The sequence below is a fragment of the Mytilus edulis genome, chromosome 5 (assembly GCF_963676685.1).
Source record: "Mytilus edulis chromosome 5, xbMytEdul2.2, whole genome shotgun sequence".
In the NCBI taxonomy this organism is placed as follows: domain Eukaryota; kingdom Metazoa; phylum Mollusca; class Bivalvia; order Mytilida; family Mytilidae; genus Mytilus; species Mytilus edulis.
Genome location: NC_092348.1, coordinates 45,727,442 through 45,799,530, shown reverse-complemented (window position 1 = coordinate 45,799,530; position 72,089 = coordinate 45,727,442). Strand labels below are relative to the sequence as shown.

Sequence of the window (72,089 nt, the reverse complement as noted above, 5' to 3'; positions counted from 1 at the left end):
TTACACGAGATACACTTCTATTTGTAATGTATTCATGTATAACGGAATGTAATGTGTCAAAATGAATACTAAGTGACCGTCTACGCATGGTTAAAGCAAACAAGGTAAATCGGAATACAATATACTGTACAGATACTTGATGTTGGTACTATGTATAAATTTTACAATTTATTTTTGATACAGGTATATGGTACAGAGAAGCTAGGACTGTCTATAGTAGGATATATGATGATGTGTTATGGGACCTGTCAACTTGCTACTCTTCTATTGCTCGAGAGAATGCAGAGAAGGTTCCGCCCTATTGTTTTCATTCTGAAAGGTTTGTCAATTCTTATTGTGTACACATTGTTTTAGAAACGAAAAATTTGGCTATCAAATATGTGTCTTTGAACGTTCCCGATGAACATGATGAAGGTACAATTCCAGAAAAGCTTGTTATTTTATTCTTTTCTTTCTTTGATTTCAAGGAAAAGCGAAAATGGAAATTTGAATTTGTAGAGTTGGTGTTTTCATCTGTATAATCAATTGGCATCATGTAGAATAAAACAGCTGCGTTCCATTCGTCACAAAGTCGTCGGCCCTGAAATGACTCGACACTACACCTGCTTAGTATTGGTTTACTTGAAGAGTTGTTGTAAAAAACTATTGTTAGACACTTCTCATTTTATATTCATATGCTTTTGTGTTATTTGCTCTATTGATATGCTATCAATACCTCAAGGTATAAATGTACAATTATAAATAAATTACATGTATCTCATTGTAAAGAGTATTTAACAGAAATTGACCTTATAGTAAACTATGATAACAATACAAGTACTTCATTCACATATAAGACTATAAGAGGGTGTATGTACGCACTATTCATGTTAAACCTCTGAAATACCAACTTTCCTCGATAATGAAATTCTATTACTGGAAGCACTGGAAGCATAGTTCACAAATTAGCAAATTGTTAAACAGTATACAAATGAGAAAGGGATACATTATGTCACATTGAACTATGTATTGTGATCGCAATATTTGGTTTAAAAATGGGACGGAAGATACCATAGGTATAATTGACATGTTTAAGAAAAACAATAGTCGCAAAGAAAACAAACACTAACATGTCAGAAAGACGATTGACAAGACAAACAGCTGTCACCAAAACTCTGAAGATTGAGAAACACAAACATTACTAACATGATTAAATACAGATGATATACATTCAGGTGCTCTAAACAAAAACAGTCGATACGTCAGTCGTGTTACTCAAGATATACAAATCGAGGAAAAGGCATCATGCAAACGCAGATTACGCTGATTAAATTTAGAATGAAATTCAAAACAGTGTGGCTGTGGCCATTGATTGACACATTAAATTCATCCATTGACTGGGACAATTTAGGTGAACGTTTGTATGTAACGACCACTGCTCACTATGTAATTTTTAAAGACACTTAAACTATTTGGTCACCAAAGGTTCTCAACACCTTAATAAAGTAATTCGAAAAATTAATCAGAAATAACACGATGTTTTGATTTATATCAATTATATAAATCAAAACATAAAGGTTATTCCTGATTAATTTTTCGAATTATTTTATAATTAAAGGCGTTAAGAAACCTTTGGTGACCCCACAGTTTAAATGTCTATCGTAGGTACGTCGTGAACAGTGGTCGTTACAGACAAACGTTCGTGTGAATTGTCCCAGTCAATGGATGAATTTAATTTGTCAATCAATGGCCACAGCCACACTGTTTTTAATTTCATTCTATAATGACGCACATGCATTATCAAAAGTGTATATACTATAAAAAGAATCGGTACACAAACAGTTTCTTTTTCATTTAGGACAACATATAGATAAGACTATCACATACACATAGAACTAAACATGCTAAATAATACATCAGATTTATAATACAAAGAGAAATATTGAAAACTTTAAAAAAAAAAAAAAAAAAAAAAAAAAAAAAAAAAAAAGTTCAATAAGGTTACCATGGCAGTATATATAGTTCATACGATCGTTCAGTGATAACGGCTTATTCTTTAAAGTGGGAAATGCAATAGACAACTTTCGAGTTCGATGCATTTCCGTCAAAAACTCTGGTTTTAGTGAACGTCATTTGTGCGTTTAGGGGCGTCGTCACTTCCGTTTCAATGTTGAGCGAGTGGTTGGAAAACTATAATTCTATATTGTACGCATTATTCAGCAAATTAAATTCTCAAAATTGACAATCAGCACTGCTGTCATTAGGGAATTGTCATTAAGTACCTACAGAACAACCATTATTTCTAGTTTATCCTGCACAACGACGATCACTAAGACGCTTGATGAACGTAAATAGTGCAGGGATACAGGCGATCCCCTCTATCTGGTAAATGACGTCATAAAGGCGCGCATAATTGACAAGTTTTTGCCGGTGACGGATGAACTCGAAAGTGGTCTATTAGAACTCTTATGTTGCTTTCTAACCGAATAGCCAAGTAATAAAAGTAATCTTATCTATATTTTATTGCAGGTTTTCTAATTACACTGGGTCTGCTTATTTTATTGTATGTTTGGGAGCCACGTGATAACTCCGTTTTAACTATTTTCGGATTCATGGCACTCTGGGGAGCTACGGATGCTATATGGCAATCCCAAATTCAAAGTAAGTCTATTGGCATAATATGTGTAATGTCTACTTTTTCATCTTTTTTTATTTTGCTGATTACATAATGTTTGGCAGACAGTAATTTATATTCGTCTTTGACATTTAGCTAGATAGTCATATATGGAATTTGTTGTTAATACCGACATATCTTGTATGTTTGTTTATTTAGGAACAGATGATCTCTGCAAATATATTCCTATATATCTAGCCTTTGTACAAGGGAATAGATTGATAAAATTGAATCAATGACTAAAATGACTGGGCTTGACAGAAAGTAAAAGAGTTTGCTATTATAGCAATAATTATTTGTAAAGGAAAATCGTTCAATTGTACCACTTGTTTAGATCAATGTTTGAAAGGAAAGATTATGGAGGTGTCATATATAATTGGCCATATATAGTTTTTGTTTTCAATTTTGCAAGATCAAAATTTCAAAAGTCTAAAAAGAAGATAAGTTAATCCACAACGTTCTTATATTTGCTGATGCACATCATGATTAATATTAAAAGATTGAAAATAGACATTCCCAGACATCTTCCTTCACATGCATAGTTGTAAGTACAGTGTATCACATCATATTGCATGTGACATACCCATTCTACAGGAATATATTTTATAAGTTATTAAAAAGGAATTGAAGTGAATTTCGTCAAATAATTGAAGTCGTTTAATTTCTGTTGTTTGGCTGCATAATTATCTTTGTAGATAAAAATAGGTATGTGGCACGCGCTAATCAGACAGCAAACCCAACGGCACTAAACCAAGAGGTTAATACACGGTTTCATAATTAGGAAAGTATCTATGCTAAATGTCATGCTTTAAATCGGCTGGAGTCTTAAAAGATGTAAAAATCGCTCGAGGCAATATTCCCTAAGCTAATTGCACGTCATACCCTTTGTCATAATGTATTTGAATCTTTACTTTAATTCACAGTATCCACATGCAGCGCACTTTGATGTCCTCTCAAATGAGTAGATTGATTTTATTCAATTACTACAACTATATATGAAGTAAGAACGTCTAAAAATGTCAACAACAAAAATTACCCCCCCAAAAAAAACCGCTAGTTTCAAGTATTGATCTTATAAATGTGTAACAAGGACGTCTTTAAATAAAATCTATATTTTTATTTAAAGTAAAGCTAAGTTTTTTGGGAATACAGATGAATCCAGAAAGATCCTTAATTCAGTCCAAGAATTACTTCATAGAAAACTGGAGATTGAACCATACACCGGAATGAACTTATAGGTGCTCTCGAATGCCAACATGGCCGAACCAACAAGTGATAATCGATTGGATGTAAACCAATGGCAGTATTTTTGCATACTTCTATGCCTTTCTCTATTTGATTGATGTATTTGATCAAATACATTTCCGCTACTTGTAAGGAAAAATGTTTGGATGGACAAATATTTTATCATATCAGCTAAAATATATCATCATCCTTATCCATTTTTTATTATTCAGAAATAATTGAATTGTGTGATCTATCCATATAATAATTGACAAGTTGCCAGTTTAATTAATTGGAAACATATTCTCAGGCTTGAAATATAGATTTTTTTGTCAAAAATATAAAAGGTTGTGAAAGTCGCTTTCTTTGATATTGATTGATGTTATACCGACATATATTTGTTCAAGAACACATCGCTTCCATTTTTCTGGCATTTTGAAATGAATAAATCATGTGTCGATTGTCAATTTTAGATTAAGATCATTTTAAGTCTTTTATATATTACAGGACATCAAATAAGTTTACTTGTGGTCGTAGAAAAGCTGAATTGATTAATGGACGCAGAAGTCTATCGTCGCAATGAATTTTGCATCAAATGTAAAAATCATTTGAAACAGTCAAATTTGCAATTTTATATGTTATTACATAGATGGTCAGATTAAGCACAGAATGTTTTGAGTTTTTGGTGTCCAATGTTCTTTGAGATCGTAATACATTTGGTATTCTAACTGTTTTGATTTGAAACGCAAGTTCTGAGTCTTGTGAAGACAAAACGTGCGTTTGTCGTACTTATCAAATCAAAAGGCAAAGCCTGGTATCTTTGCAGAGGTGTTTTCATTCGTTCATGTAGTACATTTTATAGTTTTGCTTTACTATTTATGGTATGTCTTTTTCTTTTGTAATCAACAAATTATTTTGAGTTTAATGTTCAATGCTACTGTCTATTGATGTCATGAAAGTATGTACTAAGAGTTATTTTGGCGTCCAATATTGGAATTGTAATATATATTTAATTGTTTCATGTGAGTGATGTTAATTTTACTGATATACAACGAATAACATTTAATGATTATACAATTTGAGTAATCTGGCTCAATAATTGACTTTTCAAAATCCAATTCTAGTTTCAATAGAGAATAATGCAGTAAAATAACGTATTTAGACTGTCTGGTTATATATATGGCAATGAGACAAGTAATTACGCTGTGAGAATTAAATTACTAAGTAATGATTTATTTATACGAAAGATACAAATTTGTGAAGTGATTAGACCTATGATAGATACAATTTATTTAGCATTTCCTTTTATTTGAAAGCATGTGTACCAAGTTATTTTGAGTATCATGAGTGCGATATTTTCGACATTCGTTTATACTGAACAGCAATAGTCTCTATGTATCCAAATTGACCATAATTATCACTAGTAGGAATTTTCATAAACCTTCGAATAAATTTAACTCACCATAGATACCAGGATTAAATTTTGTATGTACGCCAGACGCGCGTTTCGTCTACACAAGACTTATGAGGGACGCTCGAATCTAAAAATGTTAAAAAGGCCAAATAAAGCCGTTTAAGTACGAAGTTGTAGAGCATTGAGGACCAAAATTCCTAAAAGTTTTGCCAAATACAGCTAACTTAAGATAATCTGTTACTAAGGTAGAAAAGCCTTAAGTTAGTATTTCAATAATTCAACAGTTTTGTAAACAGTTAATTTATTAATATGACCATATCAATGATAATTCATGTCAGCACAGACGTGAGGGGGAGGACAGGGGGGTACCCTTCTCCCTTCTCCCACCCCTCTTCTCCTTTCTCCTACCCCCGTTCTCCTTTCTCCCATTAGAATAAAACATCTCCTTTTGAGATATTTTTTCTTGAAATATTAGAAAAAATTTTAAAAGGAGAGATATTTTATTTTTTCTCCTTTCTCCAACTTTTTCTCCTTTCTCCCAGCCTTCCTCTCCTTTCTCCTACCCCCTTTCTCCTTTCTCCCACCCCCTTTCTCCTTTCTCCTACCCCCTTTCTCCCTGTCTCCCTTACCCCTGTCCTCCCCCTCAGACGTGATTACTCGCTAAAAAAAGTGTTATTTGAGGCGCCAACACTTATTGTTTAAGTCTTTTTAAGTTTTCACAGGCTGCATTTTCATTTGTGTTGACGATCTTCAAATATTTTAGTTTTTCTCTGCCTCAATTTCTGTGCATTTCACATCTATCAGAGATAATTTGCATGCATACAATTGTAGAATATATATTATACGTTGAAAGAGGACAGAGTTTATCAATAATTGGTATGACATTGATATACATTGGCTAGAGGTATAGGGGGAGGGTTGAGATCTCACAAACATGTTTAACCCCGCCGCATTTTTGCGCCTGTCCCAAGTCAGGAGCCTCTGGCCTTTGTTAGTCTTGTATTATTTTAATTTTAGTTTCTTGTGTACAATTTGGAAATTAGTATGGCGATCATTATCACTGAACTAGTATATATTTGTTTAGGGGCCAGTTGAAGGACGCCTCCGGGTGCGGGAATTTCTCGCTACATTGAAGACCTGTTGGTGACCTTCTGCTGTTGTTTTTTTCTATGGTCGGGTTGTTGTCTCTTTGGCACATTCCCCATTTCCATTCTCAATTTTATGACTGTTTGTTTGCCAACAATTGGTACATGTATGTTTGTAATTAGGTTGGATAGTATCTCTTAGAGATCAAGTCAACACGTTTAATAATAGTGTGTGTAGAGGAGATATCATTTTGTGAGTTTTGCTATTATAATGTGTAACAGTACCTTGAGAATTGTCTATTTTATACTCTCTATCTTTTACTTGCAGATATTTTGATCACATCTACAACAAAGCGGGAATCAGCAGTTGTGTGTTTCCGAATATGTCAGGGATTTGGATTAACCGTAGTCTTTTTGTCCTCCCTTTGGTTGTCTTTACTTTACAAAGTGTGCATGGTTGGAGCAACTCTTGTGTTCGGAGTTATGGGATATATGCTGCTAGAAGTTACAAACAATCCAGTCACACCTCTAGATCCAGAACCATTTTCACTGTAAAAGTAGTTTTGTCCCAATTGTGTCAAATTTAATCTCATATTATATGAGGCTCTAGCTGGGGCTGATACACTAGAGTATAATGGATCAATACAGCAGGAAAATTTTATCCAAAAACTGAAGAATAGAAAAAATTGGCAAACAATTTTAAAGATTAGAGAAAAATAGACCCAAACAATAAAGAATAGAGAAGAAAAGGACACAGCAATATATAATGGACAAAAAAGGGCATAAACAATAAAGAATAGAGAATAATGGGGTGCTTTGATATATAGAAGGAGTATAATGGATCAAAAATATCGAGAGAGAAAAACGACCTAAAATTAAAGAATACTGAAATGTAAGTCCCCACCCAGACCCTCTTAAATGTATTTAATTGTAACAATTTCATTGTATTGCTGGCTGTTTATATCCAATGTTTGAAACTAAAGTTACTGAGCCGACATTATGATACAATGTTTAGTTATGTATTTTACATTATTTGATCATTTATTGTCATGCCAAACTTATTGATACGGATTAACTTCTCTGGATCTTTACACGGGACCCTTAATAGCAATAGGGTAACCATATTTTCGTATGTCGAACAGTTCCACCAACAAAAATATACAAAAAAATAAAGGTAAACATTATCAATGTTGCTTGTTTCTGGTTCATATTTGTTTATATTGTATTATCTTATATTGCAATATTTAATTCATCGCACAAAATATGGTTTAAACCAGTGAAAGAAGTTACTCGACCGTAAATTTAAAGCAACGAACTTGGTTGATTCAACTATTTGTTGTGTTTCTTATTGTTCATTGTAATCATGTTAAATATTTTATTAGACAGTTACTGTAGTGCTATAGGTCATTTTAAATATTTGTTTGATATTAATAAAATTTGAAAATATCCCTACATTGTTTTTAAGATACTGTTCCAATGTCATACGGACATTAATATTTATTTGTGTCTCGAATTACAAGAAACCAATAAACCAAAAAAATGTTAAATTTAGAGGAAAGGTTAAAATTATTCCGTATTGAAAAGAGATCAAAACGAAATGCTGTTTTATAAGTTTTTCTAATTTAAAACTAAATTATAAAGAAGGGGTTTCACACTTTTTTTTAATATATTTAATGTCCATTATATGTTTTTCTAAATCCGTGAAACACCATGTATTGTAACATATTTTTATCAGAAGTAAATGTTTAAGGCTTCAACTGTCTATGTGGTGCTTTTATATTGATTTACATGCCGTTTAATTAGAACGCATATTAAAATATTTATAAGTACATAATAGTATGTCCATTAAGTAGTTGTACAGTTTTTGTTGCATTGTTCTAACTGTAGGTATTAATGTTCAGCAACAAACAGTAACAAAACCGTCCCACAATATTCATATACTTTATAATAGTCAACATGTTAATTATGAATAATATATCAAGAAACTCCATTGTCTCAAATTATGACCTACTTTCCATAGTATTCAAAACAAATTTTGTGTAGACTCTGACACTATATGAAAATGAAAATATTTGAAAATAGTAAAGGTCATAACCTGCAACTGAAGTTATCGACCGACCGTGCAACACCCTCATGAGTAGTCAATGACGTTACCCCCTGTCAACTCAAAATGTAATTCAAAGTTTCAAATTTGAGTATTGCAACTATTGTGTCACATGTACAAACATATAGAATTACTGTAGATATTTATGTCCACAAATGTTAATTTAGAAAAGACATAAGATCATTATTTACAAAAAGTGTACCAGCACTTTGTATATACTGTCCCTTATTGAATCAAGTTTTGAAATGCCACATTTTTTGCATTCCAGCTTAAATTTTTACATGATTTTTTTACTATATGATTTTATAATTTATCTTGTAATTTCTTGTTATCGCTTATAATGTACAAGTGAAATAAAATATTAGAAGAATTTTGTTTTCTGTTATTAACCAAAATACTTCAAAGCAATATTATTCTATATGTTTTAATATCAAAGTATGCTGAAATCATTGTCTTGGGAAATGTTTGTGTTTTCTTTTTAAAAAAAAATGGCCCAGCAACTTAATAAAATACAAATACAACAAGAATGTGTCCATAGTACACGGATGCCCCAATTGCACTATCATTTTTTATGATCACTGGACCGAGAAATTGGAGTTAAAACTATAATTTGGCATTAAAATTAGGAAGATCAGATCATAAGGAACATGTGTACTAAGTTACAAGCTGATAGGACTCCAAATTCATCAAAAACTACCTTGATCAAAATCTTTAACATGAAGCGGGACAGACGGACGGACGGTCGAACGAACGAACGAACAGACGCACAGACCAGAAAACATAATGGGCAAAAATGTAGACATGAAGAAGAGAAGACAGCCATATAAAGAAATTGTCTAACTTTCTTTTGGACAAAACAAGTTCAAAATATAATTGAACCAAGACATAATTATTTAACATACATTTCAAACTTTTAAACGTCAAATATGAAAATAAGGCTAAATATCAGCTATCCGAGAAGTAAATACATTTAGCTATTCATGTAGTATGTATTATATTACTAAGAAAATGATTGCATACTAATCAATGTAAACACAATCATAGAGTCGTGGACCAAAGTTGTGGGCAAATAATTTTATAGTTATAATGACTAATCAGCGAAAAAGCCTCCATTTTCTTCAAGCATCTCAAGCTTTTTACAAAATGTTTCAGTATGAAACAATGTAACAGTTATAAAATTGAGAATGGAAATGGGGAATGTGCCAAAGAGACAACAACCCGACCAAAGAGCAAACAACACCCGAAGTCCACCAGTGGGTCTTCAATGCAGCGAGAAATTCCCGCACCCGGAGGCTTCAGCTGGCTTCTAAAGATAAGAGTGCACACCATGAAATGTCTCGCCTTCTTTACTAAACTTTGATATTATGTTGATACTGAGTCCTCAATATAAAGCTTTATTACAACTGTCACATAAACTTAACATTAATCAAGACAAGAGTGCACACGCTGAAATGTCTCGCCTTCTATGCTAATCATTGATATTATGTTGATAGTCCTAAGTATAAAGCTTAGTTTTATTACAACTGTCTCATAAACTTAACATTAACCAAGATAACTAAACAAAGACCAATGAACCTTGAAAATGAGGTCAAGGTCCGATGAACCATGCCAGGTAGACATGTACAGCTAACAATGCTTCTATACAACATATATAGTTGACCCATTACTTATAGTTTAAGAAAAATAGACCAAAACACAAAAACTTAACACTGTGCAATGAACCGTGAAAATGAGGTCACCGTCAAATAAAACCTGCGCGACTGACATAAAGATCATAAAATATTTCCATACACCAAATATAGTTGACCTATGGCATACAGTATTAGATAAAAAGACCAAAACTCAAAAACTTAACTTTGACCACTGAACCATGAAAATGAGGTCAAGGTCACATGACATCTGCCCGCTAGACATGTACACCTTACCATCATTCCATACAACAAATATAGTAGACCTTTTGCATATAGTATGAGAAAAACAGACCAAAACACAAAAATTTAACTATAACCACTGAACCATGAAAATGAGGTCAAGGTCAGATGACACCTGCCAGTTGGACATGTACACCTTACAGTCCTTCCATACACCGAATATACTAGCCCTATTGCTTATAGTATCTGAGATATGGACTTGACCACCAAAACTTAACCTTGATCACTGATCCATGAAATGAGGTCGGGGTCAAGTGAAAACTGTCTGACAGACATGAGGACCTTGCAAGGTACGCACATACCAAATATAGTTATCCTATTACTTATAATAAGAGAGAATTCAACATTACAAAAAATTTGAACTTTTTTTTCAAGTGGTCACTGAACCATGAAAATGAGGTCAAGGACATTGGACATGTGACTGACGGAAACTTCGTAACATGAAGCATCTATATACAAAGTATGAAGCATCCAGGTCTTCCACCTTCTGAAATATAAAGCTTTTATGAAGTGAGCTAACACCGCCGCCGCCGTAGCCGCCGCCGCCGGATCACTATCCCTATGTCGAGCTTTCTGCAACAAAAGTTGCAGGCTCGACAAAAACTAAACATTGACCAATAAACCATGACAAGGAGGTCAAGGTCAGATGAACCATACCAGGTAGACATGTACAGCTAACAATTCTTCCATACAACAAATATAGTTAACATATTGCTTATAGATAATGAAAAACAGGCCAAGACACAAAATCTTAACACTGAGCAATGAACCGTGAAAAGGATGTCAAGGTCAAATAAAACTTGTGCGACTCACATATAGATCATAAAATATTTCCTTACATCAAATATAGTTTACCTTTTGCATATAGAATTAGAAAAAAAGACCAAGACTCAAAAACTTAACTTTGACCACTGAACCATGAAAATGAGGTCAAGGTCAGATGACATCTGCCTGCTAGACATGTACACCTTACAATCATTCCATACACGAAATATAGTAAACCTATTGCATACAATATAAGAAAAACAGACCAAAACACAAAAACTTAACTATAACCATTGAAACCATGAAAATGAGGTCAAGGACATTGGACATGTGACTGACGGAAACTTCGTAACATGAGGCATCTATATACAAAGTATGAAGCATCCAGGTTTTCCACCTTGTAAAATATAAAGCGTTAAAGAAGTGAGCTAACACCGCCGCCGTAGCCGCCACCGCTGGATCACTATCCCTATGTCGAGCTTTCTGCAACTAAAGTCGCAGGCTCGACAAAAAATGTATACTAGTTCAGTGATAATGGACGTCATACTAAACTCTTAAATATACAGAAGAAACTAAAATAAAAATCATAAGACTAACAAAGGCCAGAGGCTCCAGACTTTGGACAGGCGCAAAAATACGGCGGAGTTAAACATTTTTTTATATCTCAACCCTCCCCTTATACCTCTAGCCAATGTAGAAAAAATACACACAATCAAACTCAGTTCCAAAAAAGGGTTACAAAAGAAACTAAACAAAATGACAATGATACATAAATTAACAAAGGACAACTAGCAGTTACTGACATACCAGCTCCGTACCTCAATTAAACTGACTGAAAAATAATGTCGTCATCATATGAATATAAAGTACAATCCCTACCATTAGGGGTCTAGTATTATACCATCATAAAATATATGAGAAAAACATAACCTGTTTCATGCCAACAACTGGATTTAGAATAAATGTGTTAATTTCCAATGCAAAGACCCTATAAGTGAATCAATATCAAAGCCAAAATATGCAATCTTTAATGACCTGACCACAGTATCGTACATATATCCTTTCTTAATCTGAGTCTGTTTAAAAGTACTAAGGTTTTGTTAGCTTTTGAGGTGAAAACCGACATTTTTGTGCTTTGTAAAGAATATTACCATAAAAAAAAAAATGGATGTGAAATACCTGAACGTAAAAGATGTCTGCATGTTGAATTATATTTACGAATGATGTCCTTGTACCAATGATAAAAATTTAGTAAATATTTTAACTAGTTTGTGATGTTGAAACCCCTGGTGTAATATTTTTTCATACAACTATATCGGCAAGCCTTAAATTTGTTCAATCTCGAGCTGTGTTAGAAAATGACAAATTCGGTTGATTAATATAGAATAAACTTTTGATTTTGACACTTTTTAGCACTTCTGCCTTTTTTGATTGACATACAAGTTTGGTATGTTTGTTAACCTAATTGGTTCCACATCTTTGTTTATAATGTAGATAAAGTCAAAGCGATATACTATTTCATTAATTTATTCAAAAATAAATTAACTAAGCAATGGTACATATAAATAAATCATTTGGAAAACTATATGATAAAAAAAGGCAGTAATGTATGATCTCCATTGCAGCAGTATCAACTTTGAAAATATCACAGAATCTACATGTATATAATAAAATGTGTCATTAAATAAGACTATAAAAATAGCTTTAAAAGCAGATTAATAAGTTTAAAAGTCAGTTAAAATACAGACATAATACATCTTCCAGCCCTCTGAAAAATCATTCACTTAAAGGGGTAGACCTTAGTTCAGGGAGATAACTCTTTAAACCAGTAATGCGTTTGTAAAAGTCAAGTTACGTCAATGAATTTTAAGCATTTACCTGAAACATATGGAAATAATCTATGTATCCTAGAAGCTTAGAGCATATTTATGAAAATGGCTGACACAAACGTACTGATGATTTTAAAAGTTATTTCCCTTAACCTAGGTCTACCTCCTTAAATAACTTGTCTACACCGAACAATACTACTTTTAAAGCATGCAGAAAAAAATATACAGATAGATTATACATGTACATCTAATATGTGAAGAACTTTCTACTATTTCATCTAAAACAATACCTTGGAAAACGAAAAAGGAAATGCTAATAGAATAAATTGATAGCGTATAATGAACTTTGCATTCTATACCAAGGTGGAATCAATTAGTTTTATTTCTTCAAAAAATTCAATTTAATTTTCATTTAATAGATTTATTAGGAATTGAATTGAAACACACTATCAAGAGTATGAAAGTCTCAGACTCTTAAAAGGACATGTAGAATGAACAAGTAGAAATAAAAAAAAACAATGGTAAATGACGTCTCTTTTTCATGCTGTGACATATTTCTCATATTATTCTGTATTGTTTATGCATATTCCAACTTCCGCTTCATTTCAACCTCAATCAACAGATTGAATTTCGAGTGAATGAAAATGACTGGATTACATATCCGTTTATTTGAAACTTGATACTTGACTGGGACCCTAAAGCTAGCTAGTTCCCATCAATGTCCAACAAGTGCTTTTCTATTTGATCTGTCCATTCCCACTTCTTCCTCTTTTTGGTCTAACCAGTCTTCATACGTCTCACCATCCCTTGTTCTTCCGAGAGAACGCAAATATAGTCTAAAAGCACTAGGTCCTCTTTCAATTCTTCTTACTTCCTCTTGGGGTCTATGGATGTCTGTTTTCTTCTTTTCGAATTCTCGGTTCTCTAGCCATGTTTCGTATGACTGGCTTTTTTCTATCTCCGCACGTTTTCTGAAAAAAAGGAAGTATACAATGCAACAGTACCAGAACAATTCCATACGACAACTAGTCATTTAAAATATTCTAAATGTATCTTGAATTAAAAATATACAGAAATCAAAAAAGAAAAAAAACCTGCATTTATCATCACCTAAATTTAAGAAAATACGTGTAATGTAGACAATTAAATGACAAACAAATATCAGAAAATTAAAATTGGTTATCTCCATATGTCTATTCACTACATGGAGATACATCATTTCATAAAATATGCCATGAGACTTTTCACTCGATAATAAAAAAGATCTTCAAAAAGGAGGCCCCTCATGGGGGGGTCCTAGTAATCACATAATCACCATTTTTTGCCAATATAATCACATAATCATTAAATATTTGCTTATCTTTAGTAATCATTATAATCATAAACTAAAAATACAGTCCTAGGTAATCAAATAATCATGAAATATTTGGCTTGATAATCAAATAATCATTAAAAAAACGGCCAAGTAATCACATAATCAAAAACCCCATGAGGGCCCTCAAAAAGAAAACAAAAGAGTAAACAAAAAAACAATTTAGTTATTGAAAGCAGATTTGAAATCCATCTTAAACACATGATAAACACGCAATTCTATATATAAAAAAAAAGTTCTGGTTCAACAATATAGATGTTTGGGTTAACAGAAATGATATAAGTTTTATAATATGATTTCGAGTTGATTTGAAGATAGCAAACTCACAGACTACTTTTTATCTAGCTAACAAGATCGTTTGCATGAATATATGTGATAAAAGCTATTCTAAGATATCAGGCGTACTTTCGTGTACGCCATACGCATGTTTTGTATACAAAAGACGTCATAAGTGATGCTCAAATAAAACAATGTTAAAATGTCAAATAAAGACATGGTTTCTGGTTATATCTGAATTACACAACGGCGACATAACACAAATTAGCATTACATTATATATTTTCTAATATCCTTGTTAATAATTTTGTAAAAATACATGGTTCTTCCTTTCTTTAAAATTCAATCAACTATTGTTTACAATAAAATTAAGCAAGCAAATTTTCAGGGTCCTTTAAAGATGATTATACGATATGAAGGTTACTCATTATTGAAGACCTTATGGTGACCGGTAGTTGTAAATGTTTGTGTCATTTTGGTATCTTGTTGAGAGTTTTCTCATTAGCAATCATACCACTACTTCTTATTCCTATATAAAACTTGTCCTTTGCACACCATTCGGTTTGAATGAATTTTATTACATATTGTGTAAACTGTGGTGGTAGGGGGGGGGGGTGAAGGGGGGAGTTAAAATCAGGATTAAATGTTATATTTTACACAAAATGAAATAAAAATTGAAACTGTTAGACAAACAAGAAATCAAGTATGTAAATAAGCTTAAAAAAAGAAATAAATGGTTAATAAAAGATGAAGGGTGTGAATCTGAAATTACTTACTCATCCAATTTTCTGTGTAGGCATGAAATATAGAAACAAAACATTTAGCATAAAAAGTTTTTAAAGCTGACATTTTTTAACGGAGAACTATTGCATGTATTGCATCTTTTGATTCTTAACTTAATTACATATTTTTCTTGTTGCTTTAAAAAAGACTTCACAAATTTAATGTTTAGAAGATAGCAATGTTGTTTTTGAAGACTTCTAGACATCAAGGGGCTCTTTGAAGATCAAAAATAAAGTTAAGTGGCGATACATTATCGATACTAGTAAGCGTGTTTTTATGACCAAACAATCAGAATAGAATCCCTTCAAATCTACAAATTATGTTCGTTTTCCTAACCATTCTGAGAGTACAAATGAAAAAAGTACAAACAGTAAAATATAAAGGATATAACTTTGTTTCAAGCTTTTCAAACGAAAATTTGTGGTTATTATAGTCATAAATAGAGTTTACTAATCCCTAGATTAAAGACTATTTGTGACAGTTCAATAAAGTTTAACGTTCCTGTTTGCAAAGCTGAAAATACAATATAAATTGTAAGTCTACTTAATATTGAGCAAGGTTATTTTTGATTCAGTTTAATTCTAAAATGACAAATAAACATCACAAAAACTACAGGAATTTATATTAAAACTTCTGCTATAAAATGTTATTCAAGAAGTATGTATAATTTCTTTTGTTTTGATCTATGATAAAACATTTGTATACTTTAAAACAATAACATATAATGTAATACAACAGCAAAAATATGAGGCACGACTTACCCGAGACCTTTTATTTTCTCTCTAAAGAAATAATAAGCTCATCAATTTCAAAGAGGTAACAACTTGAAATGTAATTTAATGCCAACTTATTATAAAAACTCTATTAGTGTTCGTTTAATAAGGACTTGATGAGCAATAAACGTGAAAACGTATCACATGGTAAAGTATGGTCAAAATTAAGGATAAAAAAATCAGGGTGATCGGTTCGTTATTCCTGTAATTTCATATATGACCTTTTTGTGTAATAGTATTAAAGAAAAAGGAAACGAAAGTTGATGAAAGAGGACAATAAAAACATAACAAGATATAGAATAGCTTGATAACAAATTTCCGAACATTTCATACATTATGTGTTAGATGTATACTAAAAATTCATCAAAACGAGTGTGTAGTGAAAAACCTAAATTTCACAAGACATACAGAAATGAATGGACATAAGGGGATTAAGTAGGTTATACAGGGCATATGCATATTTCGACATGGGAATATGAAATAACATTGCAATAGTAAAATGGTTAAGGTAAAATAGAGAGAGAGAACTGCATGAGCATTCATTTTAACAGAAGTTCTTTATAATATCCCAAACAATCAATTTCGTTTGTCAACTAAACATAACCATGATAACAGTTCATGAATAAGAACATGCAATATTTGTTTTGAACTATACATTTTTTTTTAAATCTTGTAGTTTATTTCTTTTTTTATTATATTTGCTGACTAAAATAAATTCCAACTCCGAAAAAAAAAAAAGATTTTAGAAACTTAAATACTTTACCTTTCATTTTCCTCAGACTTTTCTTTTTCTTTCTTTGCCTTTATTACATCTAGTGATTTTTGTTCCCGTGCTTTCTTTTTTCCAATCCATTCATCATAAGAGAAAGGTTGTTTACTACAATTTATGAGAAAATGATAGTGCACCCTTGGAATTTAAAGAACAATTTTAACATTGTGAATACTCAAGATAGCAATATACACGTAATAGTTAAAACAGTACATTGTATTTAACAAATCGTACACATCTGACGCTATGATTTGTTTGAAATACGTAATTTTATTTTATCAGTTCACTAAATCATACCGTGTTTTCATATTTTAATTTCCAAACAACAGTATGTCTTGGGTATTTAACAAACTGCTTCCTAAAAATGCGTCAAAAAGTTACGTCATGTACATAGGTGAGATCTAATGTCATTTAAGACGTACACTTGAGCTGTAAAGTTGAGCATTACAAATTAATATTTATTTACTTTTAAACGTCCTCATTGTATTTTACCACAACACGCAATGGGACGTTGTCTCTACTGCACTGTCGCATACTAACAAAATCTTTTAAAGACTGACTGCAAGTTGTGATGCATCATTAGCCTCTAATGCGTGTTTTCTATTCCCTATTCCCTTATGACGGTTTAACACAATACGATATCAAAAAGTTCTGAAGATGGAAACCCAAGACCTTGACAGCACGATTTACTTTGTCAGTGTGAAAAATCTTGCATCTAGTTCTTTATATGTCGGGCGCCCAACTTTTCGAGGGAACAATGTGATGTGCTGAAAGCATGCGTTACTTAAAATCTTAACGTTTGTAAAATGTTATTATCTAAACCTAATGATGTAAGATCTAGAGTCTTTGAGATGAAACATCGAGCAAACTTCTTTAAGTACAGAGTGCTAAACTTAATCTCAACTACAAACCCAACGTCTCGAGCGTGTGCACTTTAATATAAAATCATTTACGCATATTTCTCCTGTGACAAGGATTTTGGAGATATTATATTACTGAAGAGTCCCAGGTTTTTATCATTCATCAAAGATACCAGTCTTAAAATTGTGTACAGCAGACGCGCGGTTCTTCTGCAAAAGGCTTATAATTGCATGACACACAAAAGTTAAATAGCCAAAATGAAGAACGAAGATGAACAGCACTGGGGATCTCAAATTCCGGAAGTTTTCGCCAAATACAACTAAAGTAAATATATGTATAAATAATTTAACTCTTAGCCCACATTTTTATATGGACAAATATTTTGGAAATATTATAATACCGAAGGGTTGTTCGTTCATTTCTGAAATGACTTCATTCTAGATCCTTAAGGCAAAATTAAACATATTAACTCGCAATTTACATAACAAGTGTACTATTTTTCAATTCAAAAGGTGAGATTATAATAACAATTCGATTGTTATAGATATAAAAATCATAAACTATTTTATATCTTCATATCATAAATTCGATTGTTATAGATATAAAAATCATAAACTATTTTATATCTTCATATCATAAAAATCAAGAGCTGTCAAAATGACAGTAAACCGGATTCTTTAACATTTATTTGTGTTCTGGCATTTATCAATATTACAAGGACCAAAACTCCTAATAGGTAAAATTTATGATTATCAATATCAAACTTGACTTCCATGTTGTCAACAATAACAACATATAAACTAGATAGAAAATGACTCTCTAGCAGGACAAACAACCGTAACTCCTGAACGGTATAAGTCAAAATCGTCATTATTGAACTTGACATCCATTTTGTTGTCAGTAACAATATATTAAAATTTTAAAAGGTTTGGTTGACTGGTTCATGAGAAAATGCATGGACACGACATTTTTTAAACTTTCAAGAACCGTAACTCCTGAACGGTAAAAGTAAAAATCGTCATTATTGAACTTGACCTCCGTTATGTTGTCAGTAACAACATATTAAAATTTTAAAAGGTTTGGTAGAACGGTTCATGAGTAAATGCACGGACACAACATTTTTTAAACTTTCAAGAACCGTAGCTCCTGAACGGTAAAAGTCAAAATCGTCATTATTAATCTTGACCTCCATTTTGTTGTCAGTAACAACATATTAAAATTTTAAAAGGTTTGGTTGAACGCTTCATGAGTAAATGCATGGACAACATTTGGTTGCCGCCCGCCCGCCCGTCGTACATCCCGAAATCAATAACCGACATTTTTGACACAAAAATCCGGTTAAAAAGTTAGAAAAAAAACATATTCTTTACACAGGTTTTTCAAAAACAGCAATTTAAAATCTAAGCTTATTTGATTGGTTTATTTATTTTTTATATCAAACCATGTTTGCAATGATATATAGTTTAAAATATATTAAATGAAATCATAAACGGAAACGTGATGTTAATTAACAAAATGTCTTTTGCTATCAAGTCCTAAAAAGTAGAGCGTTTTTTTCAATGAACACAGGACAACAAATTGACAAGCGTACTTGTACATGCCTAAAAAGGAAGTATTCTACCATTATCGGATTTTTCCAATGAACAAAAAATCATTGTACTTGTAGTAAAACCAAATCATTCATTGGTGGTTATTGTTCAATGAGAAAAGTATTTAATCAATCAAAATAACATTTAATTACATTCACATGATAAATTTTCTGAAAAGCGATTGCCAGCGTATGAACTATCAAACAAGTGATGTGTCTAAGCAGTATGTGTATCTAGATTCAGTAGATACATTTGATCTCACATCATTCCTCATTGTTACACATGCCATATTCTGTCAGATTTAAATCACCATTTGAAGAATCAACTGATTTTTTCATATATATATTTGTTAGATATGATATACATTGTAGTGACATTTACACTAGTTATCTCTCTGTGCACCCGTGTCAAGATAAACAAGAGTGCACACGCTGAAATGTCTCGCCTTCTATACTAATCATTGATATTATGTTGATAGTCCTAAGTATAAAGCTAAGCTTTAATACAACTGTCACATTAACTTAACATTAACCAAGATAACTAAACAAAGACCAATGAACCTTGATAATGAGGCAAAGGTCAGATGAACCATGCCAGGCAGACATGTACAGCTAACAATGCTTCTATACAACATATATAGTTGACCTATTACTTATAGTTTAAGAAAAATAGACCAAAACACAAAAACTTAACACTGTGCAATGAACCGTGAAAATGAGGTCACGGTCAAATAAAACCTGAGCGACTGACATAAAGATCATAAAATATTTCCATACACCAAATATAGATGACCTATGGCATATAGTATTAGATAAAAAGACCAAAACTCAAAAACTTAACTTTGACCACTGAACCATGAAAATGAGGTCAAGGTCACATGACATCTGACTGCTAGATAGGTACACCTTACAATCATTCCATACAACAAATATAGTAGACCTATTGCATATAGCATGAGAAAAACAGACCAAAACACAAAAATTTAACTATAACCACTGAACCATGAAAATGAGGTCAAGGTCAGATGACACCTGCTAGTTGGACATGTACACCTTACAGTCCTTCCATACACCGAATATACTAGCCCTATTGCTTGTAGTATCTGAGATATGGACTTGACCACCAAAACTTAACCTTGTTCACTGATCCATGAAATGAGGTGGAGGTCAAGTGAAAACTGTCTGACAGACATGAGGACCTTTCAAGATACGCACATATCAAATATAGTTATCCTATTACTTATAATAAGAGAGAATTCAACATTACAAAAAATCTGAACTTTTTTTTCAAGTGGTCACTAAACCATGAAAATGAGGTCAAGGACATTGGACATGTGACTGACGGAAACTTCGTAACATGAGGCATCTATATACAAAGTATGAAGCATCCAGGTCTTCCACTTTCTAAAATATAAAGCTTTTAAGAAGTTAGCTAACACCGCCGCCGCCGCCGGATCACTATCCCTATGTCGAGCTTTCTGCAACAAAAGTTGCAGGCTCGACAACAAAAACTATGAAAGGGCTTAACTCTTTAATAATGACATTTGCTATCGCCTCTTAAGAGACAGATACAGGAGAACTCAATTGAGAGTATACTTTATGATAAGCTTAAGGTATCACTGTGTATTCACTAAACCCAATTAGGAATTGATAGTATCCAAATCTAAGTATAACAATATTGACACCATGATCTTCTGTATTTCAAAATTGCCAATTTTAAACTTTCAATGTTTTAAAAAAAATCAACTAATGTATCTAGTTTTTAGATACATGTCCACATATATACTTACAGTGTGAAAAACTATTTTAAAATTGCCGATTGGGGCTACTTTTATGCATTTATACTTTGATGACATGTTAAGAAATACGAAATAACATTGCAACAAAAGTATTTGACACACATGAGGTTGTAGTATTTTGAAAACGTTAAAATACTTTTGAAAATAGTTATAAAGTGAATCAATTTTGAGAAAGTTTGATAAAGCTCTTTTGAAGTATCATAAAATACGATTCATTCTTTTAATAATCTAAATCCAAATATATAGAATACCATTGAATTAACTAAAAAGACAATCTGACATACTGAAGTTATGTCAGGAGTAAATAGCTGCAACACATTTGATTGAGGGGAGAACTGTGAAAAGGAAATGACAAATTTGTGAAATAAGTTAAGACAATAGAAAGTAGTAACATGCTGTACTTATATATCTATACGTTTAGGTGTCATTGCAACAGGTAATGGAATTCTTCAGTTGGTTACAAAAAGGTTTTTTCTTATTCTCATCTAAACGATACCATATTGACTACCAGTATCGCATAGATTGACTATGGAAGAAAATATCTTTATTTCAAATTTAATTCAAACAAATGTGCAATAAAAAATTATGCATCCATGTGCATGCTATCATTCATGGTGCTACCATGTGAAATTGGACAAACAAATTACTATGGTGAGCTCCATCTTTCTGGATGATAAGATGTGAAATGGGAAAAGTTTGGTGTTTTGGGAGATTAATATTGTTGTAGAGATCATTAGATTCTGGGTTGTAACATGTTAAAGGTGTAAACCTAAATTGAAATAATGTGTCATGCAATATTTATAAAACTTTAGAACCAAATTTCCTTTGCATGCTACTTACTTTCTACTTGGTCTAGAATGTCTATGACTGAAATATATCATTCGAAAAAAATTACCTTTAAAAAAATGTCAAAGTTTATTCCATGTAAAATAATACTAGTTTAGTATAGGGATACATACTTCGATTTGTATTTAACTGACGCTAATGTCATAGTCCCTTTGTAAACGAATTCATAAAAACTGAAGGCATGAACTTAGTTCATCTTTCATCTTCTATTCTATTCAACACATTTTTTTAATTGTTTTAAATTTTACTTATCAGCTTAATTTGTTTCCGAAACAAAAGTATTTCATACCTTTGGAATAGTATATTTGTTAATGACAATAGCACTTTTTTAATGTCATTGTCACCAAGAGCGTTTCTGGATTAATTTTTTTCATGAATGCTAACACTAAAACATTTGATAGCAAGATGTGGAAGTTGATTCATATGCAGAAATGCTCGGGGCTATATATTACCAAAATGGACGTCTTCAATATAAAATTTCCTAAAGAGAGCTGTAACCTTAGTTCTTAATCATTGCTAAAATCATCAACGTGGATTTTAAGAAAAGTGAGTTACAAGTCATGACAGTATCGAAGTATTCCTGACCTGATGTTATCTTTGTGATTGACAACCAACAGAGCTGATGATATCCTTGTGATTGACAACCAACTGACAACCGCTGTAACTGTGTCTGTTCTTCTATTAATACAAACATAAAATACATACCCAGATCTAGGTTTAGTTCTTTCTTCTTTAATAACAGGCAGTCTCAATGAACCTGAAAACGATTTAAATCATAAGATTAAAATTCAAAATTGATAAAGAACTTCCTTTTAAATTGATAAATACTGATATACTATGTATTAAATTAGAAACACATCTTTGTTTTAACATATCAGTAGCGAGATGTCAGCTGTTAATATCATCATACTGAACAGCTGTTTGTGCTTATTTCTATGTGAATTATAATAAAAGGTACAGGATTATAATTTGATACGCCAAACGCACGTTTCGTCTACATAAGACTCATCAGTAACATGAGTAACGCTCAATTCAAAAAAGTTATAAAAGTCAAACAAGAAGTTAAAAAGCATTGAGGACTCAAAATTCCAAAATGTTAATTGTGCCAAATACGGCTAAGGTTATCTCATGTATACCATATAATATTTGAACTACACTGAAACTGACATGAACAAATTATTGTAATTTAAAAAAAAACCATGTTATTTGAATAAAACTTACGAATATACATTGTTGGTTACTTGATTTTGGCAATAACATTTAAATACCCCTAAAAAAGTATTCAGATATTGATACTGGCTTTCCTTTTCTATTGTGGTTGCTTAATTTTGGCATTTTGTTTTATAATTACCAACATAATTTGTCATGAAATAAGCAAAATGGATGATTTTCAACCATGGACAGCTGACAAAGGTTTCTTGACAATGAATTAAAAAGTGTGTTTTTAGGGGGAATGATCTCCCTCCTGGATATTACCAAGATACAAATATTTCAATTAGTAATGTTTCTATATCTAGCTACAATGGGGATAACAATAAGTAAAATAACAAAATACTGAAATGAAAATAAAATAAAAAAAAAGATCCTTATCAATAGGCAAAATCAAAAGCTCAAATGCATAAAACGAATGGAATACAACTATCATATTCCTGACTAAGAACAGGCATATTCCCTTATGTAGACAATGATGAATTAAACCTGGTTCTAAACTATAAACCTAGCTTAACCTCTCACTTGTATGACAGTGGTATAAATTCTCATTATATTGACAATTATTATACTGATGAGTCTTATATGTAGACGAAACTCGCGTATGGCGTAATAAATTATAATCCTGGTACCTTTGATAACTAATTATATAAGATATAGTAAATGACTTCATTTGACACTTACTGCAAAGTTACATGCATTGGATAATTTTAGATATATTTCAGAAACATTTAAAAAAATATCATTGTTAGTTGTATCTATGCTTTAGTTATAGTTACCTTCTTCGCCGTCTTCATCTTCTACAATTTCGTACTCTTCTTCGTGTGGTTCTCCGCTACCATATAATCTTTCCCTGGTTAATTCACGAGGGTGTGCTTTTCGTCTAGGGGAATTCATTCTAGTCCCTTCATACTCAGATGGAGGTAGAATGTTTGAAAAATAAAGCTGGCATTGGTTTCCCTTTAACCAAACTGGGAAAGCTGAATCGTTAAATTGATGAGCCATTCTTTCAGGTTCTGCGCTCTTTTTTGTTTGTTTTGCTCTCTGTTGCCATCGAAACAAAAATAAATGACGTTCACATGTTTTATCTTGGTTGTATTTTGCAGCAATTCCTAAAGCGTCGTTACCATCAACATCTCTTGCTCCGATGTCTGACCCTGTTTGCAAAAGAAATTACAAGCAATGGCTTATGAATGTTAATACAAAAACGATCTACACATTTTCAAAGAAAAGTATGAAACTTTGGGTTATAATCCTTTAATTCTCTATTCTATAATAAAATTTTAAACACATCAATAATCATGACATGACTTATCAATTGTCAATAAAATTTTATATATGTGTACATTGTACGTCTTTTAGAGATACTAGTGGCTTTCTTTAAGAACACATACCACTTTCTAAAAGGACGTCGACGATTTTCGATTGACCTTGAGCTGACGCAACATGGAGAGCCGTTCGACCAGCAGGTGTTGTAGCACTCAAACTTGCACCTGTAAGGAAAATGAAAAAAATATCATTAGCATTCAGGGATCTCCATGGATGAAAATTGAACCATGGAGGAACTTTCACCATTACAAACCTTGTCTATGCTGTACAGTGTAGCGCGATCGGAAGTATTTTATCCCTCCATACAAGGAATGGTGAACATGCTAATTCATTGCTTATTTAAATTATATAATACTTTGAATTTTCATTATAGAATTAGAAGGATCAATATTTTCATTTATTGCCGTTTTTAACCATTCAAATGCCAAGTCTTCATGGTCCCCCCTTAAGTCGAGAATGACCAAAAGCTGTCATGAAGGGCCCCATGTAGATTTCTTGTATTTTTGGGGGTTAAAAATCGCTTATTTTTCATGGACACTGTCAAATTCAGAACCCATTACCGGTATGGCTGATTTGCAGCAACACTAAAACGATTCGTACGGGTTATGTAAAAGGTTAAAGAGATTTGTAAAGCAAACGTTGACAAATGAAAAGGGTTTTAATGACTTTATCTGGCAAATTGATGCTGTGCAACGTCTGAATAAAAACCGGAAACGCGGATGTATCAATTTGATTGTAATATACGAAATGAATTCGGAATTACGATACGATATTTCTTTACAGGAAATATTTTTTTTATATATAAGTTTTTACTTTTAAACTTTTAAAGTTATTCTAAATTATCGTTACAGCAGTACTCGAGTTATTTGCGATGAAATAATATTTACTGTTTTGCGTCTTATTTTGTACTTCTTAAAAAAGGGGGATGCTGATTGCGTAAGTCAAAATAAAGCATGTGTTCGACTTGTTAAACTGTTTTCTTTGTAACTGGATTCTTAATTTATTTATTTAATCTTAATTATCATAATCATTTGCTGAAACTTAGTTGATTAATTCGACAAATGGATCGTCTATCCTCAGATAGTATTCTCCTGTCTGGTTTGTTGATCTACCTGTACAAGCTCAGGTACAAGTGATTAGCGATTTTAATCCGGATATCCCTCAGGCGTTAGAACTGTATTGGATTAAAACATAAAGCCTAAGGGTAATGCAATTACATGCATTTGATTATAATTGATAAAAAAAAAATGGCGTCGGACTACAAAAAACGATGAAGTTTTGAACGATGGCGGAAGACAATTTAACGATGGCGCAAGACAATTTAACGATGGCGCAAGACAATTTAACGATGGCGCAAGTCATTTGACGATGGCGCAAGACATTTGAACGATGGCGGGGCGCCATCGTTAAACAGGCCATGGAGATCCCTGAGCATTCCAGTTAAAAATATTCATAAATGCAGCTAAAAAGTGAAATGCAAATAAAAAATTTCTAGTGTATTCTTCTTTTGTGGCCATTTTAAACTCGTGCAGATTGGTTGCTTCCTAACGTCCGACTAAAAAGTAAAAAATGACTGTGTTCTCGAAAACAGCGTGTGTTTTCACATATAATACTGTAGATTTAGCTACTAGTTTTATATTTTGTTACTATGCACGAATATCTGATTTTAAGGTTGATCAATTGACTAATTTGTGATAAGATAAATTACATTGAGAAATATTTTATGAATGGTCAAGATCAGAAAAGATGATTACAAATTGAACAACAAATTGAAAAAGCAAGTTTGAATAAATGTAGACCGGATTGAGGACTGCCAATGTATGAAAGTGAAACGACAACCGAAGATCATTTTATACGTACATTTCAATTGGTTTTTTTTACTTGAAAAGTGAATATTGAATACTGTGAACAGGAGTCACGAAACTGAACGGCCACATTCAAACCGTACGTTTTATCGTGTATTTATAGATCCAATATTGCTAAACGAATTTTCCCTCTTACAGCGTATGACTTGCTGGATATGGTAAAAAAATATTCGTTCTCCTATCTGTTCATAGTACACGGATGCCCAAATCGTACTAACACTGTTATGTTCAGTAGACCGTGAAATTGGGGGTCAAAACTCTAATTTGCCACAATGGTCTGATTATAGATACCATACAATGAGGATAGCGTCCATACATCTTTCGAAGGGATGAAACAAGATTAACAATAAAGAAATACTAGTCCAAGATTCCTTTGATATCAGCAGTCCTATATCAAGACAACCAAGACTGAATATGACAACTATAGTTTCAAATTGCATAATTACATACATGCATGTACATTATGAACTTCAAGGTGATTAAAAGTTAAAAAGAAATGGAAAGTACACACTGTGAAAAAAATGTTATTTTATGTATTTTCAATGACGTACAAATATCATGAAATAGCTCAATATTGTGCTGAACGTGGTATTAAACACCAATCAATTAATAAATCAATCAATTTTGTAGTAAAAGTTTAGTCCTCAACCGAACCCCTTTCAAGTCATTGTAAATAACTCGATGTAAGTCAAAGAGAAAACTTCTGTGACTATGTCAGATTTCAATTTGTTTGCTGTGTTTGTGTTTGTGTTTTGGTTTTGTCATTTGGTAAAGTACTTTCAGTTTTGAATTTTCCTCACAGTTCGGAATTTTTGTTATTTTAATTTTTGTTTCGCAAGGCGAACAACAAAGTCGGTAGACTTTGGATAATATACTGGTAGTGATGAGAAATTGTCTACTAGTAAATAGAGTTCATGTCACTACGTATACCCTTTACTAAATAATCTGTTTTAATGTTTCGACTGATGATTATTTTTGTAAATTGTAATGTATTCGAATGTTTATACACTATTGCACAGGTGGTGGGAGTTGGATTAGACCATTTTCTCTAACATATATGTTAAAATTATACCATAGCTTTTGTTGAAAGCCCTGGCATTAAGTGATTAACCTCAAGAGACCGAAGGTCGAGTGAGGTTGCCGGGGGTTTCAACAAAAGCTATGGTATAATTTATAAACATCGCAAAACTATCCCAAAAATATGAAATATCTGTTTTAACCTATTGCAACTTTCAGTAAAAATATTCCCTTGGTTGGGGCCATTCAAACCCCGCCCACTTTCTAAAAAAATCGGGGCTTAAAAAGCCGCAAATATCAGTAAGACAAGATTGATCGACAGTAATGGAGCATCAAATATTGTTTCCAACGAAATGTTTTTACAGAAAGAATAATATGATCGCTATTATATATGTACATGATGTATGCAATGAAGAATTACCCTGACAGAAATATGTAAGGATTTGAATATATGAGAAAAGATCCAATTCTTGACAGTGATGATTACAGACTTTCACAGATTGCAGCAAACGGGAAAATAGTTTTACAAGGACAGTTTTATGAATGACTGTTTAAAGAATGTTATTTTTCGGACTATTGTATGCGATGTAGAATTACCCTGACAGAAATATGTGAAGATTTGAATATATGAGAACAGATCCAATTCTTGACAGTGATGATTACAGACTTTCACAGATTGTAGCAAACGGGAAAATAATGTTACAAGGACAGTTTTATGAATGACTGTTTAAAGAATGTTATTTTTCGGACTATAATTATGCTGACTGTATTGGAGATTTTTAGGCATAAACTGCGTAGACAATTCCTAGTTGAAAATGAAAATGTTTTGCTGCTAATAAAAGTTAGTTATTGTTTATCAATCAACATTATTAAGTTGAAAATGTTTATACTTATCTTGTAAATTTTTTAATAAATCCCCCATTTAATTAATATCAAAAGCCAATACCATAATTGATATTTTATTTCTTAGTAGATTAAGAAAATGCTACGTAAGTTGGCCTAAAATTTAGGATCCTACTAAAAAACGGGTAGAAGGGTGAAGAAAAGCGCCCGGGGAAGAAAAAACAGGGGCCAGGGAAAAGAAAAGGCGCCCGGGGGAATTTTATAGATATTGTATTGGCATGAGACAACTTTGTGTCGATAAAATAAGTTTAATGCACATTATTATTTTTTCTAATTTCAGACATTCAAGTATTTTGCAAATTCAGATATATATATATAGACGTTTGTAATAATTTAAAGCACAAAAACAAGTATGAATGTTTCAATTTTAACAATAATATATGAATACTATTTCAAGACAGATAGCAAATCTGTATCTGTATCTGTATGTATACGTTGAAGATACCAATTCTGGCTTTTACTCAACGGGAGAGAGAGACACCTATTGGCGGTGTTGGAGAGCAGCCTTGAAGCTCTCAACTGTATCTGCGCATACAATACGGTCTTCCAGTTGGTTCCAGTGTAGGATACTCTTGACGAAGAAGGAGTTCTTATATGGATCGGTGTTGCTAGGAATAGTTTCTAGTGCCTTAGAATTGTTCTTCACTGAATTTGTCACTATATTGGCACTTACAAAATTGTCAAATGTTTTGGGTTTGATTTTCCTCTTAGGTTTACTTTTTACAAGAAAATCGTCGGGATTAATAGCTGGGACCAACCCCTCAACCACTTTGTACAGAAATACCAGCCGTTGACTTGTTCTTCTCGTTTGTAGATTGTCTAATTCTAACTCGGCTAGCATTTTGGTGACTGACCCCTCTTCTCTAGACCTATAGTCGCCTGTAATGAATCTAGCTGCTCTGCGTTGTATTCTTTCTAATTGATTTATATCATGTTGTGTATATGGGTCCCATATTATGGCACCATATTCCATAGTTGATCGTACTAGTGATATATATGCGGTCTTTTTGCAATCTTTTGGGCAGAAGCGTAGATTTCTCCTCAGAAAGCCGAGTGTCGAATTGGCTTTCTTGGCTACATTTGAGATGTGCGTGGTCCATTTTAGGTCTTCTGATATTTGTAATCCTAGATATGGGTTGTGTTGGACTTGTTGTAGTACATGTCCGTCTAGGCTGTACATCTTCTGGCTTTTGTTCTTGATGCTAAGTATATAGCACTTCTTTGCATTGAAGCGCATGCCCCAGTTTTTAGCCCATACTTCTAGGTTTTGGAGGTCTCTCTGTAGGAGTGTGTGGTCATGTTGACTATTTATGTTCCTGTACAGGAGGCAGTCATCTGCGAAAAGTCTGACAGATGATTGTACTGAATCTGGAAGGTCGTTAATGTGGCAGAGGAAGAGAAGGGGTCCTAGTACTGTACCTTGTGGTACACCGGAGTCAACTGAAGCTTCTTCTGATTCCTCCCCATCTACGACGGCTTTCATTTTCCTTTGGGTTAGGAACATCTCCAACCATTTGTTTAGTGGTCCTCTTATACCGTATTCATTCATTTTGTGCAGTAGTTTGTTGTGTGGCACAGTGTCAAATGCTTTGGAGAAGTCCAGGATAGCTACATCAATTTGTTTTCCTGTGTCAAAGGCTTTCATGAAGTCATGTAGTGTGACTAGCAGTTGGGTTTCACAGGAATAGCCTGATCTGAAGCCATGGTTTAGTGATGTAAGTACTCTGTGCTTCTCTAGATGTTTAAGTATATGTCTACAGATAATATGTTCCAGTAGCTTGCATGGTACAGATGTTAGTGATACTGGTCTGTAGTTTTCTGGTGCATGTTTATCTCCCTTTTTGAAGACACTTGATATATTTGCATTTAACCAGTCTCTTGGTAATGTACCAGTGTTGATTGATTTCTGGAATATCATTGTAAGTCCAGGTGCTAGTTGTTTTGAGCATTCTTTCAATATACGGTTTGGTATGCCGTCTGGACCTGATGCTTTGGATGTATTCAGTTTTTTCAGCAGCTTTTCGACTCCATCTGTATTTATGTTTAAAGGAGGTATTGTGCTTTTTATATGCTTTGATGTTGTTGGCAGAGTTTTGTCTTTATCTCTTGTGAATACTGAACTGAATTGTTTAATCAGTAATTCTGCTTTCCCTTTGCTGTCATTGATTAGGTGTCCATTGCTTTTAAGGGGTGCTATTCCTATGTTGTCCTGTTTTCTTGATTTTACATATTTCCAGAAGGGTTTTGAGTTGTTGTTTTCAAGCCCTTCTAGGATTGTGGTGTTGATGTAGTTGTACTCAGCTTTTCTGATTTGCCTCTTACATTCTTTTTGAAAATGCCTATAGTTGGTCCAGTTGTTGGTTTTCTTTGCCTGTTGATATAGCCTTGTTTTCTTTTTAAACATTTTCCTGATTTTGTGGTTGATCCAGGGAAGACTGGTTTTAGAGCGGATGAGTTTTGATGGTATATGGTTGTCAAGGTTCGAATAAAGATCTGTCTTGAACTTGTCCCATAATTCCTGTACTGTGGCGCCTGTTTGGTACATTTCAATGATGTTGGTTGAAAGTATGGTCAGGTCTTTGTGTAGATCTTCCCATTTTGCTTTGGAGTATATGTAGCATTTGCGTGGCTTCTTACTCTGATAATGTGGTTTTGTGTCGCAGTCTGTTACAATCATATCGTGGTCAGATATTCCTGGAGCATTAGAGGATGTTTTGATAAGTGACGGGTTTGAAGTCAGCACTATGTCCAGTAAGTTATTGCCTCTTGTTGGTGTTTCGTGTATCTGTGTTAGTGAGTGTGATATGATAACTTCCATTAGAGCTCTTTGGATTTCCTTGTCTTGTGCATTTTGATTTACGGACATGGTGTTCCAGTTTATGTCTGGGCAGTTGAAATCTCCAGTTAGTATGATGGTTTGATTTTTGTTTGAAATATGGTCTAATGATTTATCCAATTCCTTTATGTGTTCCATGTTCCTGTGTGGCATATAGAATGAGCCTATTGTGAGATCTTTTTTGTCTTTCATTTGTATCTTTACCCATTCTATCTCACATTTTGTTACAAACTCTGGTTTTTCAATTGCAATGATGTCGTTTTGTACAAGGATGAAAACACCGCCTCCCAGTGTTCCTCGGTCATTTCTGTAGGCTGTGTAGTTTTCTGGAAAAACTTCACTAGATTTAATTGCATCTTTAGTTGGGTTTTTTCCAGGATGTTCTCCTTTCAGCCAAGACTCTGTGCCGCAGATGACGTCAGGTTTGATGTAGTTGACTGCGGCTGAAAATTCAGATGTCTTGTCCTTGATGCTTCTACAGTTCAGTGTAAGGACTCTTAGGTTTTGTTTCTTTGGTATATTGAATACGTTGCTGCTGTTTGTTCTGTTTGTTCTGTTTTTGCTTTTATTACTCTTTGATGTGTTATTATTCATTGAATTATTTCCTTTTGGACTGCTGGCTTTTAGTGGACTGAATGCATTTGACGTAATTGATTCGAATGTGCTGTTGTGGGTTAAAGGATCATAATAGTTTGAAGTGTTCAATTCGTAACTGTGGAAAGTGAAAGTAGAAACGTTGATGCTTTCACATTTACAACATAGCCATTGTACATTAGATCTTTGCAGTAGGTCGTAGTCTGCAGAGCATAGTTCAATACATGTTTTGTGATGCCAGATGTTACAGTCATCACAGCATACTCCTTCGCAATTCCATGTGACTGGGTGTTCACAAAGTCCACATGGGTATATACTTTGTTGTTTCGTTCTTGGTCCAGGGTTTTGCTCTATGTCCCCTGCAAGGAGGAGAATTAGTATCAAATGGATCGATCAAAGTTGATGCTAAAGATTTATAAAATGTAAGACATCAAAAGACATGATTTTCAAAAACGATATAAAAATGAAAAATGCAAAATCAACAGTGGTACAGTTAAACGATTGTTAAAAATGAAAACGGATGTAGAATAAAGAAATATTAAAATTCCAAAAGCGTGCCTTTTGCATTGTCTGAACGAAAAGTTTTATTATTTTCTCTTTATTATTTATATAATTATATTACAAATCTCATATCTGTCAATCGTAATAAAGCTGATGTTATGTGTATTCAGCTGACTGGTCATGGGAAATGCATGAATAATTCACATTTTTGTCTGCGAGGAACATCTTAAAGACTGCAAATTCCCGATCGTAGCATCGTGCATACCACCATTTATATCAAGGACAAAACAAGCAAGGAAAACATTTATTGTTTAATTACACCTTATGTAAGAATCCGGGGTTTTGATTGGTTAATAGCCAGTGTATTTTTCACCAATTTACTGTTATAAAATGAATATCGTTCATTTTTAACGCCACCGGGGTATTTGCTAAAAGGATATGCCTTTTTTACCCTCTCTGCCGTGGTATTTGCCAAAAAATACTCTATCCGACTGGACGCTTGTAACGTCACGATCATCAATGCGTTTTAGTACATTAACATTCGGTGTAATTAAACAGATATATCATGTTATTGAGGGGTATTTGCGAAAAATACCAGTCTTGAGAATGAATTTCCCTCGCCTTACGGCTCGTGAAATTTAACATTCTCTCGACTGGTATTTTTCGCAAATACCCCTCCTTAACATGATATATCTGTTCAATAACATATTGTTATGCTATTCTCCCGGGCGCATTTTCTTTTCTACGGGCTTTGTTTTTTTTCCCGGGCGATTTTTCTTTACCCGGGCGCTTTGAGTAGGACCGAAAATTTAAAAAGGTTCGTTTTGGGTAACTCGACGCTACCTAATTATAACGGTCTTCGTGACATTTTTAATCAGTTAGAAAACTTATGTCGAGTCGTCAGCTGCAGTCTAATCTTATTTATTTCCATTTTTAACAGGTCACCCTAAACATATCTTTTCTATTCGGCCTAATAATAAGTAACATTAATTCAGCCTTTAAAATAAAAAAAAATATTTGATTTCCAGGCTTGGTCTCGTTAATAGAGGGATAGAAAGACACAAAAGATGTCGAAAGTTGACAATTGACAAGAATCTTGTAGAGCTGCGAGGACGCGTGTCGGGAGAAGAAATTGAAGAATTAGAAAATGAATGCCGATAAGTTACAAAACAGCTTTTGCTGGAAAGGCACGAAAGATATCAGGACAGTCAAACTCATAAATCGAAAATAAACTGACAAAGCCATGGCTAAAACGAGAAAGAAAAACAGACACACATAGTACACATGAAACAAACATAGAAAACTTAAGAATAAGCAACTGTAACGAACCCCACCAAAAACTATAGTGGTGTTCTCAGGTTCTCTGGAAGGGTAAGCAGATCCTGGCATCCGCCATGTTGCTAATGTTATAACGCATCTGGTAAATAGTCTAATTCGGTAGGTCACATTCATGAAAGGGAAGGGGATTGTACAGAGTTCTCACTAGGAATTTTTCATGGTGAGTACTGGGACTCATCACTTTTCGAAATGGTGAGTCCCAATAGATTTTGATGAGTCCAGGATGCATGTAATTTTTTATGTCGTAATATATTGAAATATGACGAAATACAACTTAAACGATGCATGTTGGATTGGTAGTTTTGATTATATCGTTAAAAATTATGATCTTTTAATAATTATTGTTCAAAATACATATTTATGTAATTCGTAGTCTTAGCTGTAACCACCTAAGGAACATATCTGATAGCATTTGTGAAACGGTTATTCCATAACTGTCAACCAACTTGTGATGGCGTACGTCAAATTTACAAAGGGATGATTTCAACTTCACCATTTGGAACTCTTGGTTTAATATTTCTTCCTTGTGAGCAGCATTTACCCTCTTTCAAGAAAATCATGATAGGAAATGCAAGCACGGGAATATCCTTAAGTGTTAGAAAAATATACCAAAAAACATCAACTTTACATTGAGCAATATAACATTGCATAAGTGTTTCAAGGTCAGTTATTTGCATTACAGTCTTTCCGTTAGGTTGTTGTGTGATTGTCGATAGTGTATGTTTCTATCTATAACATTGCATCAGTGTTTCAAGGTCAGTCATTTGCATCACAGTCTTTCCGTTAGATTGTTGTGTGATTATCGATAGTGTATGTTCCTATCTATATCATTGCATATAAAGTGTTTCAAGGTCAGTCATTTGCATCACAGTCTTTCTGTTAGATTGTTGTGTGATTATCGATAGTGTATGTTCCTATCTATATCATTGCATATAAAGTGTTTCAAGGTCAGTCATTTGCATCACAGTCTTTCTGTTAGATTGTTGTGTGATTATTGATAGTTTGTGTTCTTATCTATAACATTTCATAAGTGTTTCAAGGTCAGTCATTTTGTAAAACAGCCTGAGAGCTTGTATAGACAAGAGTGCACACGCTGAAATGTCTAACCTTCTTTACTTACCATTGATATTATATTGGAAGTTCTTAATACAAATCTGTACTATGAGTATAACATAAACTTAAAATAATTCAAGAATTAAAATGAGGTCAAAGGTTGGATGAACCAACTGGAAATTTATGCATGTACACCTTACAATCATTTCCATACACCAATTATGCTTTAAATACATGTGTATACATGTAGTTGGCCTATTGTTAATCTAAGAAACAACTTTAATCAGGAAAAGTAAACATTGATAAATGAACCATGAAAATGAGGTTCAGGTCCAATTTGCCCTGCCAGACTTGTCAGTGGCGGATCCAGGGGGGGGGGGGGGGGGGGGGGGGTCCGGGTGTTGGAACCCTCTTTTTTTGGGCCGATCAATGCATTTGAATGGGAGCATATAGTTGGAACCCCCCTTTACTCTGGGTTGGGAACCCCCCTTTTTAAAATGGCTGGATCCGCGCCTGCATGTATACCTTGCAATCATTACATGTTTTAAAATAATAGTTGACCTTTTGCATATATTGTGTCTAAGAAACAAACTTGAAAACATAAGAATGACAAATGAACCATGAAAATGTGGTCATGGTCAGATGATAATTACAAGACAGACATATCCACCTTACAATAATTCCATACACCCAGAGATGGGTCCGATTACTTTCAATGTAATTGATTAAATTACAATTACTTTGTCATTTGTACGATTAAATTAAATTAACGATTACATCATTTCTGAAAGTGTCTGTTTAAATTAATGATTACATTGGCAAAGTAATCATGATTACATCTGATTACAATGAGTTAAAAAAAACATTTTGAATGATGTGAATGAATACAAGTTTAATACAATTATAGCAGTTTTGGGAAGGATTATGTTTGATAAATTATTAAATGATAACTTAAAACTTCATATATTTAATAAACCACGAAAGTTCACTACATACATACATGAACATTGTGTCAATGGCTTGACCCATTACACTTTATCATCATTGATCTCTGAATTATTTTGACTTCAATTGAATAAAGCTTTATAAAGAGTTTGCTGTTTGTCTTCTAACCTCTTCTAGACTATACATGTGTTTCAAGGTGCAGTTTATGGGTGTTAAAATATGGATGATTTAAAGTTTAGCTACTAGCAATGACTAGTAAAAATCAATGTAAAATTTTATATAGTTTGTTTAATAAAATTGTATACAAAATGCAAGTACTAAAAATCATTGCATTTTACAAGTCCAGTCCAAATACATACAAAATTTTGCTTATTTTAAACAAGATTTTTCCAACTTTTAATGGGAGAGATCCGTTTGCGCCAAAAATGCGTCCTTTTGCGCCACAACTTTTTTGTCCAATGCTACGTTTGCGCCACCTGTTTTAAAATTACATGGTATCATTTGCGCCAAAAATAAAACATACGATTGCGCCATTTATAGAAGAAAAATCACTTCCCTCCTCCTTTATTCGGACTTGGAACCGGCAGTTTACACGGCAAATATTTCCTTTTCTGAAACATTCTTTCTTCTTACCGCTTTACTACTTCCCAATTTAATGTATGTAGTAGCTTGTAACTTCACTTTATTGTCCAAAAAGACAAACATTTAAAGATGAAATACATAAAACAGTTCATAATAATTCCTGTGGAATACTTCTATTATAGAGTTTCAGCCCAAACAGATGGTGGGATCACAGAACTGTGTCATCAACATATGTGAATGGCTAAAATAATTATCAGCAAAAATATTTCTTCTCTCTCTGTACATGGACTTCAAGTCTCCAGCTCATTTTCATGGTGAAATATATCTCCGAACATATAATACTTTTTAAGCCAAACATAAGAATAAATATTAATCATTAATAATTATGATATACATGTGTACAGGTAAAGTGGCGCAAATGAGTTCCGAATATTGGCACTATTGATACATTTGGAAAACAAAATTTTGGCGCAAATGATACCCCTGAAAAACGGTAATTGGCGCAAAAGGAGTGTTGCCCTTTTAATTTAGTTTGTGTTAATTAGAGAAATTTTGAATGTCTGATTAATCTTTTATCATACATATTGTCCTAGAGCTATACTCAATTGTTAATTTCAATAAAAACAAACCTTAATTGGTTATCTATTGAATTGACAAAAATCACAATATTAACAAAAGATAAAAATTCAGGGTTAAAGAAAAATATTACTAGAATATAACAGTATACATGTATTATCAAATATATATGTCCATCTTTAAATTGTCAATATATGTACAATATCTTTTGCTAAGGCCAAAACCATTTACTTGTATGTATATGTCTCTTTTTAGGATAATGATGACTTTTCAATACTGTAACAGTTTATGTTTTACTGAAGTATACAAATCAATTAAGATGATTTATAAAGTAAACCAAACTATTTTATTAACATGTTAAATATTTATTAAATAAGAATAACAAAAAGGTTAATTTGTTGACCATAAACACAGTTAAAAAAATCATTGTAATCAGAATGTAATCAAAAAGTAATCAGGATTACAGGGTATTTTGAAAAGTAATTGATTAAATTAAATTACATGAAATCAGATTTTTGGCTGATTAATGATTACAATGATTACTTGAAAAATTGTAATCAATTACAGCTGATTAACGATTACAATTACAATTACCCCAAGTCTGCATACACCTAATATAGTTGACATATATTGCTAATATAAAAGTATATTAGAAAAATATACCAAAAAACATAAACTTAACATTGAGCAATGAATCATAAAATTGGGGTCAAGGTCAAATAAAATATATATGCTAGACATTTATACCGTAAAATATTTTCATACACCAATTATAGTTGATCTAATTTTAGATTATCATATATATAGTATTTATAAGGAAAACAGACCAAAACACAAAAAACTTAACTTTAACCACAGAACTTGAAAACGAGGTCAAGGTCAGATCACACCTACCAGTTGGACATGAACACCTTACAAATGATTCCATACACCAAATATAGTAGACCTATTGCTTATAGTATCTGAGATATGGACTTGCATGACCACAAAAACTTAATCTTGTTCACATAAATGAGGTTGAGGTCAAGTGAAAACTGTCTGACAGGCATGTTGGAGGACCTTGTAATGTACTCACAAAACACATATAGTTTTATTCCTATTACTCATAATAAGAGAGAAATAAAGAATACTAAAAATACTAACTTTTTTTTAAGAATTCATGTGCACTGAATCATGAAAATGTGGTCAAAGAAAAGAACATATCACAGACGGAATCTTCATTACATAAGGCATCTTTACACAAAGTATGAAGGATCCAGTTATTCTACCTTTTGAAATATTAATTATATAAGCTTTTTAGATGTTAGTTAACATCCCTGCTGTTGGATCTTTATGTCCAGCTTTCTGCGATAAATGTTGCAGGCTCGACAAAAACGATATAAGCTAGATGTAGGCTGAACCAGTTTTTCAAATCTCTCACTTGTATACAGCACTTATCAGTTAAATGCTCTCGAATTTGAAAATTCTAAATCAGACCTGGGCTCTCGGTCATAAAACTTTACTCAGTACTCCGAGTACAAAATTTGTGCTCGAATCACAAAATCCAGTATTTTGATTTGTTGATTCTTGAGTCTGAGTACAAAAATCGTGCTCGAAACTTTTATGACCACAAGGCATGTGTATTTATATATTTTTAATGTTGCCTGAAGTTGGCGGCAGTCTCATCAAAGCTCTTTAAATTTGCATATATTGGAACAATCTTACTTAATAAAATTACTGTCACAACTCCATTTTGTTTTACATCCTTTTTATCATGTATAAACTTAATATTTCATTATTTTAGGACAAGAATGTATCTAATACTGTATCATGTAATATTATATAATTACAGATTTGGAGAATTTTACATATGATGCATGTCTTATATGAAATGTATTGCACCAATACAAGAATAAATAAAACTAAGCATACCAGCATCTATTAATCTTTTAACCAATTTGTCATGGCCTCTGTGACTAGCTATAAATAAAGCAATGAATGCTCGTTCTTCAATCCATGGACGTCTCTGTTTCTTAGTCATATAATCAGACTGGGGCGTATGGTAGGTAGTGTTTGCTGTTACACCTAAACTGAACACCTACAGAAAGATTTTTAAAGTCTATGTAATTAAAATTACAAAAAAAATCACATTGTTAGCTGGCTTAGTGCGCAAACATAGTTTGGTCACCTTAATTGTTCATAAATTATTACACATTTTGAACAAATGTAAGTTATATCTTTAATTGTTCTCTACTTTTCAAAGAACAAATTTCAAGCACTAGTTTTTATCCATCCCACCCCAGTTTGGCTGTTCCTAAAAGAAATTTACCATTGCTGCCAAACTGATCAGACAAAAGGTCCCATTGCTAAGTTTACAATAGTTTAATGAATAATTTTTTTTCTTAAGATTATATAATTAAATCAGAGCTAAGGAAATAAATGAATAGCATGTATATATGGTAACTTGGTCTGTATTTCAAGATCATGACATATTATTGAGAAAAAAATGACTGTAAATCACAGGTACCTGAAAAGCATGAAATCGAATAAAAACTGAACCAAACAATATAAAATAATATAAAAACAAAATAAGTAACGCATGATTAAACAAAAGAAATTGAACATAAAAAAACATATAATAAAACAAGAGACTTACTTGTTTGATCTAAAGGGAGATAAATGAGAAATATCTTTCTGTAAATCAGAGTTAAATTTTTTTCCATCACTGATGGAAAGTTGATGGAAAGTTGTTCCAATACTCCATCAACTTGATGGCATTTTTTCCATCTCGAAATTCCATCACGTTTTGATGGAAAATCTAGGGAAGGGTAATGGTCTGTGAGGACCAGATTTTGACTTTGACTTATCTCAATGTACTACTATGCAGAAATTACTTATCTACTTAGTCACAGTTTGTGATAACAGCTCTTACGATTTGTATGAATAGTATATATAAATGTAGTATGATGTTTGACTCAAAGATCTATACCCCTAAGAAGCAAAGGATAACAGTCAAGGGGCTAACTTAAATAAGTTATTAGAGAAAAATAACATACATGTTGTTATTGTGGGCTAAAATATCAAATAACTGTGATAACATATGTACATGTTATGTTACATTGTTTCCAAGGGACAATATACAATCTTTATTTTGTTAATTTTTTCTCAAGCTCTATTGATATTATCATTTTCTTTAATATACATTTTTATTTATATATATAAAAGAGGATGTGGTATGATTGCCAATGAGACAACTATCCACAAAAGACCAAAATGACACAGACATTAACAACTATAGGTTACTCAGTACGGCCTTCAACAATGAGCAAAGCCCATACCGAATAGTGAGCTATAAATATGTATACTAATCTTTGCAAAGATAAAACAGCTCATAGTTTACCAATCATGCATTATATATACACCTATGTTATTATGGAAAATATATTCCTGAAATAACCAAAAGGTGTTATTACAGCTTCTCTATATTTATTTAAAGGCTTTCTGCTCTGACATGCATATCAATGTACATTGTATTTCAATGCATTGTAAGAAATGATGATCAGAGCTTGTAATGAGGCATTACACAAGTTTCTAAGTGTCTCATTTACTCATATAGTAAGTTACATGCTTGTAATAACTAAGCTTTGTTATTACAGCTTAGTTTTCATTTGAAGGCCTTGTTTCATTGATTTACCATGGTTGATCAAAATTGTATTTATGGAATTAGAAAATAAGTTATCAAGGTAATATACTAAGCTACTGTGCAAAGTTTCAAGAATTCCCAAGTGCCCATTAAAGATAAAATACTTATGATATATTTAACTGATAATAAACAAATCATGTTATTACAGATTAAGTAAAAAAGAGTAGACAGCTCATGAAAATTTCTGTAATAACACATGCATGTTATTTTTCTCTGATAACTTATTTAAGTTAGACCCTTGACTGTTTAGATAAGGCTACATATATTTTTTTCCTTAAATTTTGCATTATTGCGTATAAATATATAGATATTGAAGCTGTAGACAAATTGAAACTTAATAGAAAAAGGTAATCAGCAAGACAAGGTCTACAAATAAGTCAACATTATAGATCTATGAAAATCATAAATCGACTTGTTATTTATAAAGTTATTGCTCTTTAATGAAAATTTTTCACAATTTTTGGAAATTTTGCTTAATATGTTGAAAACTATATAAAACAGAGCGATAGAAATTGTTAATAACAAAAAATGATCAGTACCACAATTTTTAGACCATGATAAATAAGCTTCATGATTAAAATCAAATCTTCAATTGATTCAAAATCGTACAAATGTATTTTTTGCCCTTTTATGATATAATTAGAAAACTAAGCATTTTAAAAATTATTTTGACTTAAATTGATCTGTCCCTTGATAATGTACATGTAATACTTTGAATTGTCAATAAAATTGTATATGATCAGATGCATAGATAGTCTTGATAAATCAATAACAATGAATTGTCTTTTGCTTACCCAGTCTATATCATTGGCAGTAACTGCTTCAATCAGCTCTTTCCATGTTGGCCAAACTCGAAGATGGAGAGTAGCCCCTGGTACAATATCACAACTTCTTATGTCCACACTGTCTTGTAGTTCACCTTAATCAACAATAAATGTTCATATAGATATATGATTTATTTCTACATCAAATTGGGTTTGATATATATAACTGCTAAATTATTGAACCAATCATAGGTCTTGAAAAATTCTACTACTAGAACAAATGTTATAATATTTAAAAAAAAAAAAAATTAACTTGATTAAATCTGATAATTACAAAATAAACTTGTTTGTTTAAAAAAATAAAAATCAGGAAGATTTTGTGAAATATCCTTGTACTAATTATAATGTCATTAATGAACTCAAAATCTATAACTTTTATTTTTGTCACTTTTTATAATTCCCGCATTTATGAAGAACGCAGAAATCTACTGCCTTCTTTTAGTATCATTGTCATGAGACTTCGAGTAGTCTAGAAATATATAGGAACTACAATACCAATTTCATTTTTAATAATTCTTTGTCTTTGATATGAATAAACTTTACCTGATGATTGCATGTCTTTGTTTACATTGAACATGACATCAAAACTTAAATAGCGTCACAAGTAAAATCCCTAACATTACAGAACCAAAAGCAGAAATGTTACGGTCATGACAGTATTTCCGTTTTAAAATCAAAATATGTTTGAATTTAAAAAAAACAACATAGAATTTGTCCCCTTTCACAGTTAATGCCTGCCTCATATTATTAGTCATCTAATTATAGAAAAAACATTGAGTAGGCAGCTTTTTTCTTGGTTACAGAACGGTTATGGCAAAAAAAAAACAAAAAAAAAACAAATAGGGTGAACAATACGTCAATAGTCAATATTTAGGGTGAAGGTGGAGCGAACTCAATCACTTTAGCAGCATGAAGGTTCTGCTATATAATTTTTGAAAATTTATCAGTATTACCTTCATCCAAATAACTTATTCGTTGCAAATGAACCGGTATGCCAGTGGCAAACTCTACATATTTCTTTAAATCTGCAACTTTCATGTCTGCAGTGATGTTGTACAAAGGAAAAACTTCATCTGTAAACAATTTTATTCGCATATTGAACGAAGGATTAGATTTATCTTTATCCCGTCCACCCATTTTATCTCCTGCATCCCGGCGTGTGGCCTTAGGACGCATTGTTGCTTTAAAAAGGCTTTATTTTTGCGAAATTCGTAGACAACAACACAAAGAGCTGGAGGCCGCCATGTTGTTTACTAGTGACCATGGAATTTTATGACCCGCAGAAAGTAATAAAAATAGAACGTTGAATATATTAAATAAAAAGAAAAAAAATACGATTTTTTCTCTTTTATCTTGCACATGAATTTGTATTTAGATTTTTAAGAGATACTTAGTATTTTATATACATAAACAGATGCGGAATGAATCTCATCAACTTCCGGTTTTCAGAAAGACTTTGGTGATCGGCAAACATCATGATTAGATCGCTTTGCAGAAAGCTCCTGACACAAAAATCAATCGTATGCATTACAAAGAGATCTTCTAATATTTTTAGAATCGTGTGGCTAAGGAAAATAGGGTCTTGCTCTTCTGATTTTTAGGCGTTTTATCTTCTTGAGTTGACCTTTCCCAGAAATACATTTCTTATCCATGTTAAAATTATGTAAGATGCAGTTAATATTAGTTTTGCATGTGCAGCTGGAGAAACCTGTTAATTTTTGCATAGGCAGTGTCTGCGCATATCTGCATGCAGGGAGGTATATCCTAATTGGACTTCCTAGGCTACGGGTACCCACGACCGATTTGATAATGAACTGTCATATGGTATCGGGTACATTCACCCTAAAGTACATGTTTGCCCTGGGTCCATTTGCCCTGAGTTTGTTCACCCATTGAGTCCATTCGCCCTACTTAAAAAATTATAATATTCAGGGCATTGAACATGTTGAAGTTGGATAAACTTATTCAGATAATATGAGGCAGGCATTACCTGTAAATGGGGACGAAGTCTGTATGAATTATTTTTTTGTAACTTAAATATTTGTTTAGAAAAAAAGAAACGGAAATACCGTAACGTTTCTGATTTTGGTTCTGTTGTTAGGGATTTAGTTGTGACGTTATTTAAATTATGACGTCATCTATATGCAATGTAAACAAAGAAACGCTATCATCAGGTAACGTTTTTTCATATCAAGGAACTAATAAAAATGAAATTGGTATTGCGCGTTCCTTCCTATTTTATATTAGACTGATAAATATATATTTTACTCAAAGTTTCATACAAACGAGACCGGAAAAAGGAAGTACATTGTACATTTCTGCGCAGGTCCGGGATTTCAAAACACGACAAAAAAAAATTTGAACGATTTTGAGTTCATTGGTACATTGAAAAATTCGGGAAATTTTCCCGTATTTATTTTTTTATTGAATTTTCTACTGTTATTGGGGACTCCATCCCCATATTAACATGATTAATATGGTATATATTCTTCACATTTATGAAAACATATGAAAATATTTAAAAGTTGATGGCTTTTTAAGGATTACTGTGACTGTGTTAACATACATTGTAAATGATTTCATATTCAAAGATATTTTTAAAGATAATTAGCCCAAAAAAATATGACTGTGAACTACATGTACACTGTATAACATTTACATGTATCATGTTTATAAGAGTTAATAGAAGAATTATGCTTTCAAAATATATTTGGTTTTAAAGTATCTTTACATTATCCACAAGGTTCTGCTATTCCAATATGTGGCAGGTACAATAAATGTACCTTATATTTATTATAATTAACAAATATATGACCTAATATTGCATGTATTGATACATGCAATTTTGATGAAATTAAATTGAAATTGATTGAAAAATTAAAATGTGTATTAGTGACCAGGGGTCCAAATTAACTTGTGAAGGCCAGTAGCCACCTGGGCTACTAGACTTGAAAATCAGTTAGCCTAGACAAAAAGTCAGTAGCCCACATAATTTTACAGTATATACTTAACTTTGTTGTTTACTTCAATCAAATTTCATTAATGAAAAAAAAATCATTTGCAAAATGGGAATCTTCATGCCCTGTGTACATGATTTTTTACATATCTTTTAAAGACAACTAAAGAATTCTCTGTTCTGGAATACATGTAGATGATAGATGAAATGTTTCATTTTATTTCTATAATAATCTAATTTATTAAATATCTTGGTCGATTCATTTTGCGTATTAAACTACGTACATTTGTAAACAAATGACCCCCTTTTTTCTAGACTATTTCATGTATTCCAAAAGCGTTGTCATGAACTTGATATCTTCTCTGATTCTCTTTTTTTTTTGTAAACTGTCCAGTTAGTAAGGAACATAAATCATTTTTAACTATAAATGTTATTTATTGTGGTCGACAATACTATACTTTCGTTTTTGACCTTCATTCTCTGCACACCAAGTGGGCTTTAAAAATGTAACTACAAAAGGTACTGTTTTCAAGATTCTTAACCGCATTATACATGTATATATCATACTTTCTTTTATTTGACTGATATTACTTTATGACATGCTATTGTCATCTTCCCTGACTTTCTTTGCTTTCTTGAAGTCAAAACCGTGATTGCTTCATATTGTTAATTGTTAATGACCATCGAAACACCTCTCTTGTTATCCTTGCAAGCATACGATACATTCCGACTTTAAATAGACGACCAATCAGTGACCTGAATTAACGTGAACTATATTTAGTCACAGGTAAACACTGATTTGATTTTTTATCTTGACCGCGACTTTAATGCAATACATTTTAAAAAGATTTTTCTTTTTGAATTTAAATTTTTGTCCGTGAAGTAGCCAGTACTTGGAGTAATGGTAAATGGCAGATTTCAATTTGCCACCTGCGTAACCACAACTGAGTAAAAAGATCGCCCAGGTCAATTTCTGGTCGCCAAAGGCGACTGTTAATTTTTTTCCCTGATTACAAATGTATTAAACATCAATGAACATGTCATTTTTCATGTTAAAGATGTAAACTGTATTTTCAGGCCTACTTTTTTTTTGTATGTTCATGTCTTTAGCATGTTTAGAATAAGTTATTTCATTTCTATTAAAATTCTTGTTTTATTATGAAATCCTTTCATATTGTAACATTTTTCTTAACTGTTGCCATGATTTCTGCTAAACCTCATGAACATGTATGATAAATGGAAATACAAAAAATAATAGGTGTAAATTTTACTTGTTTCTGAAAAGTCAGAGACAGTGCAGAAGGCCATGTCATATTGATGTCATAATTACTTTATATGATTACTACATATATATATACTAGATTTGTTGAAAAATTGAATATGCAAATAGCATGAATAGTATTAATAAGTAATATACATGATAAGTAATATACATGATATATATCAAAATCAATGGCACTTTTTTATTTCCAAAAATAAATGTTCTCTTCTTCATGGAGATTGTTTTAGGAATAGCAAATTTTAGTATACATGACATTAATTAATACAATTCTTTTCTTTAAAATTTCAGACTCAAGTCAGACAGTTTCACAGAGCTTCACCATTATGTTCGGGTCAGCTGTTTGTTGTAAGTTGTAAAGCTAGTAATCATTGCCATGAATGTATCTATATTTGTTGCAACATGTTACATTGTATATGCACATCCATGTAGATTTGATTAAATCTAAAGGAGAAATAATCTCCCACACATGTACATTACCAACATGGTTACCTTTTAGTAGCATGCTATAATTGCTTACCTCAAGCAAAGGACTCAAGAGGTCATGGGTTTAATCTCTTTCTGAATAAAATTAAAGACTTTGAATTTGGTATTGCTGCTTTACATGTATGACAATTATGAGCAAAGATTCAAATCTGTTGACATACATATATCTGAAACCTATTAAAAACATATGAAGGAACACTACATTAATAAAATTGAGAATGGAAATGGGGAATGTGTCAAAAAGACAACAACCCGACCAAATAAAAAACAACAGCAGAGGGTCACCAACAGGTCTTCAATGTAGTGAGAAATTCCCGCACCTGGAGGCGTCCCTCAGCTGGCCCCCAAACAAATATATACTAGTCCAGTGATAATGAACGCCATACTAATTTCCAAATTGTACACAAGAAACTAAAATTAAAATAATACAAGACTAACAAAGGCCAGAGGCTCCTGACTTGGGACAGGCGCAAAAATGCGGCGGGGTTAAACATGTTTGTGAGATCTCAACCCTCCCCCTATACCTCTAACCAATGTAGAAAAGTAAACGCATAACAATACGCACATTAAAATTCAGTTCAATTTATTAAGAAATGTTAAAAACATATGAAGGAACACTACATTAAACTTGTCAGTCCAGTACTAATGATGTTGGATGCTGCAATTCCCTGGGCGTCGCCTCAATTCACTACACACCTCCTCATGTCATTTTTATCGACCTTGGACAGATAACTTGGCCATTATGAAAATACTTATTTATTATCACTTAAATAAAACATTTCAGTTATGTCTGTCAGCATTATAAATTTCGCTTGCTTTATTTGAAATGCAAGTGATGAACTCTATATACACAAAACAAAATTTTTAGCACTTTTTTTTTAGCTTTTTTAATCCTCATTGATTGAAAATTAAAGACTGATAGAATATATCCTGACCAAAACATTGGTATGAACTTATGAAATTAAGATTTAGTGTGTTATTTTGTAATGCCTTATGTTTTTCAGCATAGAGATACACCAGAAAACAATGCTGATACTCCATTTGCCTTTACACCTGAAAATATCAAGGTAAGTAATACAAAAGTTGGAATATAACAAAGGACAGATAATACCATGAACAAGGGAGAGAAAGACAGAAAAATAACATATAAAAAAAATGTATAGAAATTAAAAATTGATCAATACAATCCCATAACAAAAATGGTTTTGGTAATTATATAGATTGGTAAAGATTGGTAAAGATTGATTAATTCTTGTTCCATTAACAGTCCCCTAAAACAAATTTGCAAATATATATAGATTACACATAAGTTCCTACTTAAATTTCGTCTTAGCTTGCAAAAGTAATTATCATATTCATTTGTCTTTTCTGAGATGGTACAACTTTATGTACAAAATATATAATAGGTTATTATGCAGGGCAATGTACCAGATCATTGTTTTTGAAGTTTGAATTGTATTAAACACATTATTGGATGAGACGGAACATTTTGATTTAAATAAAAGTGTGAATAGCATTGTTTCATTGATAAAAATGTTGAATGATACTGAATTTAAGACGTTCAATTTAATCCACTATAAGAAAAGTGAGTTGTCTCCCCTACCGAATGACCAATTTACAATTTATTTTGGACACAATACTTACTTATCAGAACAAACAAAATAGAAGGGCTATTAGCATGATTAGGAGTTGATATTTTATTATTCTTTGGAATTCAATGAGATACACACATTTGAAAAGTTCTAAAACATGCATTTCCCCAACCTTTCTAAATAAAGATTAAATGTCTTTCCGACAATGATAATGAAGTAAAATTGTAAAAAAATGTTTTTTTTATTAAATAGTTCTATTTATTTTAAAAATGATCACAAACTGCATTTTAAATATTAACTGCTAAATAAGTGACATTCAATGCATATTTTAAAACTAAACAAAATGTACTGTTAGTATGTATAATATTTTTCAGAGATGTGAGTTGATTATAAAGAATTACCCAATTGGTCATCAAGCGGCAGCAGTTATTCCAATGCTAGACTTGGCCCAGAGACAACATGGTTTGTATTGGGCTAGAAATTCCTTTTTTATTGTTCCGATTATCTGTTACAATTCTACTACACTATCCAAGATATTTAAAATTATTAGTGTGACTTATCTCCCTTACCTCACTATGTGCTTTATTTTGTATATTTATCACTGAAATTTGAACTTTAATTTAAAATTGACATTGATGTATATTTTAAGGTTGATGTTACGTAAAAGTAAAAATAAGTTGTTTAGGAAAACATATCACATTAAATACAGTTATAAACCTATACACTGGTGCAGGGGTTTTCCAGAAATAATCTTAAATGTATATATAGAGAAGGATTTCAGAAAATTATTTTATGATTTTTGTTTCTTTTATAAAGATCAGTTATTTAATTCATTGAAGATACACGGAATAATATCAATTAAAATTGAAGCATATTACAATACAAAAAATGTATAGCAAATCATTCCTTTATCACACATTTAATACTTGGACAGTAATTAATAAAAAAAAATATATAACCATTCTAAATATGATATGGTATGATTGCCAATAAGTCAACTCTCCACCAGAGACAATGACATAAAATTTAACAACAATAGGTCACACTACAGCCTTCAACAATGAGCAAAACATAATTATACTGTTCATTTAAAAATAAGTCCATTTACTAATGTAATAAGTCTATTGTTGTGCATGTATCTGTCACCATTTTTACAATTATTTTTTTTTCAGGATGGCTACCAATTTCAGCTATGCATGTGGTTGGTGATATGCTTAAAATGCCAAAAATGAGAGTTTATGAAGTTGCAACATTTTACACAATGTTCAACAGGTAAGAACAATATTTAGGTACAACTGCAATAACGGACTAAATGTTTTGCCTGTTGTGTAATTATTGGAAGTTATATTTAAATTTTTAAATCTCCAAAAGCGTCTTAAATCTTAAAAGTAATCTCTGTATTAATTTGTCTCAAATTATTTAAAAAAATACCAAAGTTTATTTTGAAAGTCCAATGATTAAGTCTGTATTATCACAACTCAATTGATCTTTAGAAAAAATGAGGGAAATGGAGGTTGACTGAAATTTTGAGGATGGAGCCACTTATTTGCGCCACGATTACATTATACGTTGTATATGGTGCAAAACACTATAAAAACAAGCAACTGGTGTCTTCTTTCTTATATGACAGAAAAAACAACAAAATAAATGAAGATTAAAAGTTTTTTTTTATTTAAAATTTAACACAAATACAATAATTTATACCTTTTACCTGTTAATTACCTGAAAATGTAGGTAGCCTTATATAAGTTGCTAAAATAATTGCTTTTAACACATTACAGTCTGTGCTTTCCTGAGCATTTTTCATGCACTAACTTCGTCTGTATCTTTTATAATAAAAAAGATACAGCAGTCTGCAAAGCAATGTACTATTCTAACATGTCTAATGAATGAACACAAAAAAAATACAGCAGCAGCAGCCATTTTTCTTTTTTATGTGTAGCGTGGAAAAGGTTAAGCTCACAATCTGCCTTCAAAAGAAGCATGCATTTTTGTTAAGGTACTTTTTTCTGTTAAACTCATAGGAGAAAAAAAGATAATATCATAATAAAATAAGAACTAAATTACAGAATTGCTTAACAATAGTTTAGTTTAAGTACAGCTTATTTGAAAAAAGTAATAAGAAATTAAGGTCACCGATGCGTTGAAAAATAAATTTCAATTTTAATGCAAAAAATTGGCAATTTTTTCATCAAAGGGAGATAATTTGGAGCTTTTTTAATGAAATAAACATTTTAAAAGTCACCTGGGGCCCAACATGAATTTTGTACCATATCATAAAGTAACAACTAATAGTGTAATAAATAAAATTTGTAATAAAAAAAAATGTTTAAACTTTTGCTGAGTTTTTTATACCCTCGAGCATCTGTTAGTAGCTATAGAGTTATCTCCCATTGTCCTCAGATCGTTTTATAAACTTTCATTAGTTAGACAGTAATGTTTTGCTTTTTTCAGGAACTATTATGTTCTGCTTTGTTCTATTAGAGTATTCAATTACTCACCTCAACAACTAACAAAACCTTTAAATAGACTTATTAAGAAGGGATATAGTTACGATACTGTTGTCAGGTCATTAAAGATTGCATATTTTGGCGTTAATATTGATTCACTTATAGGGTCTTTGCATCGGAACTAAACACATTTATTCAAAAACCAGTTGTTGGCATGACACGGGTTATGTTTTTCTCATATATGTTATGATGGTATGATACTAAACCCCTAACGGGAAGGATTGTACCTGATGTTCATATGATGAAATCATAATCTTTCAGTCAGTTTAATTGAAGTCTGGAGCTGGCATGTCAGTTAACTGCTAGTAGTCTGTTGTTATTTATGTATTATTGTCATTTTGTTTATTTTCTTTGTTTACATCTTCTGACATCAGACTCGGACTTCTCTTGAACTGAATTTTAATGTGCGTATTGTTATGCGTTTACTTTTCTACATTGGCTAGAGGTATAGGGGGAGGGTTGAGATCTCACAAACATGTTTAACCCCGCCGCATTTTTGCGCCTGTCCCAAGTCAGGAGCCTCTGGCCTTTGTTAGTCTTGTATTATTTTAATTTTAGTTTCTTGTGTACAATTTGGAAATTAGTATGGCGTTCATTATCACTGAACTAGTATATATTTGTTTAGGGGCCAGTTGAAGGACACATCCGGGTGCGGGAATTTCTCGCTACATTGAAGACCTGTTGGTGACCTTCTGCTGTTGTTTTTTTCTATGGTCGGGTTGTTGTCTCTTCATTCCCCATATCCATTCTCAATTTTAATTGTCTTTTTTTCATATTGTTTTTACATTTCATAAAATTTTGATTTGATAGACATTTAAAATTCATGAATTTTCTGATATTTTCAAAATGTTGCCTATCTACAATTTGTAAGTGAACAGATGTTTGAGGCCTTGTACAGTGATCTGGAAGTTTTTTTTACTATGGGCCCAGGGCCCCTCAAAAATGAATTCAATGGGCCATTTAAAAAAATAATGGGCCATGTTGTCAAATGAGTGGGCCCTTTGAATTCACTTCTGTAAAAAAAAAAAAAAGTATCAGTATATTTTGGCAAAGAGGTGTTGGTACTTACCTTTATGATTTTAAATAAAATCATGGATATTGTTCCTGTGATTTTTAATTTCAATTTCAATGAATATACAATAACTTCTTCCAACCCCAACAATAATTAAGTTAACCTTTATTTACAATGTTTAAACTGGTACTGTTGCCTTGTTCATGTTCATGGTCTTTTTTTGTACATTAAATTTGGGTCTTCGTCGATACCATTCTTATTCAAGACGTTCCGTATCAGAGGACATTTCAGGCATTTCCTCTGCACTTCTTGTATTATTAAAACGTCATCACGGTGACAAGAATAACAGTATAGAGTACCATTAATTCATAGAAAAAAACAACAAATCGCTGAAGTCATGTTTACAAAATGTCAAAACGAGCCAAAGACCAAAAAATGACAAGGACAATAAAGCGTCTTTTATGGAGACATTCCTAAAAAGTCGTTGGGGTTCTTTAATCGAAATAATAACAAGCTAAACTATATGAGATTATTATTAGAGTTAGATCTCGTCTGTACTAGCTAAATTTCACAAATGTAAAGTTGTTTACAAAAAAATATATATCATGAATGATGCTTAATTACGTTTTTCGGGTTATCAGTTAGACCACATGGTTCTATTATTACAATAGGAAAACACCCGAGATGTTACATCACATGGTTCTATTATCATAGGGGAACACCTGAGACGTCCCAAAAATATATAGGTGCTCCTATTATTGGAGGAACATTACACAGTTGTGTACATACACATGGCGAACGGAACACGATCGGAAATTCATTTGACGATATCTTAACGTTTCGAAACGAAGTAAAAAATATTGTGCGCCATGTGGGCGCTTACATTTGTCACTGTATGCGCCATTTATTATCAATATGTGCTATAGGCGCAGGGCGCACCTCCTTCCCGATCACTGCTTGTACAAATAGTTAACATGTCTTTGTTGAGTTGTGGAGATAAAAGGTTGAAATGTGTTTAAGGCTTAAATGGCATACATGAAATCAAATTTTACCAAGCATATTTTGACTTGAACAAGAACTGGAACACTGAAAAATATTATGAAAGCATTGGATTCCGCATTCTTTTTTCTGCGGAAAATAGAGAAAGAAGGTGGAAGCAAAAATAATTCTGTTACAAAGGAAAAATAAAATTTACATGTTATGGGTGAAAAAAAAGAGTTGTCCACCTTTCACTTACATTTGTACTTGAATAACCTTCAGGGGAGATAATTTAAAAATTTAAACAAAATTCAAAATTTTGAATGACTAACCTAAACAAGTAAATAATACTTCAAGTATATAAAACAATACATTTAAGTAATAACCATGACTGATCAGTATAACTCTGATCAACTTTGATTAAACTGATGCAAATAATTAGCATGATAGTCAGTAGTTTCATACTTTAGATTTATGTGACTTTGAACTGTCTAAAATACAGGAATATGAAACTTTTTACAATTAAACAATCACTGTTGTTTTTTAAACACCAAATGACATTTGTATGTAGATTGTTGGGCAAGGACATAGTATATGTTCATTGTGAAATAGTTTACTCTAGAATTGTACAAAAATCACACCAACTGTTTCTGAGGATTATAAAACCTCACATTTATAAGGGTGCAGTTTACACCATAGCAGTTTTGATGAACCATAAAATATGCAAGCTATCAAGATTTTTCTATTTGCCAAAATCTTTTTCATCAATCCATGTAAAACCTGAGACAAAGCTTTTAAATGCAAACAAGTTGTTTTGAAAATATGGTGCAATGTATATATATTCCATTCTCAATTTTATATTTAACAAAAACTAACAATTGACACTGTGCGTCTTTTATTTAGATTGTTGGGGAAGGACATAGTATATGTTCATTGTGAAATAGTTTACTCTAGAATTGTACAAAAATCACACCAACTGTTTCTGAGGATTATAAAACCTCACATTTATAAGGGTGCAGTTTACACCATAGCAGTTTTGATGAACCATAAAATATGCAAGCTATCAAGATTTTTCTATTTGCCAAAATCTTTTTCATCAATCCATGTAAAACCTGAGACAAAGCTTTTAAATGCAAACAAGTTGTTTTGAAAATATGGTGCAATGTATATATATTCCATTCTCAATTTTATATTTAACAAAAACTAACAATTGACACTGTGCGTCTTTAATTCAATTATGATATTACAATTTCAGGAACCCTGTTGGTAAATACTTTGTACAGATCTGCACTACCACTCCATGTATGTTAGGAGGTATTGGATCAGATCTTATCTTAGAGGCAATTAAGAAAAATTTAGGTAATTAAGTGCCAATGTTATTAATAAATGCTAAAATATGATCTGTTAGTATTTTTGATGATGCTTTTTAAGTATCTATTTATGTAAATGTAAAAACTGCTATTAAATTTGAACATTTATAAAACGTTTTGTGAATTCATTATTATTTGTATATTTTGTAGGGCAGTAAACCACCAATTTAAATGTTCAATGAATTACAAATGATATATAGTACGATATAAGATATTCAGAAATATTTTTTTATTAAAAAAATTTAGCAAAAAATGCGACAGGGTTATAATCACAATAATTTAAACTTGCATTTTGAATTTTTCATATGAATTGAACAGGATTTTTCTCAATATCACAAAAATTAAAATCACATTTTAGTCTAAAACGACAAAATCGCAATAATATCTGAATTTACTGTAACTGATATGTGCTTCCAATCCTTGATACTGCATACTTCACAGAGAATCCACAAATTGCATACTATGGATCAAGGCTACGGAAATTTTTTCACCTAATTTCGGTCATTTTTGGATAACTTAAAAGTTGGTGCCCTTTTTCAAACAAAGATTGTGTGTATGCTCATACAGTCATACTCGTAGCATCAACGAACTTGTTTAACTGTTGCACCGCATTTACTTCAGAAATTTCCCTACTATTTCCCTTAAAATCGATCTTGAGCAATAAAAGGAAGGCAACAGTTTAAAAATGAAATGATTTTCATGACTCAAAACGAAAAATTTCTCAAACTTCGCTTACGTTTCGATTTTGAAGACAAAATTATAACCAGATGTTTTACGACAATAGTAAAACAACCAATTCCGGACTCATTTCCGGGATTAGTTTTGTTTATCAAATTCACAGGAAATCGTCGGCTTTTTAACTGTTTTGCCTTTGATAGTGTTTGAATATTAATTATAATAGTTGGACTTGTTTAATTTAGCATGAAATCATTTTGAATTTATGATTTAGTGTCTAATTTGCGGAAGAGAATTTCAAGCATGCGTATTAGTAAACAAAGCACGTGTGTTTGTAGTGAAACAATATTTTGTTCTACGTAAATTAATTTAATTTTAATTTAATTTTAAATCAGAATTGACAATTGTCTAAGCTGAGAAAAGTAATTAAATAATGCAGACAGTTGTTATGAACTTTTAATTTCTTAAAGATATCAGTTCTGAGCTCGTGATCAATAAAAAATTTAATTAAAAACACAGGTAAAGAGTCTGAGATTAGCGATCATTAGCCAATATTTCCCTGAGGCATTACTATAGTTATTAGGAGGGCCCTCAGGATTATAACATTTTACTGGAGTGGCAGTTTTATTACAGGAAAAGGATAACAAACAAAAAATAAGTTCAAAATGGCGATTTAGACAATGTTGGAAACTCGATCTCAACGAAATGAAATTGAATGACCGAAATTATTTCTGTAAAGAAATAAAATTTGTCCTAAATCCCAATTACTCATTTAGGACAAAATACTTTCAGTTTAGGTCAAGACTGGCATATATGACCGTTTCCGGACCCTTGCTATGGATACATTTATGTTTTGTTTGTTTGATTTAAAAGTGGGGTGAAATATACCAGAGGGACAGTCAAAACTCAGATTGAAAATAAAATGACAACATTATGGCTAAAAAATAAAAAGACAAACAGACAAATAATAGAACAAAAGACACAACATAGAAAACTAAAGACTAAGCAACACGAACCCCACCAAAAATTTGGAGGTGATCTCAGAAGCTCTGAAAGGGTAAGCAGATCCTGCTCTGGTCGATCCACATGTGGCACCCGTAGTGTAAATAGACATAAATAATTATATATAACTCATGTAACTATGAATTATTAAACATGTTTAAAAATAAGATTTGACTAATTTCAGGTATTAATGCTGGAGAAACAAGTAAAGACAATATGTTCACATTGATGGAAGTAGAATGTCTAGGTGCATGTGTTAATGCTCCCATGGTGCAAATTAATGACAATTATTATGTAAGTTAGATAAGACACAAGTAGAATGTCTAGGTGCCTGTGTTAATGCTCCCATGGTGCAAATTAATGACAATTATTATGTAAGTTAGATAAGACACTAGTTTAAACATGTTTGGCTTGGTTGGAGGAATTAATTTAGTCCAGAACTAGTTTAAAATTTGGTGACAGTGCAAAGGTTTGTCAAAGAATGCAACATAAGTTAATAGCAGTGGGAATTATTTATTTTCTTGAAAAATTAAGTGAAGTTTACTGTTTTATTAATTTTCAGGGAAAAACATGATTTAGATAAGCATCTTTCATTTAATAAAACAGCAATTTATTCTTCGCAAAAGTAAACAAATTCAATTTGTATTGTATTTCAGTTACTATGAGAACACAGAATGCCTCTGCTCTGTTGGCCCTATTCCATATTTACTGTTCTGTCTTTTAGAATCAAAGCCGTCTTTTTTTTAATTTTATTTAAATATGCCCATTTTTTTATACGCCCGGGACAGGACGTATTATGGTATACCGTTGTCCGTCCGTCTGTCCGTCCGTCGTCCACACTTCGGACAATAACTCAAAAACACTTTCACCAATTTCCAAGAAACTTTGGTGAATTGTTTATATCTATTGACGTAAGCTCCCTTTCGTTTTTTTTTAATTTCAGATTTTAAGTTTTGGATTTATGGGGCTTTATTCATAAAAAAGGGGGGATTTTCAACACTTCGGACAATAACTCAAAAAGGCTTTCACCAATGTCCATGAAACTTTGGTGAATTGTTTATATCTATTGACGTAAGCTCCCTTTCGTTTTTTTTTAATTTCAGATTTTAAGTTTTGGATTTATGGGGCTTTATTCATAAAAAAGGGGGGATTTTCAACACTTCGGACAATAACTCAAAAAGGCTTTCACCAATGTCCATGAAACTTTGGTGAATTGTTTATATCTATTGATGTAAGCTCCCTTTCGTTTTTTTTTAATTTCAGATTTTAAGTTTTGGATTTACGGGGCTTTATTCATAAAAAAAGGGGGATTTTTAACACTTTGGACAATAACTCAAAAAGGCTTTCACCAATGTCCATGAAACTTTGGTGAATTGTTTATATCTATTGATGTAAGCTCCCTTTCAATTTTTATTAATTTCAGATTTTAAGTTTTGGATTTATGGGGCTTTATTCATAAAAAAAGGGGGATTTTTAACACTTTGGACAATATCTCAAAAAGGCTTTCACCAATGTCCATGAAACTTTGGTGAATTGCTTATATCTATTGATGTAAGCTCCCTTTCAATTTTTATTAATTTCAGATTTTACATTTCCGTGTTATGAATTTTTATGCTTAAAAAAGGGGGGATTTTCCAATTTTGGGACAATACATTTAAAGCATAAAAGACAAGTTAAAAGAGCAACGGGCGTATCATGCGCTAAAGCGCAGCCCTTTATTAGCATTGAGAAATGATATAGTGTTTTCTCGTTTCCCTAAGATATACAATTATTTTTATGCCCCACCTACGATAGTAGAGGGGCATTATGTTTTCTGGTCTGTGCATCCGTTCGTCCGTCTGTTCGTTCGTTCGTTCGTTCGTCTGTTCGTTCGTCCGTCTGTCCCGCTTCAGGTTAAAGTTTTTGGTCAAGGTAGTTTTTGATGAAGTTGAAGTCCAATCAACTTGAAACTTAGTACACATGTTCCTTATGATATGATCTTTCTAATTTAAATGCCAAATTAGAGTTTTGACCCCAATTTTACGGTTCACTGAACATAGAAAATGATAGTGCAAATTTCAGGTTAAAGTTTTTGGCTTCAGGTTAAAGTTTTTGGTCAAGGTAGTTTTTGATGAAGTTGAAGTCCAATCAACTTGAAACTTAGTAAACATGTGCCCTATGATATGATCTTTCTAATTTAAATGCCAAATTAGAGTTTTGACCCCAATTTTACGGTTCACTGAACATAGAAAATGATAGTGCAAATTTCAGGTTAAAGTTTTTGGCTTCAGGTTAAAGTTTTTGGTCAAGGTAGTTTTTGATGAAGTTGAAGTCCAATCAACTTGAAACTTAGTATACATGTGCCCTATGATATGATCTTTCTAATTTAAATGCCAAATTAGAGTTTTGACCCCAATTTTACGGTTCACTGAACATAGAAAATGATAGTGCAAATTTCAGGTTAAAGTTTTTGGTCAAGGTAGTTTTTGATGAAGTTGAAGTCCAATCAACTTGAAACTTAGTATACATGTGCCCTATGATATGATCTTTCTAATTTGAATGCCAAATTAGAGTTTTGACCCCAATTTTACGGTTCACTGAACATAGAAAATGATAGTGCAAATTTCAGGTTAAAGTTTTTGGCTTCAGGTTAAAGTTTTTGGTCAAGGTAGTTTTTGATGAAGTTGAAGTCCAATCAACTTGAAACTTAGTATACATGTGCCCTATGATATGATCTTTCTAATTTAAATGCCAAATTAGAGTTTTGACCCCAATTTTACGGTTCACTGAACATAGAAAATGATAGTGCAAATTTCAGGTTAAAGTTTTTGGTCAAGGTAGTTTTTGATAAAGTAGAAGTCCAATCAACTTGAAACTTAGTATACATGTTCCCTTTGATAAGATCATTCTAATTTTAATGCCAAATTAGAGAATTTATTCCAATTTCACAGTCCTTTAAACATAGAAAATGATAGTGTGAGTGGGGCATCCGTGTACTGTGGACACATTCTTGTTTTATTGGTCAGTTTGTTTACATGGTTTTCATATATGTTTTCAGGAAGATTTAACTGTAGATGATATAAATGGTATATTAAATGATATAAAAGCTGGAAAAGTTCCAAAGGCAGGGCCAAGGTATGTCACTAGTAGTAGACAGACTTGGGTAATTGTAATTGTAATCGTTAATCAGCTGTAATTGATTACAATTTTTCAAGTAATCATTGTAATCATTAATCAGTTAAAAATCTGATTACATGTAATCTAATTTAATCAATTACTTTTCAAAATACCCTGTAATCCTGATTACTTTTTGATTACATTCTGATTGCAATGAAAAAAATCTAAAACTGTGTTTATGGTCAATAAATGAACCCTTTTTTATTCCAATTAAATAAATATGTAACATATTTAAATAGTTTAGTTAACTTTATAAATCATGTTAATTGATTTGTATACTTCAGTAAAAAATAAAGTATTGAAAAGTCATCATTAGCCTAAGAAGAGACATATTTACAATTATAAGTCTATGGCCTTGGTGAAATATATTGTACATATATTCACAATTTAAAGAATAGATGTGCATATATTTATTTGATAATAACTGTTATATTTAAGTTATACTTTTCTTTAACTTTGAATTATAATGTTTTGTTAATATTGTGATTTTTGTCAACTTTGAATTGACAGGTAGGAAACCAATTAAGGTTTGTTTTTATTGCAATTACCAATTGAGTATAGCTGTAGGACAATATAAATGATAATAGATTAATCAGACAAGTGGAAATTTATCTAATTAGCACAAATATTTTGTTTAAATAAGCAAATTTTTGTATGTAATTGGACTGGACGTGTAAAATGCAATGATTTTAATACTTGTTTATGTTTACAATTTGATTACTCAATTCTATTAAAATTTAACATAGTTATTAACTGGTAACTTTATTTCTTCCATATTTTAACTTTCATAAACAGCACCTTGAAATACATATATAAAGTCTGGAAGAGGTCAGTAGGTAAACAGCAAACTCTTTATAAAGCTATATTCAATTAAAGCCAAAATAATTCAGAGATCAATGATGATGTGGAATGGGTCATAAGTTAACTCATAAACAGTGAAACAACATTCATGTATGTATGTAGTGAACTTGTGAAGAAATCATATTCTAAAATATCAAACAAAACCTTTCTAAAAAGGCTCTATATATATATATATTAAACCTTCATTCATTCACATCATTCTAAATGGTTTTTTTTTAAATTCATTGTAATCAGATGTAATCATGATTACTTTGCCAATTTAATCAATAATTTATTCAGACACTTTCAGAAATGATGTAATCATTAATTTAATTTAATCGTACACATGACAAAGTAATTGTAATTTAATCAATTACATTGAAAGTAATGGGACCCATCTCTGGTAGTAGAACACTTTTAACTTGTATGGATTTTGCCATTGCCCCTTGTCAATCTAAGTCAGCTAACTCATGTCTTCTCACTTTCAAATGAATTCTGCTGTGACTTATTTATTTAAGGTTGATGCAAAATTCTATGGATTGAGGAACACCTTCATTTTCATTGATATTTGAATTTCCTTGTTTTGCCAAAGACTGGCCTATAGAAAAGACAAGCCTATAGAAAATGTATAATGTGTAAATATTCAAATGTGTGGTTCAACTGTTGATGTAACAAATAACTTCAACCAGTAACTTGACCTGGTTACCTGTTGATCTAACAAATATCTAAAAGAATAAATGAGTAGCTGGACTTGGACACCTGTTGACCTAGAAAATATTTTAAAGAATCAATCAGTAACTTGACCTGGGTACCGGTTGATCTGACACATATCTAAATGAATCAATCATTAACTTGACCTTGGTACTGGTTGATCTGACACATATCTAAAAGAATCAATCAGTTACTTGACCTGGGTACCTGTTGATCTAACATATATCTAAAAGTAAAATATCTAAAAGACTCAGTAAGTAACTCGACCTGGGTATCTGTTTATCTAACAAATATCTGTCATGTTACCTTTTGGCAGAATTACCAAGTTTCTTCTAGAAAATTATTGGATTATGAGATTTCTGCAAGTGAAATTCTCACCATAGGGTGTTCCCTGTGAAAATAAAATGCACACAGACAGAAATTACCCTGTTAAACACTTTTATTCAATATTGACTATTCCATTTATGAATAAACAGTATTGTTTTGAAACAAAGTGGTTAGGTTCCATTTCAACTGATTGTTTTCGTTATTTTATGATACCTAAACCTTTTAAACATTGTATTAACTGGAATATTCAGCCTGAGTTGAATTGAGTAAAATTAAATGGGAGTTCTTTTATTTTACAGAAGTGGGCAGAATAACAGATTTGCTTCAGAACCTAAAGGTGGCCTCACTTGTCTAAATACACCACCAACAGGACCAGGATTTGGTTGCAGAAGTGATTTATAATAGACCTATAATAAAATAGATTGTTGAATTTGTGTACAGTATTTTTTAAAATTAAAATGGTCAGCTGATAAAAACTATGTTTTTATTTGATTAAATGTAGAAAATAATAACCTATTGGTAACTTGACAACATTGAGGTCTGTTGATGAATTTAATTAATTCAAATAGAATTGATGAATATGTAGTCATTTGTCTTTTGAATGAATTAAGAATTTTTTAATTTTGTCTTGATTATGTTTTTCAATGGTTATGTGGTTATTAAGAATACTAATACATATGTAGAAGATAGGGCCAAGTAGTGCTGCATCTGACTGATTCTGTGCAGCAAATTAAGAACCCTTCAATGAATTTTTTTTTTCAAATTTTAACATATTAGTAATGGTGTCAAATTTGGAGTCAAGTTAAATATTTTCAATTTTGGCTTTTACTGTGTAGAAGGTATAGTTATATTGATTGAAAATTGGCAGTTAAAGTCTGATATACCATCGCAGAAAAATATTTGGTGTGATGTTCAAATTTTGATATGTTGTTTCTCATGACAAAATACTAAGAGGACATGTATGATATTGAGATGTTTCTCTTTTGCTGTTAAGAGCTTATGTCCTTGATTGATTTGAAAATTAACACTTTATGTCGATTCTATGTGATTGCATTAGAACACTAGCTGCAATTTTTGCTTTTAAGGCGTTATGACTTGTAATAGCTTGACTATTAACACTTAAGTCTCATAAGTATTTGTTAATTGTTTTTGGAAAGATTGGAACTTGTTCTAAATCTTTCCTTAGGCACTGACCTTCCTAACAACACGACAGGTTAGCTACTATTACTACATGTATTCATACTGAAATATAGTTCCGTATGGTTCTCATGTATGTGCACATAATATACATATAAACTGTAAACAAATGGGTATATTTTTGGAGTAGTTCATTAAAGAATGTTTGTCATTAAAGTGTGTTGATGGAAAGGCTTTTTTTTTTAAACATCTTGATTAGGTAATTGAGTATTGATACAATACTATACTAGATGATTGACAACTGTCATTATCATTAACCATTTAGGGATAAGGTGGACCTTTAATTACAATGCCCCACCTCCTAAACTGTCAATTAAATTGACCACATTACTTATCAGCCTCAGTTTTACATAATTATACAGACCCTATTACATCTATGCTTCAATATACATCCCAAAAAACAAATATCAATGAATATTTGACCGCATAATTGAATACACAAATGAATATATTAGATGTTTGATATATAAGGATGATAGATTTATTTATTGCCTATTACTTTTGATTACATTACATAAAGTGAATCTGTAAATTATGTCTGAAAGATAAATGATTAATTAAGGATTAACAAGATCTTTAAAAAATATGAAATATAAATATAAAAAGTATTCAAGTAAGGCCTATGATTTACTTGATAAATTTGCAATAATCATCTGCAATTAATCAACAATTTAGGTTAGTTCACTATATTTTTTTTTTATCAGAAATTGGCTTGAAACAGTTTTAAAATTTTAAAACTTGATTATAACAAACATTTTTTATTAGTTTATTCCCCATCAATCATTATGTCTATTTTAGTCATTTGAATTTTTATAAGAAGTGAATATTTATTTTTGCAATCAAGAACAATTCTGCATTTCAATAAAATAAGTTTTTTAATTTGTTTACGTTGAAAAAGTACATTTTCAATGCCCTGTTCTGAAAAATATAAATTGATCACAAGGCACACTACAACTTTCAATCTTCAATGTCATATAACCTATGTTTTAACTTACAAAATGCCCCAAAACAACATTTTTAGATTATTCTTGTTGACACTGTGTTTAAAGTTCTTTAATAGCTTAATATGTCTTATAAGAGTAGTTGGTAACATTTACTAGAAGAATTTTCAGCAATAGTGCTTTATTTATGTTCTTTTGTCCCCACCACACCTTAATATGAAATTATCCAAACTACTCTTCCAATCTTTCCATGAGTGATATCCATCACTTTGATTGTTAAAGACCTTTCACACCGTGTATCATCGTACAGTGGATATAGGTACTAACCAAGCGGACGTGAGCGATTTTGATCTTACACGGTAACGAAAAATCTTCGTTTTGTTCAAATAATATCAATGTGTACTTCAATCTAAACATAATTGCTGTTTTAAGAAATGATTTGGTCGTAGGTTGATGATTAGAGATGTCTCATTATTTTCCCAAAACAAGGGGGATTACTAAAAGCATGTGCAAATACTTGTAAAAGAAGCTCTCGTCTCATCCGATATAATTCTATATTCATTGCAACTCTCTTTCTGATAGAAGGTCAATGTGTGTGTGTAATAAGTATAGCTGTTTCAATAATTGGCATTGAAATCTTTCATACATATGTTATTATTCGATATTTTATCCCTAAAGAAGCGTTGTGTACGGTGTTTAGCTGACCACATAAATCCTTATGTACGGTGCATAGATAAGTTGTTGTACACCGTACACAAAAACTTTATTTTCATACTCGTTTATTACCCAAACAGTTTCAAGGAATGAGTAATCGCAGGTAGGTTTATGATTGGTAACTATTACTGTTGCCCTGTGTTAGGTTTCTTTCAGATAAAACATGTAAATGTTCCAACAACTGTATCGAAATTGAAAGTGGGTGTTGACTTTCACAACTATTTGCGCATTAACAAGTTAATTGTTCTTATTTGAATATCAAAGTTGTTTTATGAATAGGAAAAAATCGATGCAAAAATTATTTGGGAGCAGGAATTTCAAATGTTGAGAAATGTACATTGAATATTGATAAAGCAAAACAAAGATCTTCGTTACCTTGTAAGGTCAAAATCGATCATGCCCGCTTGGTTAGTATCTATATCCGGTGTACTGATGATACACGGGATTGAAAAGTAACACTTATAAATGTTCACATCATATTTAGTCCCAAAATTGTAGGTAATTTTATTGTCGAGCCTGCAACTTTTGTTGCAGAAAGCTCGACATAGGGATAGTGATCCGGCTACGGCGGCGGCGGCGGGTGTTAGCTCACTTCTTAAAAGCTTTATATTTTAGATGGTGGAATACCTGGATGCTTCATATTTTGTATATAGATGCCTCATATTACGAAGTTTCCGTCAGTCACATATCCATTGTCCTTGACCTCATTTTCATTGTTCAGTGACCACTTGAAAAAAAGTTAAGATTTTTGTTATGTTGAATTCTCTCTTACTATAAGTAATAGGATAACTATATTTGGTATGTGTGTACCTTGCAAGGTCCTCATGCCCGTCAGACAGTTTTCACTTGACCTCTACCTCATTTCATTGATCAGTGAACAAGGTTAAGTTTTGGTGGTTAAGTCCATATCCCAGATACTATAAGCAATAGGTCTAGTATATTCGGTGTATGGAAGGACTGTAAGGTGTACATGTCCAACTGGCAGGTGTCATCTGACCTTGACCTCATTTTCATGGTTCTGTGGTCAAAGATGAGTTTTTGAGTTTTGGTCTTTTTATCTAATACTATATGTCATAGGTAAAATATATTTGGTGTATGGAAATATTTTATGATCTATATGTCAGTTGTGCAGGTTTTATTTGACCTTGACTTGGTTTTCACGGTCATTGCTGAGTGTTAAGTTTTTGTGTTTTGGTCTATTTTTCTTAAACTATTAGCAATAGGTCAACTATATTTGTTGTATGGAAGCATTGCTAGCTGTACATGTCTGCCTGGCATGGTTCATCTGACCTTGACATTATTTTCATGGTTCATTGATCACTGTTTAGTTTTCTTGGTTTATGTTAAGTAAGTTTATGTGACAGTCGTAATAAAGCTTTATATTTAGGAGTATCAACATAATATCAATGATTAGTAAAGAAGGCGAGACATTTCAGTGTGTGCACTCTTGTTAAGAAATTATGGCAAGGTTTTCTAATCAAGGTTGGGGGAGGAAGAGACATGATCACTGAACATGTGAACTATATATGTGATGTAGCAAAAAAGTGTAATGTGAAACTAAATTATGGAAAACTGAGATGAAAAAATCAGAAAAAAAAAGAAATGGTAGGATTGCCAATTAAACTCTCCACCAAAGACCAATTAACTAAAAAAATAACAGCCATAGATCACCCGACACAAATCATCAATCAGCAAAACTCGTGGCAAGCTAAAAAAAAAGATCCCGAAATTACACATCAATAATTCTATCGAGAAAACCAACTACCTCATTTATGTAGAAAATAATCAACGAAAACGAATATAGTATACAGTAACAAACAGCACTGACTAAATTACATAAGTAACATGATTTAGTCGCATGCATCACTATTCAAGATACCTTTATAACGATTTTGTAAAAATCCACAAAATACATTTTGTTGATCCCCTATGATGGAAAGCATGATTCAGAGGTTAGTTGACTGACACAAATTGATACAACAATGTCGGGATATAATATATACTGAATGACACCATCACGATTGTCATCACTAAAAGCATTTGTACTACTTAAAAGCCTTTTATTGACATATGCATACTATCTAACGAGAGGCATCATATAATGCTTTTTAGAAATTTTGAAAACAATATTAAGTATAGTTTAGAGATGGGACCACGAATCATTCAGAAGGAAGAAAGAGACTAATAAATATTATACAAATATATAGCCTTTGTATGAGGTCGATACAAGGCTATATTGACCTGAAAGAAGTATATTGACTGAGGAAGAAGTCCGAGGTCGATATACTTCTTTGGGTCGATATATCCTGTATTAACCTCATACAAAGGCTATATTTGTTATATTATTAATTTCAGACCATTATTCATATTTGTATCAAAATCGTCATTTGATTTTGTTTGAATTTTATAGATATCATAGTGTCTCCTTGACAATAACAACATATTAGTTGTTATTTAATTTATTTATTTCTTGTTTGACATCTTATGTATTTGAAGTTTTTTTTTCGTCAAATAATCGATCACAGATATCATTTGTTTCAAAACGTTTAACGATATCCTGAAATTCATTACATGACGTCACAAAGTAAATCGGTTTTTAGATATTCTAAAAATAACCGTGCAATATGCTCTGTGCAATATGCTTTTTACTATCCGCCGTTTTCTCTCTACCTTCGAAAATATAGTTTAACATGTGACTATCCCTAAACGAATCAAATTTGTTAAAATATACGTATTAATCATATTATATATGATCACATTCAATTAAAAGATTAATGTTTAGCATTGCATTGTTTTATAAAAATATATATAGAAAAGCTAAAAGTTGCAGATAATATATGTTGCTGTTATCTTATCGATCAGTCTATGCACTTAAAAAGGACGACAATTTCAATGATTGATTCAGTTTCAAGTTAACGATGTTTGATTTGAAGCAATAACAATATATCAAAATATAAATGCATTAACTCAATAAAGACTAACAGAATGGTAGTACTTTATCACATCACAACACAAATTAACGCAACTGTGTAAAAGATGGATTTTATTAAAAGCGTTCTCATTTTCTTCTATTGGACACAATTAAGATACTTGATAATTGGTCAAACATATGATGAAATGTCTAATCTTGAGAACCAACTTCAAAAGTATTCACCTGACCTCAATCCGAGATTAAACCAAAGGGATCCAGTTGATGTTTCCATAATGGCGTATATTACTGCAATACTGGATTATAATGAAGTTTCCGGGATACTACAACCAGTAGTGTCTTACGTATTGACTTGGAAGGACGAAATCAGACGATGGAATAGCTCGGAATATGGAAATGTTACATCAATTAATTTGCCGATTACAAAGACTTGGATTCCAAAAATTAGCATTATTAATATGGTTCGTCAAAAAAGTATATTTATGTATTATAATGAAATTGAAATACGGAGATCTCTTGTCAACTATCAGGCAAACGGTCTCGCGGAGTTCCATGTAAGTGGTGCACAGGATATAACTTGTTCGTCTGATATGAAGTATTTCCCATTTGATACACATGCATGTTCAATTCAACTATTTCCAGAGTACGCAAATGGCAATGTTATTCTTAAACCAAACATGAACACTTTTAATCTAAGGTACGCCGAATCAAATACCGAATGGAGCATTACAGCAAATTCTGTAGATGGCGAAGTTGATCCAATGATTTCAATGGTTAGATTTAACATAACATTATCGAGAAATCCGAGTTTTCTATTCTTGAACCTAGTTCTTCCTATTGTACTCCTTAGTTTTGCAAATTTACTGGTGTTTTGTATTCCTGTTGCGTCTGGCGAACGTGGATCACTTGCGTTTACTATACTACTAACTTTTATCGTTTTTATAACTATGGTGACGGACATACTACCCGCTTGCAAACCAATTTCATATTTCAATATTTTTCTTGAGGTTCAACTCTTTTGCAGCGTTTTGATTGCATTTTGTACAGTATGGAGCATTTCTTTGCATCACAAATTCGCCGAAAATAATGCACAAGACATTTTCCTACAATTTTTACTGAAACTGAGTTGTGCATATAAAAATTCATGTTCTAAACATCAACGAAAAGACAAGAAAAACCTAGTTGTGCCTCCCAGAGGGTTAACAGGAAAACAATACAATAAAACATGTGTCGACAAAACTCCGCAATTACAAATGGAGCATGAATTGCACGAAGATATCAAGAGTGTCAATAAATATACAAAAGACAACCATCAATACTGTTTAAAATGTATAGATTCAATTTGTTTCAGTCTATTCCTTACTATTCTCTGTATACAATTGAGTGTGTATGGTATTATATTCTTTTGTAAACCTTGATCAATTGATTTTATGATATCACGGACCAAAATATTATTTTTCTTTCAAAAGGGAACTATTTTTCAAATAGATATAGACCATCTTTATAGTACTACATGCGGTTCCAAGAAAGCGATATCACAAAAGAGACGAGGACACAAAACGAACACTTAAACCTTTAAAGTCGAAAAAACGTATATCGCCATTGTAAGGGAAAAAAAGAGGATGAACGAGTCAACAACATAAAACGAAGAAAACTAATCATCAGGTATCACTAACTCCATCACTTAATATGCAACTATTTTTTCCCTGATATTGGCTAGTGAGTTTACATTACTACTGAATATGTATAAACCATCAGTGTATTTCATGATAAATGCAAAATGCAAGAAACAGCAGGCATTTCTAAATTTGTCAATGATTTACTGGGTATTTTTGATGATTATTGTCTACCATCTAAAGTAGGAAGTACACAACTTAATTGTTAAAAAGTAAAATAACAAAATGTATCCCGATGCTGCTTGTCCTTCTTGCTACTAGTCTTTCGGGATTGAGTATATGTTCGAATCAACTAGAGGAATATTGTAATAATTTTTGTATTCGTGTTTATCTTAAGAAAACTAAAATTGTAGTTTTTACCAAAGCAGTAAAATCATTCAACGTAACGTTTGTTTTGATGATAAATCCATTGCAAATGTTAGAAGTTATAGATAATTTTCTTCTTTTTTAATTTGTATAAACATATGACAGTTTCAATTACACATTAACGAAAACATTGTCATTATAGTTATTCTGAAATGAATCACATTTGAAACATTATCTATCATGTCTATATTGCGTGAAATATTTGTTACGAACACAATTGTATGAATATTAACTTTTGTATACTCTTATTTATATATATCATTTTCTACAGAAAACATCGTCCATGTACTAATAGTCTATTTCATGTTAATCTATCATTCAGCTCACACATTCAATATTATAAAAAGCTTACACAGAATACAATAAAAAATATCAAAAAGTTAAGTGTTTCTACAGTCTTATTGTCCGACATATGACGAAAATTGACACATTCGAAAGAAATAAAAGTTCGCACAGGGCTGGCTTCCATTCCAGTAACGCAAATAAAACCCACAGTATTATATATCAAGTCAATTATTACATGTATTAATGATAATAAGACAAGCAAACACCATCACAAAATAATTATCATTATTCAGCAAAAAACTTTTTTCCCAATTACTCCTAGAAATATAACACTTTCTCACTACAGCAACAAATTACAAAATACTAATAAAACAATTACATATTTTTGTTTATCACAAATTCTATCATCTGCAATATTCCCTGTCTGACTGCATCAGTCATTAGTTTTGTTTTTCTTTCATCATAAAAATCTTCAGTCAATATGGTCAACACTTTGTTAAATCTAAAATAATCTCTATCACTGAAGTTTTTCTAATTCATTTCGATGATTATAATACACATTATATATATATATATATAACAATATCAGACGTTTTTTCAATGTTTTCCAGATCAATATATCGTAACCACATCGGTTTTGTTTCAAAACAATTATACTAAATAGATCACTTTCTTTTGCGGTATCATTATGTTCTTTCAGTTTGTATACCTGTTGACGTGGTGGATACAATACCACTATTACATGTATTATTTATATGACTAATCCTACATTTTGATACTAAATTTCTCTTACGGTGCAGTTATTCTGTTCATATTTGTCATTAGATAATCCATGATTATTTTTATTTACACCCCTATCAATTTTACAATTCACACAATTAAATGACAGAGACAGAAGTTAAAGATAATTAGTGTTATTCATTGTTTTCTAGCTGCTTCTGAGTTTAACGTTTCCGCAAATTGGCATTACTTTTACAGAAAAAAATTACGTTTCCGCAAATAAATAGCTTACTTTTCAGGGAAAAAAGTAACTATTCCGGAAAAAAATAATTTATTACTTTTCAGCAAATAATTAAAGAATATACCTGTTGAACGAAAGCAGAGCCATAATAAAGAATAAAAGTTTAATAAGTTCAAGGTCATCATAACATGCAAGTAAAACTCATCATTGAAATGTATTAAAACGTATGTCCAAAAGACAGCACTAATCTGATATATCTTGATATGAGTTCATAAGTCAGTTCTGGCAGAAAATTTGTAGCCAAAACGTCGTCCAAAGTACAAAGTCCACAGTAGTACATTCACCGTTTACGAACGGGTGCTTATACTGTTAGAGTACTCATCTTTATGTAAGATGTTGTTTGTAGTTTCAATAACACACCAACAAAGAAAAAATGTTAGGATGGCTAGCGTAAAACTACTACTCGTTCAGGTGGGCATGAAAAGACTCGGCACCATTCCTGGTTCTCTTTTTCTTAGGGTCAGAAGGTGATGCCCAAATGATTGTTGGAAATCTGGACTCTTATTCTATATAAAACTCCAATATATAATCGGCAAACTTCATGAATTTATCGTCAGATGGAGCATCGGCTATTAATTCTACAAAACATTCCTCAATCATGTCAGTTGGCAAGTAAGCAATCCGAATCTTTGTCTTTGTAATTGGCACTCAGACCTAACGACTGAATTTTTCGCCACCAACTTTGTCCTAAATGAAATCAGCAACTCATTGTATAGCAACAGGAAACGTTTTAGATTTAAGATCAGGGGTTGAAGTCATAAAACTTTACTCAGTGCTCTGAGCACAAAAATCATGCTCGAAACATAAAATCAAGCATTTTGATTGGTTGATTTTGGAGTATGAGTACAAAAAACTGACTCGAAAGTTTTATGACCGCAAGGCCAGACTTTTTTCTTTATAAAAAAATAAAATAAATAATTTACCTTTCTTCCTAAGAAGATTCTGTATGAAGTCAGCCTCATGATAATAAAGATACAAGCCGACAAGAAGAGGGGCACAATTGGTTCCCATCGGAATGCAGACAGTCTGTTGAAAAACATGTCCTCCGAACGTAACACATATCTAGAAATCAAGCATCTTGATAATGATGTTTCAGAGATGTTTTTGTTTGAATGAGAGTGATCCTTTACAAAGTAGGATTGGTCCCTTCCTACAAATTGCGGAAACGTGTAATTTAGATTTACAGAAACGTAGTATTGGGACTTTGAAAAATTTGCGAAAATGCAATACGCCCGATTCTCTACCGCTCAATATGATTAGCATCAAAGGAGATTAAAGTACGTTCGGTGAAGATTGAAGAATTTGAACTTTAAAATTCTTTTAGATGTCAGACAGACAGTCTTTTGAAATTAGGAAAACATTATAAATTATATATCTAAAACTATCAATTTAATGTTCTTAGATTCATTCTAAGGGTAAAAACAAAATCATGTAATTCGACTTTTATGGAAGAGCTAGGTCGTACTACTCCATTGCATATTAATAATATTTGCTGAATCAAACAGTTATTTCTAACGGGAGGTACAAAAAATTTCATGCTGGTAATTTTACTTCTATATGTTTTAAGCGAATACAAAGAGAATAAAAAGACGTCGGCTGTCCATTTCACTATTTTGTTCATTGCCTTTTGATACTGCCTTCTTGTTATGAATGTATAAGACAGTTGTTTATAATTGGTTTGCAATGTATTCATATACAAGGACAACCCGGCAAAGAAAGAATACAACATGAACATCAAACAAGTCAAAATGTTTAATAGGAAATGTAAAGAAAGTTGTGTAACTCTTTACAGACATGGATGGATTGAAGATCCCGATTTACATCAAAATATAACAATTTGGCTTGTTCTTGCGTTTGTTAGTACTGTACTCCTGTCACGTAGTGTTGTCATTTTAAACGTTGACAAATACACATGTTAAAATGAGAGGTTTAACTAGCCATAAAATCAGATTCAACCCACCATCTTTTCTTAATAATTTCGAAACCAAGTCAGGAATATGGCAGTTGTTATACGACAGTCTGTTTATATGTATGTTGGCGTTTACCATTGTGGTAATTCAGTGCTTCTTCTGTTAGTCCGATGTTTTCTTTTTATTCTTTTTATGGTTGATATGTGCTTTCCAGGGTTTTAGTTTGTTACTCGGATTTGTTTTTGCTAAATAAAAAAAAGACTGTTTTGTATATATATATTTGTCTGTCTCGAAGGTATCATTTGACTTTGACCTCGTTTTCATGGTTCATTGGCGAATCTTTAGTTTTCATAATCCTGTCTGTTTCTTAGATACTATCAACAATAGGTCAGTTAGTGAATTGAATGATTTTAAGGTGTACATGAATTTCCTGTTTGGTCTATCTGACATTGACATTATTTTCGTGGATCAAGTTCCGTGTATGTGTTAATTGGAGTAAAACTTTATGGTTAGGACTATTAACACAAGCTTATGATTTTTTGAATTAGTATTGAAACATGAAAAAGTTAAAGAGTTAAAAAAAATAACAAAACGATTTCCGACAAGACCCACTTGTCAAACTGTTTGTAGAAATTGTGACTTTGATGGAGAGTTCTTTCATTGGCGGTCACTCCACGTCATTCTTTTTATATCTATTCTACCCCAAGACCGAAAGATGATTGCATTTTATGTGTCGTTTATTCAATTGACGCCCATTTTATGTACTTGTACATTGTCGATTACCTATGACAAATATACATCAGATTTTTTCAAGTGGTGTAATTCCAATT

The 72,089-nt window shown here is 31.9% G+C and overlaps 4 protein-coding genes across 12 annotated transcripts in view; 3 read left to right on the top strand and 1 right to left on the bottom strand.

Annotated features, from left to right (window-relative positions):
• Window positions 1-8,850, top strand: part of LOC139523778 (protein unc-93 homolog A-like) — a 25,074-nt gene extending 16,224 nt beyond the window's left edge. For all 3 annotated transcript variants that reach the window (XM_071318033.1, XM_071318034.1, XM_071318035.1), the window contains exons 3-5: window positions 184-319; window positions 2,509-2,640; window positions 6,705-8,850. In XM_071318033.1, the coding sequence (XP_071174134.1) occupies window positions 184-319; window positions 2,509-2,640; window positions 6,705-6,931 (495 nt within the window). In that variant the 3' untranslated portion in view covers window positions 6,932-8,850. The remainder of the gene's footprint in view (window positions 1-183; window positions 320-2,508; window positions 2,641-6,704) is intronic.
• Window positions 8,851-12,687: 3,837 nt separating this feature from the next.
• LOC139523776 (ankyrin repeat domain-containing protein 60-like) lies at window positions 12,688-42,601 on the bottom strand. 6 transcript variants are annotated; one of them, XM_071318027.1, is made up of 11 exons: window positions 42,280-42,591; window positions 41,297-41,421; window positions 38,732-38,897; window positions 24,676-24,774; window positions 24,061-24,438; window positions 22,778-22,829; window positions 22,067-22,093; window positions 16,973-17,086; window positions 16,198-16,218; window positions 15,430-15,441; window positions 12,688-13,976 (listed from the first exon to the last, which is right to left on the bottom strand). In XM_071318027.1, the coding sequence occupies exons 1-11, from the start codon at window positions 42,500-42,502 to the stop codon at window positions 13,721-13,723; spliced, it is 1,473 nt and encodes a 490-aa protein (XP_071174128.1). In that variant the 5' UTR covers window positions 42,503-42,591; the 3' UTR covers window positions 12,688-13,720. The 6 variants fall into 6 exon arrangements, 5 of the variants coding, with proteins under 5 accessions (XP_071174128.1, XP_071174130.1, XP_071174129.1 ...); XR_011664686.1 differs by lacking the exons at window positions 15,430-15,441; window positions 16,198-16,218 and having other exon boundaries at window positions 12,688-12,959; window positions 13,169-13,976; XM_071318029.1 differs by lacking the exon at window positions 22,067-22,093 and having other exon boundaries at window positions 42,280-42,601.
• A 137-nt stretch (window positions 42,602-42,738) lies between these two features.
• Window positions 42,739-60,666, top strand: LOC139523775 (NADH dehydrogenase [ubiquinone] flavoprotein 2, mitochondrial-like). 2 transcript variants are annotated; one of them, XM_071318025.1, is made up of 10 exons: window positions 42,742-42,846; window positions 45,853-45,909; window positions 47,052-47,114; window positions 48,014-48,101; window positions 48,812-48,911; window positions 53,395-53,498; window positions 55,371-55,433; window positions 55,514-55,560; window positions 58,224-58,300; window positions 60,520-60,666. In XM_071318025.1, exons 1-10 carry the CDS (start codon window positions 42,802-42,804, stop codon window positions 60,620-60,622), a joined length of 747 nt encoding a protein of 248 aa, XP_071174126.1. In that variant the 5' UTR covers window positions 42,742-42,801; the 3' UTR covers window positions 60,623-60,666. The 2 variants fall into 2 exon arrangements, with proteins under 2 accessions (XP_071174127.1, XP_071174126.1); XM_071318026.1 differs by lacking the exon at window positions 55,514-55,560 and having other exon boundaries at window positions 42,739-42,846; window positions 55,371-55,480.
• Window positions 60,667-66,072: 5,406 nt separating this feature from the next.
• On the top strand, window positions 66,073-67,539 carry LOC139522436 (neuronal acetylcholine receptor subunit alpha-7-like). Its single transcript, XM_071315945.1, has one exon. It carries the CDS (start codon window positions 66,109-66,111, stop codon window positions 67,417-67,419), a length of 1,311 nt encoding a protein of 436 aa, XP_071172046.1. The 5' UTR covers window positions 66,073-66,108; the 3' UTR covers window positions 67,420-67,539.
• Window positions 67,540-72,089: the final 4,550 nt, after the last annotated feature.

Bases quoted from the DNA above. Each gene is read 5' to 3' on its own strand.
- LOC139523775 (XM_071318026.1), top strand. From the start codon at position 42,802: ATGATTAGATCGCTTTGCAGAAAGCTCCTGACACAAAAATCAATC. The intron at 42,847-45,852 runs GTATGCATTACA...TTAAAATTTCAG, and splicing joins TCCTGACACAAAAATCAATC to ACTCAAGTCAGACAGTTTCA. The intron at 48,912-53,394 runs GTAAGAACAATA...TTACAATTTCAG, and splicing joins TTTTACACAATGTTCAACAG to GAACCCTGTTGGTAAATACT.
- LOC139523776 (XM_071318027.1), bottom strand. From the start codon at position 42,502: ATGCGTCCTAAGGCCACACGCCGGGATGCAGGAGATAAAATGGGTGGA. The intron at 22,094-22,777 runs GTATGTATTTTA...GATATATTTCAG, and splicing joins AGAACTAAACCTAGATCTGG to TCATAGACATTCTAGACCAA. The intron at 17,087-22,066 runs GTAAGTAGCATG...CATAAATTGTAG, and splicing joins CATTCTAGACCAAGTAGAAA to TAAACAACCTTTCTCTTATG.
- LOC139522436 (XM_071315945.1), top strand. From the start codon at position 66,109: ATGGATTTTATTAAAAGCGTTCTCATTTTCTTCTATTGGACACAATTA.